This window comes from Rattus norvegicus, chromosome 4, assembly GCF_021556685.1.
Source record: "Rattus norvegicus strain SHRSP/BbbUtx chromosome 4, alternate assembly SHRSP_T2T, whole genome shotgun sequence".
In the NCBI taxonomy this organism is placed as follows: Eukaryota; Metazoa; Chordata; class Mammalia; order Rodentia; family Muridae; genus Rattus; species Rattus norvegicus.
In genome coordinates, this window is record NC_141537.1 from 31,755,856 (window position 1) to 31,827,944 (window position 72,089).

General features: G+C 41.9%; 1 long non-coding RNA gene and 1 pseudogene across 1 annotated transcript; one reads left to right on the forward strand and one right to left on the reverse strand.

The window, feature by feature from the left end:
• Nucleotides 1-13,084: 13,084 nt before the first annotated feature.
• LOC147994734 (uncharacterized) lies at nucleotides 13,085-43,395 on the reverse strand. Its single transcript, XR_015686362.1, has 2 exons — nucleotides 43,103-43,395; nucleotides 13,085-14,761 (listed from the first exon to the last, which is right to left on the reverse strand). It is a non-coding gene; the product is annotated as an uncharacterized LOC147994734 (long non-coding RNA).
• Nucleotides 17,447-17,880, forward strand: RGD1560872 (similar to interferon induced transmembrane protein 2 (1-8D); annotated as a pseudogene).
• Nucleotides 43,396-72,089: the final 28,694 nt, after the last annotated feature.

Here is a 72,089-nt window from a genome sequence, read left to right on the forward strand (position 1 = left end):
TATAAAGTACCTCGGTGTGACTTTAACCAAGCAAGTAAAAGATTTGTACAATAAGAACTTCAAGACACTGAAGAAAGAAATTGAAGAAGACCTCAGAAGTTGGAAAGATCTCCCATGCTCATGGATTGGCAGGATTAATATAGTAAAAATGGCCATTTTACCAAAAGTGATCTACAGATTCAATGCAATCCCCATCAAAATACCAATCCAATTCTTCAAAGAGTTAGACAGAACAATTTGCAAATTCATCTGGAATTACAAAAAACCCAGGATAGCTAAAACTATCCTCAACAATAAAAGGACTTCAGGGGGAATCACTATCCCTGAACTCAAGCAGTATTACAGAGCAATAGTGATAAAAACTGCATGGTATTGGTACAGAGACAGACAGATAGACCAATGGAATAGAATTGAAGACCCAGAAATGAACCCACACACCTATGGTCACTTGATTTTTGACAAAGGAGCCAAAACCATCCAATGGAAAAAAGAGAGCATTTTCAGCAAATGGTGCTGGTTCAACTGGAGGTCAACATGTAGAAGAATGCAGATCGATCCATGCTTATCACCCTGTACAAAGCTTAAGTCTAAGTGGATCAAGGACCTCCACATCAAACCAGACACACTCAAACTAATAGAAGAAAAACTAGGGAAGCATCTGGAACACATGGGCACTGGAAAAATTTTCCTGAACAAAAGACCAATGGCTTATGCTCTAAGATCAAGAATCGACAAATGGGATCTCATAAAACTGCAAAGCTTCTGTAAGGCAAAGGACACTGTGGTTAGGACAAAACGGCAACCAACAGATTGGGAAAAGATCTTTACCAATCCTACAACAGATAGAGGCCTTATATCCAAAATATACAAAGAACTCAAGAAGTTAGACCGCAGGGAGACAAATAACCCTATTAAAAATGGGGTTCAGAGCTAAACAAAGAATTCACAGCTGAGGAATGCCGAATGGCTGAGAAACACCTAAAGAAATGTTCAACATCTTTAGTCATAAGGGAAATGCAAATCAAAACAACCCTGAGATTTCACCTCACACCAGTGAGAATGGCTAAGATCAAAAACTCAGGTGACAGCAGATGCTGGTGAGAATGTGGAGAAAGAGGAACACTCCTCCATTGTTGGTGGGGTTGCAGACTGGTACAACCATTCTGGAAATCAGTTTGGAGGTTCCTCAGAAAATTGGACATTGAACTGCCTGAGGATCCAGCTATACCTCTCTTGGGCATATAGCCAAAAGATGCCCCAACATATAACAAAGACACGTGCTACACTATGTTCATCGCAGCCTTATTTATAATAGCCAGAAGCTGGAAAGAAGCCAGATGCCCTTCAACAGAGGAATGGATACAGAAAATGTGGTACATCTACACAATGGAATATTACTCAGCTATCAAAAACAATGACTTTATGAAATTCGTAGGCAAATGGTTGGAACTGGAAAATATCATCCTGAGTGAGCTAGCCCAATCACAGAAAGACATACATGGTATGCACTCATTGATAAGTGGCTATTAGCCCAAATGCTTGAATTACCCTAGATGCCTAGAACAAATGAAACTCAAGACGGATGATCAAAATGTGAATGCTTCACTCCTTCTGTAAAAGGGGAACAAGAATACCCTTGGCAGGGAAGAGAGAGGCAAAGATGAAAACAGAGACTGAAGGAACACCCATTCAGAGCCTGCCCCACATGTGGCCCATACATATACAGCCACCCAATTAGACAAGATGGATGAAGCAAAGAAGTGCAGACCGACAGGAGCCGGATGTAGATCGCTCCTGAGAGACACAGCCAGAATATAGCAAATACAGAGGCGAATGCCAGCAGCAAACCACTGAACTGAGAATAGGACCCCCGTTGAAGGAATCAGAGAAAGAACAGGAAGAGCTTGAAGGGGCTCGAGACCCCATATATACAACAATGCCAAACAACCAGAGCTTCCAGGGACTAAGCCACTACCTAAAGACTATACATGGACTGACCCTGGACTCTGACCTCATAGGTAGCAATGAATATCCTAGTAAGAGCACCAGTGGAAGGGGAAGCCTTGGGTCCTGCTAAGACTGAACCCCCAGTGAACTAGACTGTTGGGGGGAGGGTGGCAATGGGGGGAGGGTTGGGAGGGGAACACCCACAAGGAAGGGGAGGGGGGAGGGGGATGTTTGCCCGGAAACCGGGAAAGGGAATAACACTCGAAATGTATATAAGAAATACTCAAGTTAATAAAAAAAATGTTATTCCCTTTCCTTGCCATAAGCCCCCTATCCCATCCCCCTACCCTTCTTCTATAAGAGTGTTCCCCCTCCCCAACCATCCTCTTCCTACAAACCTGACATTCCCCTACATTGGGGTGTCCAGCCTTCATAGATCTAAGGGGTTCTCCTCCCACTGGTGCCCAACAAGGCCATCCTTTGCTACATATGCAGCTGGAGCCATGGGTCACTCTTTGTATAATCTTTGGGTAGTGGTTTAGTACCTGGGAGCTCTGGTTGGTTGGTATTGTTGTTCTTAAGGGGTTGCAAGACCCTTCAGTTCCTTCAATCCTTTCTCTAATTCCTCCAACAGGGACCCCCTTCTCAGTTCAATGGTTTGCTGCTAGCATTTGCCTCTGTATTTAACATGCTCTGGCTGTGCCTCTCAGGAGACAGCTATATCAGACTCCTGTCAGCATGCACTTCTTGGTTTCATCAATATTATCTAGTTTTGGAGGATATATATATATATATATATATATATATATATATATATATATATATATATATATATGTTGTATATCCAGATGGGGCAGACTCTGAATGGCTGTTCCTTCAGTCTGTGCTCCAAACTTTGTCTCCATATCCCTTCCTATGAATATTTTTGTTCCCCCTTTTAAGAAGGACTAAAGCATCTGCACTTTGGTTGTCCTTCTTGAGTTTCATGCGGTCTATGGATTGAATCTTGGGTAATTCGAGCTTTTGAGCTAATATTCACTTATCAGTGAGTGCATACCATGTGTTTTTCTGTGATTGGGTTACCTCTCAGGATGACATTTTCTAGTTCAATCCATTTGCCTATGAATTTCATGAAGTCATTGTTTTTGATAGCTGAGTGTGCATATGTACTACATTTTCTGTATCCATTCCCCTGTTGAAGGGCATCTGGGTTCTTTCCAGCTTCTGGCTATTATAAATAAGGCTGCTATGAACACAGCGGAACATGTGTCTTTGTTGTATGTTGGAGCGTCTTTTGGGTATATGCCCAAGAGAGGTAGAGCTGGGTCCTCAGGTAGTGCAATGTCCAATTTTCTGAGGAACCTCCAGGCTGATTTCCAGAGTGGTTGTACCAGTTTGCAATCCCACCAACAATCAAGGAGTGTTCCTCTTTCTCCACATCCTCACCAGCATCTGCTGTCACCTGAGTTTTTTATCTTAGTCACATTTTGACTGGTGTGAGGTCGGATCTCAGGGTTGTTTTGATTTGCATTTCCCTGATGACTAAGGATGTTGAACATTTCTTTAGGTGCTTTTTAGCCATTTGATAACCCTCAGCTGAGAATATTTTGTTTAGCTCTGTATCCCATTTTTTAATAGTGTTATTTGGCTCTCTGGAGTTTAACTTCTTGAGTTCCTTGTATAGTTTGGATATTAGCCCTCTATCAGTTGTAGGATTGGTAAAGATCTTTTCCCAATCTGTTGGTTGCCGTTTTGTCCTGACAACAGTGTCCTTTGCCTTACAGAAGCTTTGCAGTTTTATGAGATCCCATTTGTCGACTCTTGATCTTAGAGCATAAGCCATTGGTGTTTTGTTCAGGAAGTTTTCTCCAGTGCCCAGGTGTTCGAGATTCTTCCCCACTTTTTCTTCTAGTAGTGTGAGGGTATCTGGTTTGATGTGAAGGTCCTTGGTCCACCTGCACTTAAGTTTTGTGCAGGGCAATAAGAATGGATCGATCTGCATTCTTCTACATGTTGACCTCCAATTGAACCAGCACCATTTGTTGAAAATGCTATCTTTTTTCCACTGGATGGTTTTGGCTCCTTTGTCAAAAATCAAGTGACCATAGGTGTGTGGGTTCATTTCTGGATCTTCAATTCTGTTCCACAGATCTATCTGCCTGTCTCTGTACCAATACCATACAGTGTTTATGACTTTTTCTCTGTAATTCTGCTTGAGTTCAGGCATGGTGATTCCTCCAGAAGTTCTTATGTTGTCGAGGATAGTTTTCACTATCCTGGGTTTTTTGTTATTCCAACTGAATTTGCAAATTGCCCTTTCTAACTTTGTGAAGAATTGAGTTGGAATTTTGATGGGGATCATTTTCCATATGAACTTTTGAGCATTTGGTCATGTTTCCATTGTCTACTTTCATTTTGGAATTGGGCTTTTAATGAAAACAGAAAAACAAAAAACTAGGAGTTGAAATTAAGGTCATCTGGATTGTTTTTCTTCCTCTGTTTTTTTTTCTTAAATTATTCTGTCTCTACATTGGCTTCTTCCTTACATAGACAGATTTTCCTAAACCCAGATTGTCTGTTCCCAGTTTCCTCAGCAACATCTCAATTGAGTTCACCCTCATCTCTGAATCTGTTCCCGTGATCAGAGCTGTGAATGACTCATGGTAGTGACTGGGTAGAGTGGAAAGAAGCCACTCAGTCTGCTTGAGTTACTGTAGAAGAATTCCTCAGAATCAGTAGTTTGCAAATGACAGATTTTTATTGCTTACAGTTTGAGGTGTTGAGAAGATCAAGATCAGGACATCATCTTCTTGCTGTGTTCTTCCATGGAACAAGCAGTGAGAAAGCTTGGAGCGTGATGTGGACAATTCTACTTGGACCTCTCTTATGAGGTCATGGATTTCTTTCATGAAGTCTTGGCTCTCCTGACCTGTCACTTCTGTAATGCTCCATTTCTCAATGCTCTAGGGATTAGGTGCCATAACACAAATTTTCAGAAACCCCAAATATCCAGCAACACCATGAAGATGGTGATGGGATCAGTTTTCACTAACTGGAGCTGTCAACAGTCAAGGCTGAGCAGTTTAGCAAAGAAATTCTAAGGAACTCTTCCCAGAAAACAGAAGAAATTTGCCAGCAGAAGCAAGATGCCTGCCATAGCTACTCTTATCAGCTCATGGGAATTAGAGACTTACCAGGGGAAACAAACATCTACGTATGTCACGTGCTTATCAAATGAAAATCTGTAAGTTGTCTAGAAAACTGTCTGTATATGTCTCATATATGTATCCCAGCTACAGTTTCCTCTCTCTCATTTCCTCCAATCCCCTCCTCTTTCCTCTCCCCCAAATCCACTTCCCCTTCATTTCCCTTCAGAAAAGGACAGGCCTCCCAGGGATAGCAGCCAAACATGGCATACCAAGTTGCAATACAGCTAGGCACTTCTGCTCATACTTAAGGCTGGATGAGGCAACCAAGAGGAGGAAAAGGTTCCAAAAGCAGGCAGAAGAGTCAGAGATGACCCTTGTTTCCACTGTTAGGAGTTCCACAGGAAGACAAAGCTACACAACCATAATAACATATATGCAGAGGACCTAGGTCAGAACCATGCAGGTTCCCTGATTGTCAATTCAATCTCCTTGAGCCTATTTAAGCCCAGGATAGTTGATTGTGTGGGTTTTTGAACCCCCTGGCTCCTATCATCCTTCCATCCCCTCTTCCAAGGATTTCCTGAACTCCATCTAATGCTTGGCTGTGGGTCTCTGCATTTGTTCTCATGAGTTGATGTATGTATGCAGTCTCAATGATGATGATTATGCTAGGCTCCAGTCTACAATACAGCAGTGTACCATTAGGAATCAGTGAAATCCATCCATCCTTCCTTCCTGCCTTCCTTCCCGAGCCTTTTATCATGAAGGGGTGTTGTATTTTGCCAAAGGCTTTTCAGCATCTAATGAGATGAACATGTGTTTTGTTTTTTCTTACAGATTGTTTATATGGTGGATTTACACTGACAGCTTTTCATCTGTTGAACCCTCCCAGCATCTCTGGGATGAAGCTTACTTGTTCATGGTAGATGATCATTTTGATGTGTTCTTGGATTTAGTTTGTTAAGTATTTTATTGAGTACTTTTGCATCTCTGTTCATGAGGGAAATTGGTTTGTCGCTCTCTTTCTTTGTTGAGTGTTTGTGTAGTTCACGTTTTCAGGGTGACTGTGTTTTCATAAAATGAATTTGGCAATATTCCTTCTGTTTCTGTTTTTCTGGAATCATTTGGGGAGTATTGGTATCAAATCTTCTTTAAAAGTCTGGTAGAATTTTGCGCTAAAACCAACTGGTCCTGAACTGACTGTTTTTATTTTCTTATGTGTTATAGGTCTAATTTTTTATTTGATCTTGATTTAACTTTGGTAGTGGCATTTATCAAGAAAATTACCCATTTCTTTTAGATATTCCAGTTTTGTGGAATATGGGTTTTTGAAGTATGAATGATTCTTTGGATTTCCTTGGTATCTGTTGTTTTTTGATTTTATTAATTTAGATAATCTCTCTCTCTGACTTTTAGTTAGTTTGGATAAAGGTTTATTTCATTGATTCGCTCTCTTGTTGTCCTTGCTTCTATTTTACTGATTTCAGACCTTAGTTTGATTATTTCCTGCTTCTGCTGGAGATGTGGAACAGGATGTGGAGACAAGATGGGGGTGCTGTTGGAGAAAGCTGGGCAGGCTCCAAGGAAGTGTTGCATATCTGTGGGTTGGTGGGGAGTTTTACCTGGGGTTTTGTGTAAGAGATAGCCTCTGGGAGAGCAGGGATTCTCTGCTGGAGTGGTAGCCTGGGATATGGAGATGAGGAGAGGTCAGAAAACTATATTTTAAGTTAAACTAATAATGACTGTTCCACTTCAGTTACTATTATTATTATTATTATTATTATTATTATTATTTTATTGTTGTTGTTCAAGTGTATAGAAATAGTTGGACTATTCTCTCTTTCCATCTGTATTAAACTTTACTCAGTGAGGTTCCTCACTCAAGTTAAAGAGAGAATTAACTGATGGCTGCATTTAGGCTGTGTAAATGGGCACTTGAGATTCAGAATGAGATGATCTGAAATAGACATCGGTGGGTATACATGTTTGTTGCATGTAGTTTTCTGCTATCGCCTTTACTCCGGGAGTTTTATGCTATCGCCCTTACTCTGGGAAAGTGGCCTCGCCATCAGCCCCCTCCCAGCTTCCTTTTTGCTCTATCTGCCCTTAGCTATGGGAGGTGACCTTGCTACCAGCCCACTCCTGGCTTGTCTTGAATCCAAGGATAAAAGACACATAAACAATTGTTCCTTTTCAACTTGCTATAAGACACAATTGCTGGGTGTTTCTATCTCCCGTCTGGAAAAGCATGCCCCTTATAATAATTTTATCTCCTCTCCTCCCAACTGTCCTAAACTTCAATGGCTAGCCCCACCTAACCCCTGCCAAACGTACATGAGTATCCTCCTGTAGCAGTGACTACAAGCCCCAGCTCCTCCTGAGATGTCACTGTTGACATCTTCCTTCAAAGCTTGGCAGAAACTCCTCCTCTCCTCCCTTGTGTCTCCAGGCTCCAGGAACCTGGAAGTCCCGCCTATCCCTTCCACCCAGCAATTGGTCCACGGCTTTCTTTTTTGACAGATCAAGAACCAATTGGGGGACAGGAGAGCGTCAGAACCATCCCCCTTACAGATCTTAACCAAGAAATTATTCAGTTGTTTGTTGATTTTCCCAATATAAAATGAGAAGTGAGGTTTGTTTGTTTTTGTTTTGTTTTGTTTTGAGAAAAGAAAAAGAAAAAAAAGAAAAGAAAGCAAAATAGAAACAGTTTTAACCTAGCGGCCATTTTCTCCTGTCAGGAAAAGAACAAACAAATGGCCAAAAGTACTTAAGGAAATGACCATTGTTTTCACGCCTTGAATTGTGAGGTATTTGTAACTTTAGTTTTTTCCAAACCTTAGTTTTAATGATGGTCCTTAAACACTTCAACCTCCCTTTTAGCCCACCACCCACCAGAGGTGGTGGGAAAGAAAGGATGGGGGTGTGGAGTGGATCTGTTTAGAAAAGTTGTGGAGCCACTCCCATTTGTGCTATCTGGAGATTGGCAGTTCAACTCCTAGGTTAGCGGTGGCAGCTCGATCCACTCACAAACACTTCACAGATACACCAGCAGTCCAGTTCGGTAGAGTCAGGAGTCAGGATGGCAAATACGAATCAGCGATGGTGACACTACCTAGCAGACATAGCCAGGCCTCAGCCCTGACTTGAGTCAGCAGGAGGGACCAGGAGCGATACCAGGAGAAGTTCTCAGCTGGGCTTCTCTCAGGGAAGCAAAGATCAGTGAAGACTCCCATGGGTCGCACAGCTAGCTGTACCAGCAAGCCGAGCTCTGTCTCCATCACTCTGTGGAGTCCTATTTAAACCAAACATCATGAGTCCTCTGTTTGTCCAGCCTCAGCACATACATCTACTCAGCCCGAGTCTGCAGAGTTCTGACAGATTGAGCTCAACTACGAAATGTAAGGCAGACCAATACATTTGTGTTGTTGGCAAAGGATCCTTCCTCACCACGTGTCCTTTCCCGTGCTTGCTTTAGCAGAACATCCTCTTTCCTGTGTGTGCTTTCAGTGAAACGTTCCTTTACAAGTCCGTCTTAGTCTTTCATCTGTGTCCACTTCAGGAAAACACTCCTTCACACGTGTGCCCCAGCAAAACAACAAAAAATACCAACACAACAGACTCTCCAAGGAACCCTTACATTTCCACTCCAAACATTCTTCTGTTATTATTCTTAAACATCTGTTTTTGCTTTGCAACTAAGACATTTTCAGCAGATACAGAGCACAGTGAGCATTCGTGGGTTCCCCGGTTACTGTAGCACAGCACAGTTGTGTTGAGTGCTTAACTGGGTGGTATGTGACTCGGCTTAGAGAAAAGAAAAAAGCTTTGCTGTCTCCCCAGTGTTTTTGTGAGGGTGACTTCACGTGTGCCCATGCTCTTACAGATCTGAGTTTTAGAGCCAGCGTGCACTGACCCTGAAGGAATCCGATACACAGCAAACACCCACTTTCTCGCAACTCTCAGTGTAGAAGTCACGTGGCTTCAGATTGTACTTCCTGGCAACAGTATCTATAGCAATAACTTGTAATAAAATTAACATCTCTTAAGGTTTTTTTTTTTTTTTTGGTATGTGGCTACCATGGGAAACACTTTTTATAGATAATTTTATTAAATCATATAAAATCCCAGAAGTAGTGGTTATAACAAGTCTTATTTTATGATGAGGAAATGGAATTACCAAGGAAATTAAGTAATCTCCCCAAGTTCACAGAGCTATAGAATGTCAGAGATAGGCTTTCAGGGCAGTCAGTCTGTCTCCATGTACACTCAACCTACCCTTTTGTTCTAGTGACTAATGGATTTACAGTGCCCGTCGGATGTGTTCACTGGGCATGCATTTAGTTAACACATAGGAGGATGGGGCAGCAGGATTGAATAAAGGCTGAGTCAATGGCCTTGACTTCATTGACTCTGAACTCCACTGGGCTAAATGAGCTAGGCCGACTTGGTGTCTCAGAGCACTCAGAAATGATGAAAGCTTTGCCTCACAGTTAAAGGCTGTTGGCCTGGGAAAGAAGAGGCATTAGGAGGCCCTTCTGTTGGTATGGGATGGAGTAGATTCACAGAATGAAGGCCAAGAACATGCAAGCGACAACCTGTGCCCGTTAAGCTCACTGACAGCAAGAGCGGAGCTTGTTCATTTACAGGCACCACGGAGACGTCCTTATTATTCAACCTGTGACTCCAGGGGAAGTGTTTTCACCGTTTAAAACAAAAACAGTTTGTCTCCTCCATACTAATTTAAATCTTGCAGAAATGATGACGGAATCTTCACAGACCTTTTCCTCTACGGTCATCAGCCTTCGGGAAAGCTGGATGTTATCCCGTAGGCACCAATGTATCTTTTGAACTTGATGCTCAACCCGGTGTCCATTGACCGTGGGTCAGTTGGAACTTCCCAGCGGTGCCACATCTTACATTTTCTAAGAGATACAGACAAAAGGAAAAGAAAGAGCCCGTCTCAAAGACCCCCAGGAATGAGCCCCCAGCTGGCTTTCTCTGTAGTTGTTGTCATCCCTGAGAAATGCACGTATCTGTTGCAAAAAGCAGGAGCTGAGGCATGCTTGGTGAGGATGGGCCAAGCCTCCCACCAGACTGTGTGAATGGAATTCAGTATACACTGCAGCTTAAAAATATTGTAAGAGCGAACCATTTTTCTTTCTTTCTTATTCAGCCGTACTTGGATCCCTGTGGGGAGCGAGTGAGTCTGAGTGAGTCTGAGGGTGTAACGAGATGGAAAAGCGTAAGAGATTTCCAGAGAGCCCGGTGCAGCCTTGAAAGTTTTCATTTGTTCACCACACTTGATAGATCAATTTAGTCCCGAGCTCACTGATACGGGAGAGATATTGACTTACCCCATTGTGCAAACGTAGAAAAGCCCAAACCAAAACCCTTGCCACTGACCCCCGAGCCCCAAGCTCTATGAGTTGTGCGGTTGAGACAAGAAGCTGAGAGAGCCAACAATGGTCCTGACAACCATACGTTATTGGCTCAGACTGATTGGAAATTAAAGCACCAACCCGGGAGGAAATCCTGCAAAGAGCTCGGGCTGTCCTCGGATTCTCTGTGCTGGCGATCATTCAGTTGAAGAGAAGCCGACAAACTACCGAATGCCTTTTGTCCTCCTTCCTTACTGAAGTTTGGCATTGACTAAGGTACCATGAGAAGATGGATGTTAAGTTTCATCTCTATCTTTCAATTCATATGACTTTGGGGAGGTCTTGTAACCTCTGGACGTCATCCTTTAATTTATTTGTGAAAAGTGAGCAATTCTGTCGTCCACTTTCTCAATCGTCCAAGACAGCCATGGACTGGGATGTGGGCGTGGATGAATTTGGAGCTGAGGTGAGATGCTGAGGAAAGCAGGCGCTCAATTCTTCCCAGACTGGGCTCTTCCTTCCTTAAGAACAGGGTAGCTCTTTGCATCCGACCGACGACAGTGTAGCACAGATCCGTCCTGTTTTGTTCTAGGTATTTTCCTTCCCCAAGTATTATCAGGGACCTCACTGATAGCCAAGCCGACCTTGGGAGGACGTGTTAGGTAGCTTGTACTCCCTCTGCTGGCTAGCTATCTTATATTTCTCACGACTCCTACTCCTTAAAGGTTGTTTACTTTTAGTAAGGGAAGAAATCACGGGTGTTTTTAGGTTTTTGTGAGCCTAACTTAGGCAAAGCTTTTGACGCTGTGTTTACCAGGTCTATAAGAGTTAGCATTTTCTTTATCGAGAACAAATAAAAGCCAGGTCCAAAAATGTTTTATCGAGGTACTGTTAATAAGGATTAGCGTTGCTAGTCAACACCAATTAGTGATATGAGATAGGAATAAAAGAACTATGAAGTACTAGCCACTGCCATAGAATACTCTGGAGGCCGCTCTAGGTACATGGGAGGAATCTGATTTTGATGGCAGGCTGAATCATCAAACATTTGCTCAAATTTGTCAATTCGCAGTAATATCATGTACCTATCATGCCTGGCAGACGCAAGCTCCACGTTCTGCTAGCATTCATCCCTGGGCACACTATACTGTTAGGGGATATAAAGTAGACAGGAGAAATGTTACCTGGAAGAGAGTTCTAGCCAATGAATGCAAAAAGGGATAGAATGGAAATATCATTGTTTGTAGTTGCTAATTGTTCTCACCGTGTGCATCAAAGCCTTCCAGTCATAGACTCTCCATGTACTTCCTGGTGAGAGAACAGACCCCCGTCTGTGCAGATGCCAAAGGTGTGGAATCAGAGATTGGTAAGTCCTCGGATTCAGGTGCTGGTAGACAGACGCCCCAAAGGGCACAACCAGGAACAGAAAGGGGAAGACACCTGTGCTGCTTCCATTGGCTGGGTTTTTAGTTCTGCTGGATAAATTTAATTTTGCCAAAACTCATGTAGTCTTAAGAATTTCTTCTTGTATGTAATTTTGTATATTCATTTGGCTTTCTATTTCTTTTAATCTGGTTTACCCTCTTAGTTCATTACAGGTTTAGATTAGAACCGAATGATAATGTGAGAAAATATTTTAGATAAAGGTACTTAAGAAACAGCTGGTTATATGTCGAGTGCTGCCTTCACGGACTCAATGGGCTGGTGTTCCTCACAGGATTTATTTAGCACCTTCTATGCTGGGCACTTTTTACACACTGCTCCTTAATTCCTCAAAGGACATGTTGTTCCTGTAATTTTGGTTTCATTATCCCAACTTTGCAGATGAGGACAGAGAAGTCCTGAAGGGTAAAACCATTTTCTCACAGTCACTTAGTTACTTGTGAAAACCGTGTTGCAGCCCTGTACTCTAGAGCTCTTTTTTTTCTTACCGCAGAACACTGAAGATTGCAGTTTTCATTATGTAACCGAAGCCTCTTTTTCTATACTAACTTTGTAGTGAAGTGCAACACTGGACTTGCGATTCAATGTGAGTTATAAGATTCATTGCTCCTTCTCATGCATAGCTATTTTGGCAAACAGATGGAAACACAATTGAACATTAAAAATTAAAGTGTTGGAGCAATAGTTCACAACCTTCCTAATACAGTTCCTCATGTTGTGGGGACCCCCATCATACAATTAATTTGTTGCTACTCATAATTGTTATGATGTAACTGTTATGAATAGGAATGCAAATATATCATACACAACCCTAAGGGATCACAACCCACAACAAACCACTGCTTTAGAGGCTAGAAAGAAAACTCAGTGGGTAAAAGTGGGAGCACGAAGCCCTGGGATTGAATCCCAGCATCCATGTGAAAGCACATGCAAGTTGGCATATACTTGCAATCCCAGGGCTTGTGGGCAGAGCACACTGATCTCTGGGGTTCTCTGGAAAGGCCTAGGGACCAGGGAAAGCCTCTGGCTCAAACACTTCTAAGCAGCAACACACTGGCCTCCCCTCCACATTCATGCACACACACACACACACACACACACACACACACACACCTACTTTAAGCCTTCCATTTTTAATTTTGTTCAGGAGAAAATATCTCTTAATCCTTTAATATTTGGACTGTGTTTTATTCCACAGACAACTAATAATAGATTTTTTTAAAGTACTTACAATGATTCTGGGAAGTGTTTCTTAGGTTCTGGACCTCCCAAATGCTTCCCAAAACAATCAACTTAGACTTTCTCCCTTCCTCCTTACCCTCTTTTTTCCCCCTTCCTTCACTTCCTCCCTTTCCCTCTCTCCCTCTCTCCCTCTCTCCCTCTCCCTCTCCCTCTCTCCCTCCCCCTCTCCCTCTCCCTCTCCCTCTCTCCTTTTCCATCTCCCTCTCTCTTTCTCTCTCCCTCTCCCTCTCTCCCTCCCTCTCCCTCCCTAGTGTTTCTAGGGATTGCATTTATTGAGTGCCTTGTGCATGCTAAGTAACGTTCTGTCACCAAGCCACACCCCAGACCTAGACACTTTTTTCTGAAGTGACTGACTACCATCAGAGGAACTCAGAACACCTCACAGACTCAGCAATGGTGTGTAGACCTAAAGGTTACTTTAGAAGAGCAGCCCACAGTGACTGACTCTTTTAATACAAAGCAAAAATCATTTGTCTAAGTCAGTGAAGCTATGACAAATAAATCTAACACCGACAAGCCAGGCTGTGAAATCTGGGCATCCCCAAAGGGCCACAGTTCTTAGTTTGGCTGTCTGCCAGAACTACGTGAAGTGTGTATAAGTGAACGCATGCCACAGACACAGCACCCAGACCTCCTCAGGTCTCTAGGCGATGATCGAAGGCATCGTGTTATTTAAAGTTTTCCAGATGACATGCATATGTTCTACTGTGCATTGTGTACTATGGAGAGGTGTAAAATTCTTTACTTTTTGGTTAGAGATGGGAAGCCATGGGAAGGTCTACTCACTGGCTACCTTAGTTTTATTTCTATTGCTGAGATAAAACACCAAGCCCAAAATCAACTTGGGGAGGAATATGTCATTTCATCTTACTATTTCAACCAGGTCACCACTCACTGAGGTAAGCAGGGCAGACATCTGGAGGCAGGAACTGAAGTGAAGGCCACAGAGGAACACTGCTTACTGAATTGGTTTGATCAGTTAACTGTCCTATAGAATCCAAGACCATCTGCGCAGGGACTGCCCTGCCCACAGTGGGCTGGGCCCATCCACATAAATCATCAATCAAAAAAATGGCTCACAGGCCACTTTGATTGGGGGCATTGTCTCAGTTGAGGTTTCCCTTTCTCAGATGACTTGAGTTTTTATCACTTTGACAAAAACAAAACCAAAACAACAACAAACAAAAAATTTAGTAGTCTGGCCATTTCAGAACTGTAATTAGAAGACATTTCTCTCTGTGGGAGACTGAATGAAGGTGACAAAGATAATGTGCCAGATAATTATGGCCACAAAAGCTGTGCATAAATGATACCCTTTCTGATAAGAGAAGACTTATTCACTCAGGACACCATGACTTGTGTGATGGCACAGAAGCATCCTGTCTTCTTCCTCCATTTTAATCTTCTGGAATGCTTCGATTGATGCCCGGGATTGATCAAGATGTGACGATGTCACCTGCATGACACGGAGTGACACTTCTCCAAGTGAAGGAGCAGAAGGATTGATATCAAAAATGCTGACTTTTATGACGTCCAGATGATGACAACCTCCATTTTCTCTCGAAACCTTCTGGGCATGCTCAGTGTATTCTCTGATCAGATCTGGAATAAAAGTGGAGTAGCCTTGCTTTCCCGACATTAGCATTTTATCAAGAAAAAAAAAACCAACTAGTATGGCTACACTGTGGATCTAGCAATCCACGTTCAGTGTAAACATTTTAATTACAGTTCAAACATTTGGCTTTCATTAAGAGATAGGGAAAAACTTCAACTTTTCTTTTTCATGGAATGCCCCCCTCTCCAAAAGGCACCTCCATTTCTTAACACAGGAGTACTTTGATTTGATTAACAGTGAAGGGAAAAACATAAACAGTTGCAAATGAGAGGGAGAAAGAGAAAGGGGCAGGAACTGGATAATGAAAAGAAAAATCCCCCCAGTAGCCTCAGACCAAAACCAGAAAGACAAGGGCTAGTTAGCCCCCCCCCCCAACAGGAAGGACAGAAAACTGAAACCCACAGTTGTCTCTAAGTTGAGAAGTGTCCCTTTGGTAAATTTTTAAACTTTAAAAAAATGCAATACTTAGCCAGATGGTGGTGGCACATGCCTTTAATCCCAGCAGGTGGATCTCTGGGAGTTTGAGGCCAGCCTGGTACACAGAGTGAGTTCCAGGAAAGCCAGAGCTACCCAAAGCAATCCTGTCTCAAAAAAACCCAAGATGATGATGATGATGGTGGTGGTGTTGGTGGTGGTGGTGGTGATGATGGTGGTAGTGATGATGGTGATGGTGATGATGGTGATGATGGTGGTAGTGATGATGGTGATGGTGATGATGGTGATAATGGTGGTGGTGGTGGTGATGATGATGGTGGTGGTGGTGGTGATGATGGTGATGATGATAAGCAATATTTGATGATGTTTAAACCATTTATCTGTGTGTGTGGAGTATGTATTTTCCTGCCCACTTTTGGAAAGGTCTCTGTAGATGGATGAAATAGGCTGTGATGAAATGATTCATTGGTGTTAAAGCGGAATATGTGATGTTTGAAAAACTGATGGGAAGCTTGATCCTGGGAACATGGAGTGAGTACCTTACTTCATCTGGGAGATACATTCATCTATGATCACTTCTTGAAAGTTACTGTATACACATGAGTGTGTGTATGTGTTTCTATGGGAGAATGTACACGTGTGAGGAGGGTGTGTGATCTCCCGAGGCTAACCCTCCATGTTAATTCCCCTCCACCCTGTGATTCTTTTTTTTTTTTTTTTTTTTTTTGAGGCAGGGTTTCTTACCAGCTTGGGCTCACTGATTTTCCTAGACTGCTGTGTGGTAAGCAAGCCTCAGTCAGCTTCCTGGTCCAGGAGTCTTGATCTTCCTTTCCACCATCACAGGACTCAAGAAGACTTTTCTCAAGAAGGTATGCTTGAGAAAACAGGCCCTAGCCAGACACAGACTCTGCCAGTAATTAGATGTTCTTTCTAGATCACCCAGTGTACAGTGAGTTTTGGATTGAGTCCTGAGATTTTTACTAATCTGGAACTTGGATGCATGGCCACTAACAAGATATTCTATGAGTTCTCTTTGATTGTAAAGATTCCATTATCCCATAGAACAAATGCATCATTAATAAAAGAAGTCAATTTCATGAACTATGTAAGCTTACTGGGTTTTAGTAGATTTGTGGACTTGTCATAAAGAGCTAGAGTCGTTAGGTTCTACCCAACTGACTTCTAGCCCAAGAAGGGCTAAGCAACTCTCCTAGAAAGGACACAGAATTAAGTCTAGATTTCTCAAGGACTGGCCATGCCTCTGATGTCCCCATAACACCACATCTAGCACCCTTGACTAAGACCAGATGCCAATATTTTTAAAATCTTTGTGAGAAGAGATTGGGAGGGTGGAGGGAAGTGCCCATTATATAAATTACAAATAGTGTTCCTCTCTTAAGAGGTATCTTAAGCCTCGAGTTTATCATTTAGGCATGGAGCCACTCTATTCTGGAAGAACCACTTCTAACTAGGGCAAAGGCCATCTTTAAAGATGGAGTTTAGCACAGTTTGGCTCAGGAAAGAAGAATGAGCCCCTCATGAAACTTTTCTTTAGAGCTCTGTTGCTACAGAAAACCTTTCCTCAGGCTGAAATGTTGTTTTCTAGGCATAATTTAAAGCAGGGGTTGAAAACAGGGAGGGGCACATCACTGGTCTAATATCTGCCTTTGTACAACCTATAAAATAAGGAAGCTTCCTACATTTTTAGTGGGTACATAAGTAGATAGGTAGGTAGATAGATAGGTAGATAGATAGATAGATAGATAGATAGATAGATAGATAGATAGATAGATAGATACAAAGAAGGTTGTTGGTCATTTCATGTTAGTGAAAACTACACGAAATTCTTATTTAGTGTTCCCCATTAAAATTTCAATGGGATCTAGTCCTGCTCATTGGCTTGGGTATTGTCAAAGGTGTCTTTTGCCACCACAGAGACACAGCCTTGTACAGAGGACATAAATAGCTTACAGAGCAGGATACGTGGTACACTCTTACCCTTTACAGAAAATGTGCTGACCAGAGTGTGTTCTTTCTGTCTTTCTCTCATTTCCTAAGTCCATGTGGTGTGTGTGTGTGTGTGTGTGTGTGTGTGTGTGTGTGTGTGTGTGTGTGTGAGAGAGAGAGAGAGAGAGAGAGAGAGAGAGAGAGAGAGAGAGAGAATAAATAAGAAAGTCATCTACAGAACCAGGATAACAGCAGCCATCCTCCAAACAGTGTGTTCCAGAGTCAATGCCATGAGGCACACTTCCCAAGCCTTCTTGCCCACCAATGCCAAGATTCCTCCAAGCTATGAGACAATCAAAGAGGAGTACGGGGTGACTGAGCTGGGGGAACCCCACAACTCAGCTGTCGTGAGGACCACCGTGATCAACATGCCAGAGAGGTCTCTGTGCCTGACCATGTGGTCTGGTCCCTGTTCAATGCACTCTTCTTCAACGCCTGCTGCCTGGGCTTCATTGCCTATGCCTACTCTGTGAAGTCCAGGGACAGGAAGATGATGGGTGATGTTATTGGAGCCCAGGCCTATGCTTCCGCTGCTAAGTGCCTGAACATCAGCTCCCTGATCTTCAGTGTCCTCATGGTCATTATCTGCATCATCATTTTCTCTACCACCTCTTCAGTAGTCTTTCAGTCACTTTCACAAAGAATGCCACATTCTGGATTCTAGCTGCCCTGTGTCCCACGGTCCACATCTGACCCTCCCCCGAGGCTGACCCTTTACCCTATGTGTATGCAAATGTTACCTTCGCATATCTGTCCACAGTGGAGCCAATAAAGTACACTTGGTGGCAAAAAAAAAAGTCATGATTGAAATCACTGCCTGGGCATATCTTATTCTAAGAGAAGAGAGACTGGCAAGGGATTTGTCTGCTTTGTCAACACAGACATGTGAGTCTTTCCCCCCTGCTTTCAGTGGCAAAAACTCTCCCTGTCTTCCCATACACGCAATTACTTCTTATTCTGACAGTTTAGATTGAGATCCTCCCTTCCTATAAGGCCGACTTGGGACCTGAATCTGTTCCTAGCCGATGTCCCAGTTCTTTATCTCAGTTGCCTCTAATTCACAAGTGTGGCAACACACTCTCACCTCACCTTAGACAAACCACTTCTACCAGATGAGTTGGTGCATGTCCATAAGCCCAGCTTGCAGGAGGCAGAGGCCACAGTGTTTCACATAGCAAGTTCCCAGCCAGCCAGAGTTGCTTGGTAAGGAACATTGTTAAACACACATATACATTCCTCACTGTCTGAGAAATTCCATTTTTGTGTGAGTCAAGATGTTTACTGAGATAATTTTTTGACATAGTTAAAAATCAAACAGAAATAACCTAAAGTCATGGGGTTTGATTCATACAAACAAATGCTATAGATCCATTACAAATCAGGGATTAATCTATATGTATTGGCCTGGAGATATGCAAGGATATAGTGTTTGGCAAAAAGGAGCCAGTTGAAAACATATATACATACATCCACTAAAAACTTAAGAGAGGAAATATGATCAAATATATGTTGTATGAAAATTTAAAAATGAATTTATGAAAGTATAATTAAATATACATACAACATTAAATGTTAAAGTATTGGTAGTAGGCAGATCTCTCATCCTCCAAACTGAGGTATATATCGGGTGTATTTTTTTTTAATTTGTTGTTAAGCTTAATTTCTCTAGTCTTCTTTCTGCCAACTAGTACAGGCTAGTTCTGACTCAAATCAGAGTAAACATGAAAGATGCCATTTTCCTCAATACTTTCAGTGTTCTCTTCTTCACTCTCTCTATAAGGGAATGGCTGGTTTCCATGGAGGCTTACACAGCTGTCAAGGAAGAGGCATTAAGATTCATTCATTCATTCATTCATTCATTCATTCATTCATTCAATCTTACATTCAATCAACAATCTTTCATTCCTTGAATGTAAGAGTCCAGCTACTGTTCTAATCCTAGACACATGGAGAGAGCAAGAGAGAGCAAGAGAGCGAGAGAGCGAGAGATAGATAGATAGATAGATAGATAGATAGATAGATAGATAGACAGACAGACAGATAGATAGAGAACACTATAGACAGAAGAGGTGGGAGAAGAAGGGTCCCAGTGACTGGAAGAAGTGGAAGTGTGCCAAGGCAGGAGCTTGTGTGACCTGCAAATGACAGCAAAGGACTTGCTTGGCAGTAGGAAAATAAATTTGGGAATAGCATGTGTACCCATGTGTGCCCTATATAAGTTTATGTGAGTATGTGGGCAGGTATAAGTGCTTGTGAAAGTGTACATGGGTGTGCCTGTGTAAGCATGTTTTATTGAGTGTATGTGCAGGTGTCTAGTGAGTTTTCTGAGCATATAGTGCATCTGAATGTTGTATGTGTGAGAGTGTATGTGTGTGTGTCTGTTGGAAGTGTGTTAATGATAGCGTGTGTGTGTGTTGGGCTGTTAGTGTGTGTGAATGTGAGAATGATGACATATGACTGGGTGTTTGTGACTGAGTACAAATGTGTGCCAGCATGTGAGTGACAGTAAGCGTGAGCGTGTTGAAGTGTGAGCGTGTGTTGCTCTGTGTGTGTGTGTGTGTGTGAGAGAGAGAGAGAGAGAGAGAGAGAGAGAGAGAGAGATAGAGAGAGAGAGAGAGAGAGAGAGAGAGAGGCAGGCCATGAGAGCATATTGATACGTGTTAGTGAGTTTGGGTGTGTGTATGCATGTGATAGTGTGTATATGAATGAGTGTGTGTGTGTGTGTGTGTGTGTGTGTGTGTGTGTGTGTGTAAGACCGGCCTCTGCAGACCTTCGTCTTTCATGTAGCTCAGGACAGGACAGCTAAAGGCCCTGAGGTCAGTATCAGTAGCTTAGTCACGCCTACATTCTTCTGCTTCTGACTGGAGGGTCAGAAGTCCCATATCCAGGACCCTTCCCGATCTCCTACAGTAGGAAAACACATTCTCCCACCATTTGTCACTCTTCCCACCAAACCACTAACTTGCTGGGAACCTCAGCTCTTAAGCCTCTGATTTTGTTCTCCAAATTGAAGAATGGACTTCCTTCTTTACAGTGAGAGTTTTTTTCCTTGTTGTTTTCTTTAAAAATGTATCTGTCGCTTGATAGCATACACAGGAAAAGAGGAGACATGACTGACGGAGAATGTCTAGGGGCGGAAAGCACACTGGTGAATATTTTTACCTTAACGTCCCCAACACAAGCTTGAGAAGACACACTAACTGTGAATATTAGGCATCGCTTGTGTACAGCTCTACCATCAACTACGCCCTGGCTTTCCTAATCGGTAGACCCTTTCAACAGATGCCATGGAACCATACAAAGCCATAAAAATAAGCAATAAAATCATATAGTAATAAGATATTGTTAATTGGTATAGTTTCTTTTTCTGTTTCTCTTTTTCTTGTGCACCTGCCCAGAGGAACATATTTTTTTTAAAGATTTATTTATTTCTTATATGCAAGTACACTGTAGCTGTCTTCAGACACACCAGAAGAGGGCATCGGATCCCATTACAGATGGTTGTGAGCCACCATGTGGTTGCTGGGATTTGAACTCAGGATCTCTGGAAGAGCAGTCAGTGCTCTTAACCACTGAGCCATCTCTCCAGCCTCCCAGTGGAACATCTTAAAGAGATGCTTGTCCGTTATCTCCCTTCCTTCCTCTTCCTCCTCCTCCTCCTCCTCCTCCTCCTCCTCCTCCTCCTCCTCCTCCTCCTCAACTTTTATTTTCTTCTCAGGTGACTTCTTCCAAAGTTTCCTTTCTAAAATAGTTCCAGAAAAAAAATCTGTAATTATCTCCAAAGTTTTGCTATACTACTTGTTGGAAATACGTATTTCAGTTGCTATGTTAATATCTTCCATGGAGACTAAGCCTCCATGCTTAGAGAATATTTCTTCAATTATGTTTATAGTTGAAGCCCTATCATTGGCTTCATAGTAACTCTTGGTTATATCTGTAGCCAACTGCATACGATGTTCTCCATCAGATGCAGGTGAAAGATTTAAAATATGCTTAGAACCATCTATAGCCATTTTATGATCATCCCTCTGTTCATAAATGTTTGACCCCTCCCAGGTAGCTGTAGAAGGGGATAGTAGGACACAGGGGCTATGAAGGGGGGACATGGGAAAATGAGGGACAGGGAGCTGTGATACAGTTTATGTCAGCTGGAACAAACACAAGTGTCATTCCTCATTATCCAAGGTTTAGCCTGTAACATATGCACATTAGAAGTAAAGTAGTATCAAAGCCATGGACAGCTTTTTCTTAGATAAGTGGTTCTCAATCTGTGGGTCTTGACCCCTTGGGGGTTGCATATCAGATACCTTGCATATCATATATTTATATTATGATTCATAAGAGTACCAAATTACAGTAATGAAGTAGCAATGAGATAATTTTATGGTTGTGGATCACCACAACGTGAAGAACTATATGAAAGGGTCAAAGTATTAGGAAGGTTGAGAACTACTGTCTTAGAGGAAACTAGTTCATACTTAAAAGTATCCCAGCCTCCTCCCTTCTACACTCACTGGCATGGTGGTGGGGGTAGGGAAGAAGGCTGTTGATCTGCAGCTGGGTGTGGCTTGTGGTCACTAACAATTATGGCCACTTTCTGCTTGTCATAGTGGTGAGCTGGCTGTCACCCTGGCTGTAGGCATCTGATAATGGAAAGATTTAGACCCAAGTTGTAGGTAGCTCCTAACTTACAGCTCCTGCCCAGACCCTCAGGGAGTTTCCTGGAAACCCTGAGCTCTGTTGCTAGAGGGAACCAGCTCTTCTCTAAATGGCAATGAGGAAGAGACTCGGGCTCTGTGGAGAAAAGGGATGATGGAGGGGTTCTTCCAAGTCTCATCTGGAAATTATTTTTGCTTTTCTAAGAGCATAATACATTATGCTGTGTGAATATATATCTATATGTGTATGTGTGTATGTGTGTGTATAGTGTATGTGTATCTGGCATATAATGTATATACTGTATGTATATGTGCACATATATAAACACACAATACATAAAAATCAGGAGGTTTCTCTGAAGAGAATGAGGATAAAAATGTGGCTTATACGTAACACTCTCTCCTTTCCTTTGTCTTTGCTTTTTAAGAAAACAAAACCATTCTGGATCATCATCATCATCATCATCATCATCATCACCACCACCACCACCACCACCACCACCACCACCACCATCACCATCATCTTACATTTTATTGAAACAGGATCGTTCTGTGTAGTTCTGGATGCTCTGGAACTCTTGGGAATGGACTCAAACTCACAGAGAACCTCCTGCCTTGCCCCTCTTGAGCACTGGGATTAAAGTCATTTGTCGCTATGCCTGGCCCAACTAGATAATTTTATAAGCTATCTAAAAACTATATAATTTACCTGCTATATCATATGTTACACTTGCATGACCTAGGAAAATTTTTATACATATAGTATTTTAAGTACATAGAAAATAGTTCTAATTATAGTTAGGTTAGTGACTCTGTTTCTACCATTCAGAGATGACACTAATCCTTCTGCTGTCTTTAAGCTAAGTTACACAAATCCAGTAAGAAAGAATTTGAGTAAGCAACTGGCAAAAACTATTGAAGTAGGAACACAAATCCTGTGAGGGAGAGAACTGAACTCCCAGAAGTGTGGAGAATCCTGAGACCTCAGGGGAGACCACAACTTCTGTTCACATTCCTGGCCCAAGAGGAACCTGCATAGTAGCCTCTGGATACGGGAATATAGGAGCAGTCAGAGGCAGGAACCTGCTGGTTTCTTCCTGTACCTGGAACTGAACTGACCTGGACCAGTCCCACAGTTCCCTGTACCCAAATAGCATGGAGGAAAGAGCTGGACCCTCAGAAGAGCAGATAATCCTGAGAACTCAGAGCAGACAAATACTTTTTGGCCACATTATTGGTCCAAGAGGAACCCACCTAGTGCCTTCAGAGCCCTCTGGGCACAGGGACCTAGGAGCAGTCAGGGGCAGGACATTTTGGGTTTCTACCTGCACCAAGAGCTGAAAGTCAGTCACCAAGAGCACCTACACACTTAAGAGCAGAGGTAAGACCAACTCTTCTGTTCCAAGCAACCTGCCTGGAGGCTTCAGGTCACACAAAACCAGAAGCACCTCTCTGTTCCCAGATATGGCTAAAAAAGCCAGTTCTATAGGAGTGCTGATACACAGACCTATAGGAGGGTCAAGCCAACATCAGAGACAGCAAGACAAACTAACACCAGAGACAACCTGATGGAGAGAGGCAAGCGCAGGAACCTAAGCAACAGAAACCAAGACTACTTGGCATCATCAGAGCCCAGTTCTCCCACAAAAACAAATACTGGATATCCAAAAAGAGCAAGATTTGGATTTAAAATCACATCTTATGATGATGATAGATGACTTTAAAAGGGAATAAATAACTCCCTTAAAGAAATACAGGACAACACAAGTAAATAAGTAGAAGCCCTTAAAAAGGAAACACAAAAATCCCTTAAAGAATTATAGGAAAACACAACCAAACAGGTGAAGGAATTGAACAAAACCTTCCAGGATTTAAAAATGGAAATAGAAACAATAAAGAAAGCACAAAGGGAGACAACCCAGAAGATAGAAAACCTAGGAAAGAGATCAGGAGTCATAGATGCAAGCATCACCAACAGAATACAAGAGATAGAAGAGAGAATCTCAGGAGCAGAAGAGACCATAGAAAACTCCGAAACAACCATCAAAGATAATCTACAATGCAAAAAGCTTCTAGCCCAAAATATCCAGGAAATCAAGGACACAATGAGAAGGTCAAACCTAAGGATAATAGGTATAGAAGAGAGTAAAGATACCCAACTTAAAGGGCCAGTAAATGGTTATGGACTATTGGCTTTTAAGTTATTGGATATTGGTTAAAAAAGTATAATATTGGTAACAGAGAGTTGACATAAAGCTGGTAATTTGGATAAAGTCATTCTAGACAACATGCGGCATGAGCCAACCTAGGGAAATAGGTCTAACTCTTACTCTAGAAACCAGGCTTCTAAAAGAATTTAGGACAATGTCTCTTTGTTGAGGTATTGGAGACCGCACCATCTTGCGTTCATATGTAGGAACTGGCAGTCAAATTTTGTAGCATGAAGGATAGACTCGGTGTTTTGGAGACTGGATTTTGGAGACTAGATTGTTAGAGGTTGAGTTTTGCTTTCCAAAGTTGTGGTTTTCCCTGAAGTTATCTGTATTTTAATGCTAATTCCACTGCCCCAAGGACAGCTGCCTAGTCACTACTCAGAACTCAGGTGACCTTGTGGTTGTGCTCTGTGTTACAAAGAGAATTTAAGGATTGTGATTAAGGATTGCCAGTGTTTCATTGACTAACTCAAACTTATTTAAAATTGAGAAAAAATCAAACAGGTAGAGATTGTTACAGGATTTACAAAGGATTGATGAGGTTTTAGAACTTGTGAGAGCATTACAGCCTGTTTGCTTACTCCAACTGCCATTTCAAGATAGATTTAGAAGATGTCCTGGCGATTGTGAGTTTTCATTTCGTGAGCTTGCTTATAATTTTAGAGAGCCCATAAAGTGATATCATTAAAAATTTTACAAAGGAATGGCTAATAGCCTTATATTATATAATTTTGTCGCTTCTTCAATGTAAGAAGTTAGAACTTTAAATCTTTCAGTGTATATAGAAATTTTTACTACAAACCTTTGCTCTCAAAATGAGCTTTAATATTTGGGGAGTAGCTGTTACACTACTCCAGAAAAGAATATTTGAAACTAATTTTAAACTTCTAAGGATATGTTAAGTTGGCTAAGTACCTCACCTTACCAGAGGACTTAGGTCTTTGTTATCCTCATTGGAAATAAAGTTTGTGAGGTGCTAGAGAGATGGCTTAGTGGTTAAGAACACTAAATACTGTTCCTTTAGAGGCCATTTAAGAACTCAAACTGGATTGCCTAGACCCCTTAACGAGGGAGGACAATGATACTAGACAGTTTATATCTTAATAAATAAAAAGGGGGAGTTATCCCTGTATGCTAAATAATGCTCCTTTTATTTCAATTTTAAAATTTGGATGCCAAGGAACCCTTGAGTGTTTATGGCACCCTACAACTAGGCATACTTCTGCCTAGGTGAAATAGAAAGATTCACATATTGACATGATCCTGTTCAGATATTTTATATGGGGAAGAGGGAATCTTTGTGTTTTTTCTACAGGATGCTACAGGAGTATGCCAGCTGCCAGAAGTGGCTGGTGAGACTTGCTGATCCTGAGAACATGAAGATTCAGCTCTCCTGGTTCGGGTCCCTGGAGTCATTCCTCTGCCCTGAGAGGAAGATGGAAGATCCCCCCTCATCTTTTGTCATCACAGAAATTCTGGCGTTGATACAGTCAGCGTTACCACTGCGTGTTCCCGTCCCATTGTGGCCTACGCTCAGACCCTCTGTGCACTGCTGCTTTCTGGAGAAGACTGGACTCCAGCTGTTACCCCTGCCCCCCTCATTCCCCTGGTGACTCTTGCTGCCTTAACTGGTGGTGTCATTTTGCAGTCTGTAGCTTCACAGGAATGCCATCTGCGTGAAGCTGCTGTGGACTGGGGAACTCTGCCCTGGTTGTACAGATCTCAGACATGGTTCCATTGCCTGCTAGTTGTTCCAGAGAAGAATGACTGATCCTAAACTGTCCTGGGAAAGACCTTGTTACTTTCGCTGCTATTGTAGCAGCCATTACTGCTGCAGCCATTGTGTCTGCAGTGTCTAGAGTTACCCTCCCCCAATCTATTGTTAGGCAAGCACAGTGGGTGAACTTTCTGGAGTAGTTGCTAACAATTGGGAATTCTAAATTTTATTATAGGAGCGGCTTGACTACGGCCCTTGGTGGTAACAGCTGAGGAGAACCAGATGAGGTGCCCACTACTTATCGGGAGTGGCTCTGTTTGGTACAGCCCTATGCTGTGGATTAGTGTTCATGCTATGGTTGGTTTGCAAACTCAGATCTCAACAGAAACGTGACAAGGTTGTTGTCACTCAAGCACTTGTGGCCATTGAACAAGGGGCCTCCCCTGGAATTTGGTTATCTATGCTCAGGAGTTAGTCGGCATCTGAGTTCTCTGCTCTTGCACCCCATGGATTTGTGGATCCATTGCACTGGGATGAGAGAGACTCAATGATTCTTTGATCAGCCCTTCTACATCACTGAGGTTTCCTCATTGCACGCGATAGGGTGATCATGATTTCCCCACTAACTCATTTTCTGGCTGGCCTCTTTCATAGAGTTCGCCCTAAGTCGTTTAGCAGTTACTGTCACACAGCACTGCAGTATCCAGAGCCAGGCAACTTTCCTCATGCACAGACCAATCTAAGACATGGGGCCCGGTGGCGATAGGGTTACTCTACGACGGATAAGGCTGTGACATTAGAGGAACGACCTAAGACAGGAGCCACAGCAGATGGACATAACTGCAGAGGCCTAGACCAGCCTCATTCTAGTAAAACAAACAGGGGGAGATGTGGAAAGCCATGATAGCATTCACCATTACAAGATGGGGCTGGCTTCCGCTGTGCCAGCCCGACTTCCTTTCAGGAAACTAGCTGTGTGCGCATGTGCAAGAGTGTGTTCACGCCAAGTCTTTGCCCATCCCGGGGCATGCCAATGAGACCAATCAGGCGTGGACATGCCACATTAGGGTGTATATAAGCAGCGCCATTCTGGGGCTCGCTCTCTTCCTCTTCAAGATGCAATAAATGCTTTGCTGCAGAAGGATCCTCGTGTCCGTGCGTCATTCTTGCTGGCGAGACGTTAGGCGCGTGACAGCTGGCAAGGATGTGGAGAAAGGGGAACACTCCTCCATTTTTGGTGGGATTGCAAGCTTGTACAACAACTGTAGAAATCAGTCTGGGGATTCCTCAGAAAATTGAACATTGTATAACCTTAGGACCCAGCTATACCTTTCCTGGGCATATAACCAAAAGATGCTCCAACATACAACAAAGACACATGTTCCACTATGCTCATAGCAGTCTTATTTGTAATAGCCAGAAGCTGCAAAGAACCCAGATGTCCTTCAACAGAGGAATGGATACCGAAAATTTGGTATGTCTACAGAATGGAGTACTACTCAGCTATCAAAAACAATGACTTCATGAAATTCATAGGTAAATGGATTGAACTAGAAAATATCATCCTGGCTGTGGTAATCCAATCACAGAAATACACACATGGCATGCACTCACTGATAAGTGGATGTTAGTCCAAAAGCTCAAATTACCCAAGATACAATCCACAGACCACATGAAGCCCCAGAAGAAGGATGACCAAAGTGTGGATGCTTCACTCTTTCTTAAAAGCAAAAAAATATTCATAGGAGGGGATATAGAGGCAATATTTGGAGCATACACTGAAGGAATGGCCATTCAGGGCCAGCCCCATCTGGGTATGCAGCCCATTTATATAGAGCCACCAAAACTAGATAAGATTGATGAAGCTAAGGAGTGCATGCTGACAGGAGCCTGATATAGCTGTCTCCTGAGAGGCACAGCCAGAGCATGTGAAATACAGAGGCAAATGCAAGCAGCAAACCATTGAACTGAGAACAGGGTCCCTGTTAGCGAAATTAGAGAAAGGACTGAAAGAGCTGAAGGGGCTGGGAACCCCATAAGAACAACAATGCCAACAAACCAGAGCTCCTGGGTACTAAATCACTATCCAAAGACTGTATATGCATGGACTTACCCATGGCTCCAGCTGCATATGTAGCAGAGGATGACCTTGTTGTGCACCAATGGAAGGATAAGCCTTTGTTTCTGCCAAGGCTGGACCCCCCCACTTTAGGGGAATGTCAGGGGGAAAGAAAGGGGGTAGATAGGGAGGGGAACACCCTTATAGAAGAAGGGGAGGGGGATGGGATAGGGGGCTTGTGTCCAGGAAACCAAAAAAGGGAATAACATTTGAAATGTAAATAAAAAAATTCATTGAAGTAAAGCAATGGTTGTTCACCCTTAGATGGGCAGAAACATCAGGAGTCCATCGATACGAGAGTGGATGTTATTGAAGTGGAGGTGATAAGTGCATAAAGTCATGGGGACTGCATGTTTTCTAGATGTTTCTCAGGAGATTCTAAAGTCTAGAGCAGTTAATTGACTTTCAAGGTTACACAGCCAATTAATGGCAAATACTGGATGTAAACTTACTTCACTTAACTCAAAGTCCATTACTTTTATCCTGTACCCAATGGTCTTCTGTGAGTAGATATGCTCTTGGTGACATCAGGTACTCTAGAGCTACATAGAGCAGGGCCAGAATAGTAAGGGTAGCACAATTATAAGAGGAAAGGTAAAAAACAAACAAATAAACAGACCTAGGACTTACTGTTAAAACAAGAATCCTGAAGGCTATAGTATCATCCTCTTTAGGCATCATGTTAAGGGCAAAAGGATGGTCTGGGCCCTTATTGGTCATGGGATAGGAACACAGCTTTAATTTGGATCTGGTGTCACAACCTGTAATCCCAGTTACTCAGAAACTAAAGTACAAAGGTTGCAAAGTCAAGGCCTGCCTGAACCACAGGATGAGTTTAAGGCCAGCCTGGGAAACTTGAGGACCCCATCTGTAAACTAACAGGAAAGAAGAGAGGATAGGGATATAGTTTAGTGTTTGAGCATTTGACCAGCATTTGTTGAACCCTCTCTTTAATTTATAGTACTGAAAAAAATGTGGCTTTAAGGAAAACCTTTAGTGGGTGGCAAGATGACTCAGGGCACAGGGAGCCTTGTTTCCAAGCCTAGCAACATGACCTGTGCAACAAAAGAGAAAACCAGCTTCTGCAAGTTGACTTGCACAGACACACAGAGACGCAGACACACATACACTAAACCATCATCCAAAGAGTACACATGGACAGACCCATGGCTCCAGCTGCATATGTAGCAGAGGATGGCCTTATTGGGCACCAATGGGAGGAGAAGCCCCTGGTCCTGCCAGGGTTTGATGCCCCAGTGTAGGGGAATGTCTGAGTAGGGAGGCAGGAAGGGATGGGTGGGTGGGTGAGAGAACTCTCTCATAGAAGCAGGGGGAGGGGGGATGGGATAGGGAGTTTGTGGATGGGAAATGGGAAAAGGAGATAACATTTGAAATGTAAATTTAAAAATATCCAATAAAAAGGATAAAAAAGAAAAAAAACGAGTTGCCTTGGTCATGGTATCTGTTCACAGCTGAAAAATCCTGAGACACCTGCATTTACATACATACATACAGACAGACACACACACACTCACACTTAAAAATAATAAAAAATAAATAGATTCTTATAATAACTAGGCTGGGGAGATGTTTCAGTTAGTAAAATGGTTGCCACAGAAGCAGAAGGACCTCATTCAGATCATCCATGTTCAAACCAAGTTATGGTGGCCTATATCTACAATCTTATAGCTGGGGAGGTGAAGATAGGAGAGCCCTGGACCTCACTGTCCAGCTAGTTAAGCTCCAAGGTCAGTGAGGGACTCTGTCTCCAGAAAACAAACACACCCTACACTCCTCCAAAAGCCAGCAGAACAAATAAACAAACAAACTTCAAACAACAACAAACACAGGAGTGCATTGTTCATTGTGGCAAGCACTCAGTGTGAACCTTTGGACTCTACACATATGAAGACCTACACATGAACCTGTGTACCTACATAATCATGCACACACACATCAATCAATCAGCTTATCAATACTAAGCACCTGATAAATGTTCCTTTGATTAATGAAAAAATACACACGCTTCATGTTTTTTTGATTCATGACCATATTGGCAACTTCAACAATTTTATATATATGTCATGTTAATGTGGGAATTGTATTACTCCCCAGTTCATTCTGGAAGTTCTGATGACATCACTGTGACTGACATCCACAGTGCACTTGCTCAAGAGGCTACACTGCTGGGTAACCTGCTTTATGTTGAAGAGTGATTAATTATTCTATCTGTGTCTCTCTTCTAGGAATGGGGACATTTAAAACCCATTTGACACTTAACAATGCACAGAATGGCAGATATGATGGTGGTATTGAAAGGAAAATGCAAATAAAGGTTTTTAAATAAATCCATTGGACCAAAGGGGCATGTTTTCTTCAATTGATATTACCGTTAAAAGCCACAAAACATTACATTTATTGATGAGAATCAATTAACTGAACCCTGGTCAGTTAATCAGTAAAACAATGATCTGAGAATAGGAAAAAATTGGATCTGATTTTCCAAAAATATTATCTGAAATTAAGAAAAATGAGTCTAATACAATTTAGTTGTGAAGTAAAATACTTAATTTACAAGGTCTTTTATTGTTATCACTCAATGATATTGAGAGTCAGCAATTAAGAAATTCTTATTTGTTTCTTTGTTTATTTTCTCACATTACTGTGTGTGTACACTATCCTGTGTACATGGAGGTCAGAATACCTTGTCAAAGCTGGGAGTAGCAGAGTGTGCTTGTAATCCCAGAACCAGAGGGTGCAGGCAGAGATAGACACGAGCATCATTAGAACTTTCTGGTCACTTCCACCCATCCCAACCCCCCCCAAAAAAGGATGAATTCCAATAGTTCTATCAAGGGAGTAAGTGTTATGAAAAATTTCTTTTGAGATGGAAACATCCCACCCATCCGGAAGCTCATTAAGATAGTAAGTCAACAAGTCAAAATAGCTTTAGGAAGTCCCTGAAACTAACAAGATTCACTAATGACCTTCCTATCAGAGAATACAACAAAAAGCCTGAGTCCAATCATGCTGCAAAGATTCTCAGACAAGTCCAGCTGCTGATGAAGGAGAAATAAGCCAAGTAGTATGAAAGAAACAAACAGCCTAGCTGCCTGGATAAGGCTGGGTACAGCTGAGTCACCTGGAAAGGATACTCTCCAGCCTGTGGAGCTGTCTTCAGGCTCCACAGTGTGCTTATGTTCCCAGCTTTGTGTGCTGTCAGTCATGCTGGGTTGGGCCTTGGTGATTCAACTTTGAGTGATTTCTGCTCCTGTAACTAGCCCCTCTTCCATATTCCTGTAAGCAACCTCAGTAAAACACATTGGTTCACCAAGTTGGACTTTGGTAGTATATCTATTTGGTCTGTGCTGGGCTCCCTATCTGGAGTGAGCAAACTATGTGTTACACCTCCTAGGAAAAGTCTGGCACAAAACATAAGGCAGACAGTGTACAGCAAGACACTGATGTACTACCCTTGGCTTTGTGTGTGTATGCATGAGAAAGTATACTAGCACACACTGAGCATGCACATATATACAACATACACACACACACACACACACACACACACACACACACACACACATCCCAGAGTCACTTAAAGATTCAGTGCAAAACTTCTGATTACCCCTCAGCACCCAAATCCACATGCCTTCTGTGGTGGCTTAAATGTGAAATGTTCAGACACATGTGAAACAGACTTTGATGTTTGAGTCCATGGCTGCCACTCACAGGTGCTGTTTGGGTAGGTTTGGGCAGTGTAGCCTTGCTGGAGGAAGTTTGTCACAGGACATAGGACTTGAGAAATCAAAGCTTCTCTCCCTATTTCACATGCTTGTATGTGAAGATGGGAGCTCTCAAGCTTTCTGCTCCTGATGCCAAGCCTTCCTGCTCTGATTAACTCTTACCCTCTGGATCTAGAAGCATAAATCAACTCCTCCTTATATAAGCTGCCTTGGTCATGGTATTTTTATCACAGCGACTGAAAATCAATTAATAGACCCTCTAATAGATAGTCCTGGGGTTATAATATCTGCTGTGGCTGACATTCAAGGCTGTCTACATGTCAGAAAGACACAGGAATGAGGTAGCATGATGGAAATGTTAGCATCACCACGGCAGAGATGCTCCCCATTCTAGTGTGAGTATTTCTCCCATTATCCTAATCTGTAGCCAGGTGGTACGGACTTGGCATGTAAAAGTACTATCAGTAGGGCAGATGTACTAGAAGGCTACTGACGCTTCACTTTCCCAGGCTTCTAAAGAGATCTTCACATCCATACATAATTTTGTACTTGCCATCTGTTTTTAATGTCTGTTTTTGTCTATTATAGAAGACCCTTAGACTACATAATCCTCTTGAGACCTGGTTCTGCCCAGCTCTTTCCAGTAGGGGTGCTACCTGTGGATAGAGGGAGGGGGGAGAGGAGGTGTCTGGAGAGATGCCTCACAGGAGGAGAGCATGTAGTGAACTTCTAGAAGATCTAAGATAGATTCCCAGAATTCGTGTCACGAGGATCATAACCACCTTTGACTGCATCTCCAGGGGGGTCTGATGTCTCTAACCTCCCTACATGCACCTACATTCATATGTGTATATCCACACACAGACAAACACACATATGCATGACTTAAGAATAAATTATTAGGGGGGAGGGGAAGGGAAGGGAGGAAAAGGGGATAACATTTGAAATGTAAATACATAAAAAATCCAATAGAAAAGAAAACAATTATTATAAAAACAGATTTGGGAGCAGCGATGGTCTTTCCAAGAGGGATGCTTCTGTGTATTCTTTATCCTTTGTGGTAACAGCTTATCCAGCCCGGCTCCTGTTCTTATTGTGTGGCTTCACAGTTCTAACAATGAATCCCTCCAAAGGTCTCCCTTCCTCATGTTTCTGAATTTCCCAGAGCCAGGATTATCTGCCCGTTTCTTGGCTTGGGTCTAGTGGACAGGCTGATCAACATGTAGAAGTATCTGTAAATCTCAACTGTCTGTTCTGGGCTTCTATGCACAAACCTGAACCCGGGCTTATCCAGCCACGGACTCTAAATAGATTATGTGTGCCTTCTATATAATACCTATGATAAAACGTAACTTATAAAGTGAGCACCAGAGACTAGCCACAACTACTACTGGTAAAATAGAACAAATGTAGCAATCTGTTGCAATAAAAATTCATGAAGATTTTTTTTTTAATTTTCCATCTAATGCTTTCTGACCACAGACTGCTATGGGTAATGAAAGGCATAGAGAGCAAAGAGTGAATAAGGGGTAACTACTTCGGCTCTGTGAGCCAGGCTAAGGCCTAAATGCTGTGAAGACAGGATGGTACCATTAGTAATTTGTTAAAACTGGGCAAAGAGCAATACTTTCTTTCCTCTTCGTATTCTTTTGCTTAAGTATTTCTGGAGCCCCAGTACTGTGATGCAAGCTGGTAATCAGTCAGGAGGCTGAGGCAGGAGGATCTTGAATTGGAGGTAAACTTGAGCTATGGAGCAAAATTGTCTCAAAACACTTAAAACCACAAAAACATTTTAAAAGGCCTTTCTGGGACTACTTGTAACATCCAAAGCCCTTTTCTAAGCCAATGAACAGAGCCTCCTGCGTTGTTCTCCCTCTGTGCTGCTGCTAACAGAGGTTCTCAGGGTGGCTCTCTGCCATGTCTCAGGAGTTCGGGACACACTACACGAATAAAGGCCGACTTCAGTGCAACACCAGGAAAGAAAGAGACACTAGAATGGTGGCCTCCTAGAATCCAGAGGTTTCTGGAAATGATATACTTTGTACAAGAATCCTAACTTCTCACAGAGCCTGGGTTTCATGGAATGCCTCTTTGGAATGATTTCCCTGTCAGTGACTGCAAGATAGCCACCGAAATCTGCTGGGCCCCGACTCCCAAGTTTGGGTCAGTTTTCACCCATCTAAGACAGGGTGGCAACTCTGGTTTGAGTGCCATTTCATGCCTGATAAAATTTCACTAGGCATTTTAACTTTTAACTTCTTTTACTGACTTACTGTGCAGATGGAGAGAAATGTTTAGAAAGGGGAAAAAAAAAACCTTTCAATGGGGAATTAGTGAAGTCATGTTTCAGTAAAGGAAGGAAATGCCATTGACTTTATTAGAGCTGCCTAATGTTTTCCACAAACTCTAGAAATAATGCGTTGTGTCTTGGTGACCTACAATAGCAGCTGACTGCTTGCACATGATGGAAATTCTATTTGGGTTTGCTAAAAATTAACTATTTAATGCCCTGCCGTCTGTGCCATAGTGGATCTTGTGTCTGATTTAGTGTGTTGAACTGTTTTCAAATCACCCAAAAGTCATTTCCACTCAGGTTGTGTGTTTTGAAGCTTCCGGAAGAGGGGCTGTGAGGGACGGAGAGAGGTCACTAGATGCCCCTGTGATCTGTGCCCCTGAGCATAAATGGTCCTAAATGCTCGTGGGAGGGCTGCTTCAGCTTCTTCCATGAGTTCCCTTTACCTGCCTCTACAGCAGCTGAACCTAGAAGACCTCTTCCTCTGCTCCCACTCTGCCAGTCCCCTCCCTCTGCCTGACCTTATCTGGCCTGTTGGAGTTGTGATAAAACAAAAGGGGAAGTGTTTGATTGCATGAGCACACCCTTTGGAGTGGGTCCAGATAAAGAGTTCGTTAAGGAAAGCGAGAGGCCTGCCTGGGTGTGAGGAAAATGCTTAGAGGGGGGGAAAAATCATCACAGGGTAGAATGCAGAAGTGCCTGCGAAGGTCTGCAGGGCAGAGTTCAGAAGGGAACTTGCCTGATGAGCCCTCTCTGAAGATTTACAGCTACAGGCGCAGCTGAGAAGAGGATCCAGAGGATCAGCCCTGACTTTACAGGAAATCTGCAGGGCTGGGATTCTCTGGCAGGCCAAGCAGAGAGAGCCTGCAGCTTGGGGACAGAGGACTTCCAGTTTGTTTTTAAAGAGACCCCCTTCCAAGCAGCATTTTGTGATGACTAGGCACAGATGTCTCAAAGCAGAGAAACAACTCGGCAGGCGGGATGTTCCCAGTCTGTCCCCATCCATCCCCACGGGTACACCCCACTCCCACCCCAACAAGAGCAGGGATCATCCTGCAGCCTTCAGGCGAGAGGACCCCGGGCTGCGAGGAGATCTGATTGCTGTCTGTCCTCTATCTAGTAGATTGGGGCCTAGTCTCTTGCCGTGAGACTCAAAGCCTTCCTTTATTACAGAAACTGCATCCCAACTCTGCAGTGGGCCGCATGTCCAGCAGGGGAGATGCTGTCCTTCACAAGAAGATGCAGTTAGGAGAAGAATATCAGCTTTGAGAACTTTGTTTCTTCATGTGTGTAGCCATTTTACTTACGGGGAAACAGAGGCTGGATGAGCAGAAGTGATTTGCATAAGGGCACAATAATGTATAAGAGAGCTATCCTTATACATTATAATAATGTATGTATCCTTCTTCTGGGTGGACTGATGTCATCTTGAGAACCCATTCTGGGCCATAAATCAGGCTCCGACTAGGGGAAGAAAGGCAAATGGGGTTCTGGGTGTTTTTCCACACAAAAGACAGGAAAATGGCCCATCTGGTCCACAGTGTAAATCACACTAAATGAAGCAGACTAGGGACAGAAATGCAGAGCTGGGATGCCTGCCCCAGCCACACGCTGAGGCTGACCTGACCGAACTTGAGCTCAACTCTGGAGGGACGGAGGCGGGGCTGACCGGTCGCCATGGCAGGGGAGGAAATGCTAAGGAATTCTTTGATAACACACAGGTTCCCCACTCAGTTTTTCAACAGAGAGAAACAGAGTAGGGGGAAGTAGGAGTGCTCTCTCTTCTCTAGGCATGCAGAGAGACAGGTAGGGTGTGCAGAAGGTCAGCGAACTCTAAGCGTCGAACACAAAGCGCTCAGGAAAAATGACCCAGGAGACTTCCAGTTGCTAGCTAAATATGTTTCAGTTCTTCCCTCATAGTCAAAAGGTGGGTTTTTCTTTTTTCTTTTCTTCTTTTTCTCTTTTCTTTCTTTTCTCCTTTGAGAAAAGAATGGGGGAAGATAAACTGCTCATCTAAAATGTTTTATTTCTGATTTCCCCCCTTATTGCTGAGTTCTGGCTGATAGGATGGAAAATAAAATTATGTGATGGGCACTTAGAAAAGTCCCAGGACAAGCAGACAGATTCCTGATCTCCATCATAAGCTATAAAGCAAGGTGCCAGGGACAGCAGTGTAGGCAAATGACAGCGCCTATAGCTGTCTGAAGTGCCTTTTCCCAGTTCCCCTACCCCATTCTCTAACTTGTTAAACCATTGTGATAATGCCTGTTACTAGCAGTCAAAACCTACTACTGACTGATACAGAAACTAATATGTAGGCAACATGATAATATGTAAGGACATGAATTCTGAATATAAAATAAGCCAAGGGGAGGATTGTCAGTCTTGTAGTATCCACAACCACCGTTTATATGAGGATGCCTTTGAGCTTTGAGCTTCATCCCCCTTCAGACTTAAGAGTTTGCACATGGTAGGTAAATTCTTTAGCATTGAGCTACATCCTTAACCTGAGACCCTAACACGTTTACTAGCACATGCCTGTCTTTTGTGAGAGGACCTTCTTTGGGAAATACGCATGGGAATTCCTATCCGGTGTTTTCACCCAGTCTCTGCAATAGAGTCCCACTGGGCTATAGGGACTCAAATATCAGAAAAGAAGGAGTATATCAGGCTCAGCTAGTAGTCTTTGCCTTTAGAATCTTTTTCCGAAGGGACTCACTGACTCTTAGAAGATGCTAACTCCTTTGGGTTTGGCACTAGTCTGACCATTTGATATAGGAGGAAAAAAGATCCACCATCAGGCAGGATCATCGACAGTAGTGCATGCCACCCCCGGAGCTTCGAATGGCTTGTATAACCCAAAGGTAGAGAAGGAGGACTAAAGTGGAGTTGAGTTAGTTTGCAGACTTGAACGGAGATGCTGGGAGGTGTTATGTTATCAAATATCAAGCAATTTTAGAGCAGTGTCTATTCCTGTTTTTCTTTTTGAGGAGTATATGTGAAGTCTCAAGAGTTTGACTGGACTTTGTACATTTTTTTATAGCAGTGTGCTAAAACAGGGCGAATAAATGATTGTTTAACAAAAATATGACATGATATGCTATTAGACTGCAGCTGTTGTAGTGTTTGGGTATTGACTGTTACGAGTCAATTGAATCTGAAGAAGCTTCTAGGAAAATACATTGTGGTACATGGTGTTGTCAAGTAAATTTATCTACATAGGGTTTGTGTGTGTGTGTGTGTGTGTGTGTGTGTGTGTGTGTTTGCATTATGTGTGTGGGAAAGGATATATGATATTTTGGAAGCTGTTTTGTTTTAATTTCCCAACAAAGTAATCCTTCCTTCTAAGATTCTGACTGGAGGATACCACACAAGAGGCTTAAGTAGGTTGCAAATATGTGTAAATCCTATCATGGTTACCTCCCCCTAGAGGAACTGAGTAACTCACTTCTTTAGATCTTTATCATATATGATTTCCTCTTAAATCATTTACCTACTTTACCTTCCTTTTCAGGAAACAAAATAAGAGATCAAAACTCCACAAGCAAAACAAGAAATATCCCTAGTGGGGCTGGGGATTTAGCTCAGTGGTAGAGCGCTTACCTAGGAAGCGCAAGGCCCTAGGTTCGGTCCCCAGCTCGGAAAAAAAGAACCAAAAAAAAAAAAAAGAAAAGAAATATCCCTAGTGATTCACTTCAATCTCCTAGATTACTTTGAGGAACACAATACATACTATTCATGAAGCATTTCCTCCTATTTTTAAATAGGAAACTACAATATTCATGGTCAATCCTCAAGTTTCATTGTGCACAATGACCACTGTGAAATGTGTTAAAATGGATCTCTGGGCTCAGGCCTGCTGGGATACCTTTCTGGGCACCCATGTCCTAGTTGATAGTTTGTTTTACAAGGCAGCATAGTGGTCATGTTTACAAAGATGGAGTCTCTGATGAATGAGTGAAATTATTTGTTTGTTTTAATTGATTATTCCCACTTGAAGATGGTGTTTTTTTTTAACCCTACACTAGAATAATGGGAATATCGTCATATAAACACAACTAGGTGGGGGCAGCAGTTCTCACAGTCACTGTGCTTGTGTGCCTTTGAGAGCCTTATTGCTACTCAGCCATTCTGACGGATGCCAACATGACTGTGGTGCCTGACCATGTCACCTAGGCATATGCCCTTCCCTGCTGGGATGACTCAGCTGATGGCTGAATTATGATGGTGTTGGGGTAAGAAACCTTTTCATTCTTCTCACATGCTGGACCAGATGTTTTATGTCATAACCCACTGGTGGTGTATTCCCTCCTTAGGGACCTTCTAACGTTGCTGACAAGGTTAGGGGTGACATTATGCTCCAAAGGTGACATCCATGCTGGTAATATACTATTCTTGTTACCTAGAAACTTGCATAGTGTAAACTACAGATTCTTTTTATAACCTTCTGCTTTCACTGAGCCTATCTATGTGCTGTTTTGATCCATCTTTGACTCCACTTGTGAGAAACAGGACAATGCTGGGTGGAGGAATGAGCGGACAAACCCGTAGTAATGAATGTTCAACCACTAGAAAAAGCAAAGCTAGAGAAACCCAGAATAACCATCACCAGGGTGTGAAGAGTCAAAGAGGAGGCTGGGGAGGCAGGAAACAGTGGCGCTGATGAGGAGGGAAATGAGTGAGATGCATGAGAGAGCCCAGTCACTTCCATGATTGTATCTGGGATTCTTCAGCTTCATTTTGCTAACACAAAGCCCATATCCCAGACAATACAAACCTTTGTGGGTCACATTTCGACCGGTCATTCAAAGTATCTATCATTCAAAGCATTTACCATTCAAAGCTGTCTAATCAAGATCTACTGCAACATGTGGATTTTATCTGAATATTCCAAAAAGACCTTGGGGGCACCTAGTGGCCACTCACTTCAGTATCCTCCAGCAATCTTGCTACAGCTTCTCTGTAGGCTTCATATGCCTTGAAAGCTCTTAAGGGACCACTTTGTCCAGGATGTCTGACCCCGATTCCCTTCAACCTGCTTATACTCAAGGTCCCAGGGTAGAGATCATTATACAAAGCTTTGAAGGTGACAATGCTGCTGTGTCCTCTTCACTGTCATTGAGAAATTCTTCCTCCTAGCTGACATCAGTCTTAGTCTTGGAGTGTTGAGCAGTATCACCTTGTCTCCTGTCTGACAAATCTCCCATGGAAAAGTGAGGATTGTTTTGTTTTGTTTTAATCACTGCCTTTCTCCATGTCGTTACAGTACATTGCTATAACCTCTCAGACATACCACATTAATTCTCTGCATTGGTCCCCACCTCTATCTGAGTCTTCAGACTCAAACCTTATGCCAAACATCTGGGGGACCAGTTCTACTGCTGGTTAGACAGGCTCAGAATGTCTCTGTCTCTTAGAGGGCCAGATGGCTTGTTCTGGTGTCTGTGCTTTGGTATAAGCCTTGATGGGTTTGGTTTGAAGCTTTGTCACACTTAGTACACAAGAAGAGTCCATGCACTTACTCACGCTTTTCTCAAAAAACTGGTTAACATTGTTTAGCCAATGTGACCAGTTGAGTAACTTCAAATTTGGTGAATGTATACATATAGTGTGTATTTATAATATATACTATGTATCATATAATGTATATTAACAGATAGATATTTACTATATATCTTATATATCATATGTATAATAGAATTCTTAGGACTGTAGTATTTCCTGCACCACCAAGTCCAAGGTTTGATTATCAGCTTCCAAAAATAAATGTGTAGTCTAATCTCCTGAGTTGATCCCAAAGTTACTGTCAGAAAGAGTAAATAATAAATCATGAATTACCTTTGGCCTGAACTGGGTCTTCTTTAAACAGTTATGAGTAAACGAGGTCCCAACACTAACGTGTTTTTTCTAGGAAACCCTGTCTTCGTTCCTTGGGAGAAGTAAAAGCCAAAAGTATCATGCCAATCAACAGGGCTCTGCTGTCAAAAACATTGAGCATCATCATAGATCAGCTGTATGACCTTGGGGAAATTACTTTACGTCTATAAGCCTCAGATCCCAGGCTGCCAATGGAAATAAACAGATAGCACTGATATGAAGGCCATATTATGTAAGACATCTAGTTAGACCTCAGCAAGTGATAGCTGTTACAATTTCTGTTTTTTTGGTCAGCCAAGTCAGCCTGAGCATGCACACATATGTTTGTCCTTTTCCAGCATGGTGTTGTAGAGCAGAGTCTAAGTAGCATCCTGTGAATGGATAAACTCTTTTAAGTACTTGGAGTCAGTTGAAGAGTTGGTGATAGGAACAGCTACTGAAGGCATTTACCTTATTAAACCATGGTAAGACTCTTGAAGGGTTTGTTTATGTGATAGACTTTGTTTCACATGAGTGATGTCAAGCATGTGGTTAACATTCTCTACAAGCTCAGTAGAGTTAGATGCTGACGTTGTCTCTGTTTTCATACAACGTTGCCTCTAACCATCCGGTACTGGAATGGTGGACTTTGAAACGCTGATGTGGAGGACACACATTAAGCGTTAGGCATCTTGACTCACATCTAGTGTATTAGCATATAGACTCACAAGGGGGATGAAGAGAGCAGGAAGTGACTAGCAGATTCCAAGGGAAAATGATGAGTTTAATTTCCAAATCAAAGGTCATCCTAACCTGCAGAAAATCAGCACATTTAAGCAGCTCTAGCTTCTTTTTTTTCTTTCTCATTTTATTTACTGGAAATAAAATGAGAAATGTATTTTCCACAAAAATATATCCTGATTATGGCTTTCCCTCCCTCTACTCCTCCCACTATCTTCCCATTTCCCCTCCTTTCTAGATCCACCCTTTTCTGTTTTTCATTAGGAAAGAAACAACTTCCAAGAGATAATAACAAATAAAAATAAGATAAAACAAAAACTAACTCATCGGAATAAGACAAAGCCAACAGGAAAAAGAGGAGTCCAAGAGAAGGTGTGAGAAACAGAGACAAACTCATCCGCACACTCGGGACTCCAATAGAAACTAAACTAGAAACTGTAACAAACATGCAAAGGGCCAATATGGTAAGAAGAGAGAAGGAAAAGTGTAAATAAAATAAAATAAAAATAATAAGATAAAAATTTTTAAAAATTCACAAGAAAAAAAAGGAAAAGCCCTGATAAGACATTATGAGACAAGAGACCTCCAAAGATGCCATTGACCTCATTCCTGTTGGCCATTTACAGCCAGTCATGTAGCCTCCCCTTAGGAGTAGTTTGTTTCCCCAGTGTTATGCTGAAGGAGGAAACTAAATTTCCATTTGCAAGTGGTTGTCAGTTGGGGATTGCTTCTGGGTTAGGGACAAGGGACATGTGTTCAATTCTCCTTTCAGCTCTAGGACTCTATCGGGTGCAGACCCATGCAGACCCTGTGTATGCTGCCTCAGTCTCTGGGAGTTGACATGTGCTTTGAACATGATTTAGGAGGCCTTGTTTCCTTGGTGTCTTCCTTCCTCTCTGGCTCTCACACTCTTTCTGCCTCCTCTTCTTCAGGGTTTCCTTGAGCTTTGAGAGGAGTTGTTTGATGGAGACATCCTGTTTAGGGTTGAGCGCTCCAAGGTCTCTCACTTTCTGTATAATGTCTGGCTGTGGGTCTCTGTATTTGTTCCTATCTGCTGCGGGAGGAAGCTTCTCTGATGATAGCCGAAAAAGACCCTGATCTATAAATATAGCAGAATGTTATTAGGGGAACTTTTAATGAGATTATTTTTGTTGTCTGTTTGTTTAGAACAGTAATATTTGCTTTTTCTCCTAGGTCCCTGGGCTAGCTAGTCTAAGGTTCTTGACCACTCAAATAGTGTCAGGTATGGGCTCTGTCTTGTGGCAAGCAGTGTTGATTATAGATTCCATCCCTGGAGTGGGCTGGAAGTCAAATCAGATACTGATTTGATAGTGGTTGGTTACTGCCATAAGCTCCGTGCCACCATTGCCCTAGCATATCATGTAATCAGGACCCCACTGTAGATCAAAGGGTTGTGGTTGGGTTGGTGTTTACATTTCTCCTTGGTAGTGTGCCGAGTCTCTTCCTGTATCAAAGATGCTAGAATGTTAGGGTGAAAGTTCTGTGTGGGCACCAGCTCTAATTCTCCATGTTCATGATTTATGTAGGTGTTGTCTTCAACAATGAGACCCTGCCACCAATTGGTGGAGTGCAATCCTCAGTTTAGGCAATAGCAGGTGTTGTTTGTAGATTTCCATGGAATCCCTTGGGCAACAACTCAATTATATGTAACCTGTAGCTCTAGGAAGAGCTAGAAGCTTCATGTAGATTACCTTCTTATATGTACTTTTGGGAAGCTTCTACTGTGTTAAAATTTCATACAACTTCTCACATGACCCCTTTAATCTTAGCTTCTCTTCCAGTATTACTTCTCTCACCCATTTTCCTCCCCCTCTTCACTTGATCTTCCTTCTCCAGCCCCCCATTTATCATCCATAAATATCCCATTTCCTTTTCCTATGGAGATCTGTCCCTGCATTCCCAGCCCCTTACTCTATGCATAACACCCCTGGTTCTATTCATTGTAGCTATTATTAATTTAACAGCTAATAGTCACATATAAATAAATGCATACCATATTTGTCTTTCTTGATCTGGATTACTTCATTCAGGATGATTTCTTTCTAGTTCCATCCACTTACCTGCTAATTTCATGATTTCACTTGTTCTATTGGCTTAGTCTAGTCTATTGTGTGGATGTATCACATTTTCTTTATCCATTCTTTTGTTGAGGGACATCTAGTTTGTTTCCAATTTCTGGATATTATGAACAATGCAGCAATAAATGTAGTTGAGAAAGTGTCTCTGTCGTAGGGTGAAGTGTCCTTTGGGTATCTTCAAAGAGTGTGTATGTTGTAGAAAGGATTTAATCTCAGTGTTTCTGCCCTGCCTTTGATCATTCAGTTCCCAGATAAAAGACACACAACATTTATGTTTATAATAATCCTTAGTCAGCCCTAGAGTTGAGCAGATATCTACCCTCTGTGCTATTAGAATCTACTTCCCCACTAATAACCCCAAGTTATAATTTGCCATCTTCCATCTGGGCAGTTCTTAACTCCAATTGGCTAGCACTCACAGCTGTGTTTTCATAATTCACTTACCCCACAGCAGATTCCTCCTCTCTCCACCTTCTTCTCCCTCCTCGAGGGTCTCCTCAGACTCCAAGCTCAGGAACTCCAAATGCCCAGCTATAGGCTATAGGCATTTTCATTTACCAATCAGGGGTGGGGGTCAAAGTTACATAGCATCACTTGTGTCTGTGTGCATTCTATTGTTCCTAGGAGCAACCAGACCTTGGCTGGCCAGAATTTAGCATTACGTAGCAAAAGACCAAAACTCAGCAGTGGTATAGCTGGATCTTGGGGTAGATCAGTTCACAATTTTCCGAAGAACTGCCCTATCAGTTTTCATAGTGGCTATACAAACTTGCCCTCCCACTGCCAGTGGATGAGTGTTCCCCTTGCGACACACCCTTGCCAGCATGAGCTGTCACTTGTATTACTGATTTAGTCATTCTGATTGGTGGAAGATAAAGTCTTAAATTAGTTTTAACTTTCATTTCCTTGATGACTAAGGATGTTGAAATTTATTTAAGCATTTCTCAGACATTTGAACCTTTTCTTTTGAGAACACTCTTTTAAGATCTGTAATCCATTTTAAATTGGATTTTTTGGTTTCTTTTCTTTTTTCTCCATCTTTATTAAATTGGGTATTTCTTGATTACATTTCAATTGTTATTCCCTTTCCCGGTTTCCAGGCCAACATCCCCCTAACCCTTGCACCTTCCCTTCTCTATGGGTGTTCCCCTCCCCATCCTCCCCCCATTACCGCCCTCCCCCCAACAATCCCGTTCACTGGGGGTTCAGTCTTGGCAGGACCAAGGGCTTCCCCTTCCACTGGTGCCCTTACTAGGCTATTCATTGCTACCTATGAGGTTGCAGCTCAGGGTCAGTCCATGTACAGTCTTTAGGTAGTGGCTTAGTCCCTGGAAGCTCTGGTTGCTTGGCATTGTTGTACATATGGGGTCTCAAACCCACTCAACCTCTTTCAGTCCTTGCTCTGAATCCTTCAACGGGGGTCCCATTCTCAGTTCCCTGGTTTGCTGCTGGCATTCGCCTAAATATTTGCCTTATTCTGGCTGTGTCTCTCAGGAGCGATCTACATCTGGTTCCTGTCAGCCTGCACTTCTTAGCTTCATCCATCTTATCTAGTTTGGTGGCTGTATATGTATGGGCCACATGTGGGGCAGACTCTGAATGGATGTTCCTTCAGTCTCTGTTCTAAACTTTGCCTCCCTATCCCCTCCCAAGAATATTCTTGTTCCCCTTTTAAAGAAGGAGTAAAGCATTCGCATTTTTTTTCTTTTTTCTTTTTTTCAGAGCTGGGGACCGAACCCAGGGCCTTAGGCTTGCTAAGCAAGCGCTCTACCACTGAGCTAAATTCCCAAACCCAGCATTCACATTTTGAACATCCGTCTTGAGTTTCATTTGTTCTAGGCATCTAGGGTAATTCAAGCATTTGGGCTAATATCCACTTATTAATGAGTGCATACCATGTGAATTTTTCTGTGATTGGGTTACCTCACACAGGATGATATTTTCCAGTTCCATCCATTTGCCTATGAATTCATAAAGTCATTGTTTTTGATAGCTGAGTAATATTCCATTGTGTAAATGTACCACATTTTCTGTATCCATTCCTCTGTTGAAGGGCATCCGGGTTCTTTCCAGCTTCTGGCTATTATAAATAAGGCTGCTATGAACATAGTGGAGCATGAGTCTTTGTTATATGTTGGGGCATCCTTTGGGTATATGCCCAAGAGAGGTATAGCTGGGTCTTCAGGTATTTCAATATCCAATTTTCTGAAGAACCTCCAGACTGATTTCCAGAATGGTTGTACCAGTCTGCAATCCCACCAACAGTAGAGGAGTGTTCCTCTTTCTCCACATCCTCACCAGCATCTGCTGTTGCCAAAGTTTTTGAACTTAGCCATTCTGACTGGTATGAGGTGAAATCTCAGGGTTGTTTTGATTTGCATTTCCCTTATGACTAAAGATGTTGAACATTTCTTTAGGTGTTTCTCAGCAATTCGGCATTCCTCAGCTGTGAACTCTTTGTTTAGCACTGAACCCCATTTTTAATAGGGTTATTTGTCTCCCTGAAGTCTAACTTCATGAGTTCTTTGTATATTTTGGATATTAGCCCTCTATCAGTTGCAGGATTGGCAACGATCTTTTCTCAATTTGTTGGTTGCCATTTTGTCCTAACAACAGTGTCCCTTGACTTACAGAAGCTTTGTAATTTTATGAGATCACATTTGTTGATTCTTGATCTTAGAGCATAAGCCATTGGTGTTTTGTTTAGGAAGTTTTCTCCAGTGCCCATGTGTTCGAGATTCTTCACCACTTTTTCTTCTATTAGTTTGAGTGTATCTGGTTTGATGTGGAGGTCCTTGATCCACTTGGACTTAAGCTTTGTACAGGGTGATAAGCATGGATTGATATGTATTCTTCTACATGCTGACCTCCAGTTGAACCAGCACCATTTGCTGAAAATGCTGTCTTTTTTTCCATTGGATGGTTTTGTCTCCTTTGTCAAAAATCAAGTGACCATAGGTGTGTGGGTTCATTTCTGGGTCTTCAATTCCATTCCACTGGTCTATCTGTCTGTCTCTGTACCAATACCATGCAGTTTTTATTACTATTGCTCTGTAATACTGCTTGAGTTTAAGCAGTATCCCCCCGGAAGTCCTTTTATTGTTGAGGATAGTTTTAGCTATCCTGGGTTTTTTGTTATTCCAGATGAATTTGCAAATTGTTCTGTCTAACTCTTTGAAGAATTGGATTGGTGTTTTGATGGGGATTGCATTGAATCTGTAGATCGCTTTTGGTAAAATGGCCATTTTTTACTATATTAATCCTGCCAATCCATGAGCATGGGAGACCTTTCCATTTTCTGAGGTCTTCTTCAATTTCTTTCTTCAGAGTCTTGAAGTTCTTATTGTACAGATCTTTTACTTGCTTGGTTAAAGTCACCTCAAGGTATTTATATTATTTGGGACTATTATGAAGGGTGTTGTTTCCCTAATTTCTTTCTCGACTTGTTTCTCCTTTGTGTAAAGGAAGGCTTTATTTGATTTATTTGATTTATTTGAGTTAATTTTATACCCAGCCACTTTGCTGAAGGTGTTTATCAGGTTTAGTAGTTCTCTGGTGGAACTTTTGGGATCACTTAAATATACTATCATATCGTCTGCAAATAGTGATATTTTGACTTCTTCCTTTCCAATCTGTATCCCTTTGATCTCCTTTTGTTGTCTGATTGCTCTGACTAGGACTTCGAGAACTATATTGAATAGGTAGGGAGAGAGTGGGCAGCCTTGTCTATTCCCTGATTTTAGTGGGATTGCTTCAAGTTTCTCTCCATTTAGTTTAATATTAACTACTGGTTTGCTGTATATGCCTTTTACTAAGTTTGGGTATGGGCCTTGAATTCCTATTCTTTCCAGGACTTTTATTATGAAGGGGTGTTGAATTTTGTCAAATGCTTTCTCAGCGTCTAATGAAATGATCATGTGGTTTTTATCTTTCAGTTTGTTTATATAGTGGATTACATTGATGGTTTTCCATATATTAAACCATCCCTGCATGCCTGGAATGAAGCCTACTTGATCATGATGAATGATTGTTTTGATGTGCTCTTGGATTCGGTTTGCAAGAATTTTATTGAGTTTTTTTTTTTTGCATTGATATTCATAAGGGAAATTGTTCAGAAATTCTCTTTCTTTGTTGGGTCTTTGTGTGATTTACGTATAAGAGTTATTGTGGCTTCATAGAAGGAATTCGGTAGTGCTCCATATGTTTCAATTTTGTGGAATAGTTTGGATAGTATTGGTATGAGATCTTCTATGAAGGTCTGATAGAATTCTGCACTGAACCCATCTGGACCTGGGCTCTTTTTGGTTGGGAGACTTTTAATGACTGCTTCTATTTCTTTAGGAGTTATAGGGTTGTTTAAATGGCTTATCTATTCCCAATTTAACTTCCGTACCTGGTATATGTCTAGGAAATTGTCCATTTCCTCCAGATTTTCAAGTTTTGTTGAGTATAGGCTTTTGTAGTAGGATCTGATGAGGTTTTGAATTTCCTCTGGCTCTGTTATTATGTCTCCCTTTTCATTTCTGATTTTGTTAATTTGGCCACACTCTCTGTGTCCTCTTGTTAGTCTGGCTAAGGGTTTGTCTATCTTGTTGGTTTTCTCAAAGATCCAGTTGTTGATTCTGTTGATTTTTTGTATAGTCCTTTTTGTTTCTACTTGGTTGATTTCAGCTCTGAGTTTAATTATTTCCTGCCTTCTACTCCTCCTGGGTGTATTTGCTTCTTTTTTTCTAGAGCTTTTAGGTGTGCTGTCAAGCTGCTGATATATACTGTCTCCTGTTTCTTTCTGCAGGCACTCAGAGCTGTGAGTTTTTCTCTTAGCACAGCTTTCATTGTGTCCCATAAGTTTGGGTATGTTGTACCTTCATTTTCATTAAATTCTAAGAAGTCTTTAATTTCTTTCTTTATTTCTTCCTTGACCAGGTTATCATTGAGTAGAGTATTGTTCAACTTCCAGGTATATGTGGGTGTTCTTTCCTTATTGTTATTGAAGACCACCTTCAATAGGATGCATGGCATTATTTCTATCTTTCTGTATCTGTTCAGGCCTGTTTTATGACTAATTATATGGTCAATTTTGGAGAAAGTACCATGAGGTGGTGAGAAGAAGGTATATCCTTTTGTTTTAGTATAGAATGTTCTCTAAATATCTGTTAAGTCCATTTGGTTTATGACTTGTCTTAGTCTGACTATGTCTCTGTTTAATTTCTATTTCCATGATCTGTCCATTGATGAGCGTGGGGTGTTGAAATCTACTATTACTGTGTAAGGTGCAATGTGTGCTTTGAGCTTTAGTAAGGTTTCTTTTACGTATGTAAGTGCCCTTGTATTTGGAGCATAGATATTTAGGATTGAGAGTTCATCTTGGTGGATTTTTCCTTTGATGAATATGAAGTGTCCTTCCTTATCTTTTTTGATGACTTTTAGTTGAAAATCAATTTTATTTGATATTAGAATGGCTACTCCGGCTTGCTTCTTCAGACCATTTGCTTGGACAGTTGTTTTCCAGCCTTTTACTCTGAGGTAGTGTCTCTCTTTGCCCTTGAGGTGTGTTTCCTGTAGGCAGGAAAATGTTGCATCCTCATTGCATATCCAGTTTGTTGATCTGTGTGTCTTTTTATTGGGGACTTGAGTCCATTGATGTTAAGAAATATTAAAAAATAGTGATTGTTGCTTCCTGTTATATCATGTTTGGATGTGAGATTATGTTTGTGTTCTTGTCTTCTCTTTGTTTTGTTGCAAAACGATCAGTTTCTTGCTTTTTGTAGGGCATAGCTTGCCTCCTTGTGTTGGGCTTTACCATTTATTATTCTTTTTAGTGCTGGATTTGTAGAAAGATGTGTAAATTTGGCTTTGTCATGGAATATCTTGGTTTCTCCATCTGTTAATTGAGAGTTTTGCTGGATACAGTAACCTGGGCTGGCATTTGTGTTTTTTTAGGGTCTGTATGACATCTGTCCTGGATCTTCTGGCTTTCATAATCTCTGGTGAGAACTCTGGTGTAATTCTGATAGGTCTGCCTTTATATGTTACTTGACCTTTTTCCCTTACTGCTTTTAATATTCTTTCTTTATTTTGTGCATTGGTGTTTTGACTATTATTTGATGGGAGGATTTTCTTTTCTGGTTCCATCTATTTGGAGTTCTGTAGGCTTCTTGTATGTTTATGGGTATCTCTTTCTTTAGTTTAGGGAAGTTTTCTTCTATGAGTTTGTTGAAGATATTTACTGGTCCTTTGAGCTGGGCGTCTTCACTCTCTTCTATATCTATTATCCTTAGGTTTGATCTTCTCATTGTGTCCTTGATTTCCCGTATGTTTTGGACCAGTAGCTTTTTTCACTTTACATTATCTTAACAGTTGAGTCGATAATTTCTAAGGAATCTTCTGTTCCTGAGATTCTCTCTTTTATCCCTTGTATTCTGTTTCTGATGTTTGTATCTACGGCTCCTTGTCTTTTCCTTTGGTTTTCTATATCCAGGGTTGTCTCCCTTTGTGCTTTCTTTATTGCTTCTATTTCCATCTTTAATTCCTTCACCTGTTCGTGTTTTCTTGTAATTCTTTCAGGGATTTTTGTGATTCCTCTCTATAGGCTTCTACTTGTTTATTTATGTTTTTCTGTGTTTCTCTAAGGGAGTTCTTTATGTCTTTCTTGAAGTCCTTCATTATCATGATCAAATGTGGTTTAAAATCTAGATCTTGCTTTTCTGGTGTTTTGGATATTCAGTGTTTGCTTTGGTGGGAGAATTGGGCTCTGATGATACCATGTAGTCTTGGTTTCTCTTGCTTAGGTTCCTATGCTTGCCTCTTGCCATCATGCTGTCTCTGGTGTTACCTTGTTCTGTTATTTCTGACAGTGGCTAGACCATCCTATTGGCCTGTGTGTCAGGAGTGCTGTAGACCTGTTTTCCTGTTTTCTTTCAGCCAGTTATGGGAACAGAGTGTTCTGCTCTCAGACATGTAGTCTTTCCTGTCTCCTGGTCTTCAGCTGTTCCCATAGCCATGTGCCCTGAGTCCACCAGGCAGGTCGCTTGGAGCAGAAAAGTTGGTTTTACCTCTGGTCTTGGGCCTGAAGCCCCTCCTCGGAGCTGGGTTTCAGTTCTCTGGGAGGGTAGCAACCAGGAGGACCTGCCCCCATCTTCTCTTGCGACCCTGTGCACAGGGGGCCCAGATGGTGCTAGGCGTTTTCCTCTAGAGTCAGGAATGTGGGCAGCGAGTAGTCTCCTCTGGCTTTCCAGGCATGTCTGCCCCTCTGAAGGTATAGCTCTCCCTCCCATGGGATTTGGGTGCAGGTAGCTGTTTGACCAGATCCCTTTAGTTCCGGGCACAGTCTGGACTGCAGCCTAGACTGCAGCGTTCCTGCAGCTTGAGTGTCCCTATCTTCCTGTTCCCATAGGCCCTATACAGTTTCCTCTTGGGCCCTTACCGTCTGTGGGCAAGGGTGGGCAGTACTGGCGGTCTTTCCGTCCCTCCAGTCTCAGGAGTGCCCACCTGTCTGGGCGATGATCTCTCTCTTCCACGGGTTTTGGGTGCAGGGAGCTCTGGGCTGGACAATTATTTGGTTTCTTGATGTCTAGCTTCTTGAGTTCTTTTTATGTTTTTAATGTTAGTCTTCTGTTGGATGTGGTAAAAATATTTCTCTACCAAAAAATTATGTTTAGGTTTTTGATCCATTTGGAGTTGAGTTTTATGTAGGGTGATAAGTATGAATCTATATGGATTCCTCAACATGTAGCCATCCAGTTTGAGCAGCACCATTTTTTGAAGATGGTATTTTTCCCCAGTGTGTATTTCTGGCTTCATTATTAAAATAAAATCAGATGTTTATAGGTATGTGGATTTATGTCTGAGACCTCAAGTCCATTTTGCTGACTAGCATGTCTGTTTTTTGTGCCAACACCATGCTGTTTTTATTATTATTGTTGTGTAAGTACAACTTGAAATCAGGGGTGGTAATACCTTAATTTTTAAAATATTATTTAGGATTATTTTAGCTATCCTAGAGCTTTTTCCATATGAAGCTGAAAATTATTCTTTTAAGGTCTGTGAATAATTTTATTTGAATTTTGATGGAAATTGTGTTGGATCTGTAGATTTCTTTTGGCAGGGTGGTCATTTTTACTATGTTCATACTACTGCTTTGTGGTAACTTTTTTTTTTTGGTTCTAGATATGTAGTTATGCTGTTAGTATGAGAGCTCTTCAGTTTGTTGTCATCATTGTTGTTTTGTTTCCCTCCTCCTCCTCCTCCTCCTCCTCCTCCTCCTCCTCCTCCTCCTCCTCCTCCTCCTCCTCCTCCTCCTCCTCCTCCTCCTCCTCCCTCTTATAGGCACCTAGTGCTATGAACTTGTCTTTTAGAACCACTTTCATTGTGTCCCATAAGTTTTGGGGATGCTGTGATTTCATTTTCATTTAATTTTAAAGTCGTTAATTTCTTTATTTCTTTCTTGACCTATTTTCATTCAGTAGAGAATTTTTCAGTTTCCATGAGTTTGTAAAATTTCTATTGTTGATATACAGCTTTAACCCTTAGTGGTCAAATAGGACACAGGGTATTATTTCAACTTTCTTGAGTCTTTTGCGACTTGTTTGTGTCTGAGCATATGATCAGTCTAGGAGAAAGTTTGATGGGGTGTTGAGAAGAGGGTGTATTCTTTTGTTGGTGAAATTTTCTGTAAATATCAGTTAGGTCCACTTGGTTTATGATGTCAGTTACTTCCAATACTTGTTTGCTAAGATTTTGTTTGGATGACCTGTCTTTTGGCAAGAGTAGGGTATTGAAGTCTCCCACTATCAATATGTGAAGCTCAATGTGTGGTTTAAGCTTTACTAATGTTTCTTATGAGAACTTTGGTGTCCTCGTGATGTATATAGATATTAAGAATTGCACTGTGCTCTTGGTGAATTTTCCTTTGGATAGTATGTGGTGCTCGTCCCCATGTCTTCAGATTAGAATTTGTTTGAAGTCTATTTTGTCAGATATTAAAAGGGCTACATCAGCTTGCTTTTTAGCTTCATTTGCTTATAGTATCTTTTTTTTTTCATCCTTTATCCAAGGGGCATGTCTGTCCTTGATGTTAAGGTGTGTTTCAGGGATGAAATGGAAGGATGGATTGTGTTTTTAGATTGATTCTGGTAGTCTGTGTCTTTTAACTAGGGAATTGATTGAGACCATTGATGCTGAGATATATCATTGAGCAATGTTTGTTGATTCCTATTATTTTGTTATTGTCATTGGTGGTAGTGTGTGTGTGTGTGTGTGTGTGTGTGTGTGTGTGTGTGTGCGTGCGTGTGCTTGATTTTATTGTCTGGAATTATTTATTCCCTGTGTTTTCATAGGTTTGGTTAACTTTTTTGGCTGGAGTTTTTCTTCTAGTGCCATCTATAAAGTTTTGGATTTGTAGATAGATATTGATTAAATTTGGTTTGTCATGGAGTGCCTTATTATCTATCTATTATGATTGAATTTTGCTGGGTATAGTAGTCTGGGCTGAAATTTGTGGTCTCTTGTGGTCTGGAGCATATTGGTCTAGGACCTTGTGGCTTTCAGAGTCTCTATTGAGAAATCAGGTATAATTCTAATAGATCTGCCTTTATATGTTACTTGGTCTTTTTCCTTTGCAGCTTTTAATATTCTTTCTTTGTTCTATATACTTAGTGTTTTGATTATTATGTGCCAAGGAGAATATCTTTTCTGGTCCAGTCTATTAGGAATTTGTATACTTCTTGTACCTTGATAGACATCTCCTTCTTATGGCTGTGGACATTTTTTCTATGATTTTGTTGAAAACATTTTCTGTGTCTTTGACCGGGATTCTTCTCTTTCCTGTATTTCCATTATTCTTAAGTTAGGTCTTTTCATATTCTCTCAGATTTCCTGGATATTTTGTGCCAGTATTTTTTAGATAACAATTTCTCTGGGGCCCTTCTTCCTTCCATTGTGTCTTCAATGCCTGAGATTCTCCAATCTATCTCTGGTACTCATTCATAAGGCTTGTCTCTGAGGTTTCTGTTCTAGTTCCTAAATTTTTCATTTCCAGATTTTTTTTCCTTGGTTTGTATTTTATTTATTGATTCTATTTCCACTTTCAGTTCAATAATAAACAGTCCTGATTGGTGGTTTAGTCCCTGGGAGCTCTGAGGTGTTGGGCTAATTGATACTGTTGTTCTTCCTATGGCGTTGCAATCTCCTTCAGCTCCTTCAGTCCTTCCCCTAACTCTTCTATTTAAGTTCCCAGGCTCAGTCTGATGGTTGACTGTATCTACATCTGTCTTAGTTGGGTGCTGGCAGAGCCTCTAAGAGGGCAGCCATACCAGGTTCCTGTCTGCAAGCACATCTTGTCATCAGCAATAGTTTTAGGGTTTGGTGTCTGTGGATGGAATGCATCGCATGGTGGGGCAGTCTCTGGCTGGCCTTTCCTTCAGCCTCTGCTCCATTTTTGTTTCTGCATTTCCTTTGGAGAGAATTCTAGATTATAAATTTTTAGATGGGTATATGGCACCAAACCACCAACCAAAGAGTATACATGGGCCTGTCCATGACTCCTGCTGCATATGTAGCCAAGGACTGCCTCATCTGGTATCAGTGGGAGGAGAGGCATTTGGTCTTGTGGAGGCCTTGATGACAAAAAAAGAGGGATGTTAGAGAGATGAAGTGGGAGTGGGTGGGTGGATGGAGGAGCATCTTCTTAGAGGAAAAATGGAGGGGGATGGGATGAGGGGGTTAGTGGAGGGGAGCCTAGGAAGTAATATTTGAAATGTAAACAAATGAAATGATTAATAAATTTTTAAAAAGTCTTGAATTATTCGTTCATTTCCTTCTACTATTTGATCGTGTTTTCATAGACTTCTTTAAGGATTTGTTCATTTCCTGTTCTAGGACCTTTATGATATTCATAAAAGCTATTTTAAGGTATTTGTTTTGTGCTTCAGCCATGTTCCAGTGCTTACTGTGTTAAGGTTGTTTGTCTGTAGTGAAGACATATTGTCCTGGTTATTGCTGGCTGTGTTTTTATGCTGGCATCTATGCATCTGGGATTTGGAAGGCTGTAATTCTAGACCAGTGGTTCCTTTAGGGTTCCTTTTCACAGGGATTATATATCATATATCCTGTGTATCAGATATTTACAATTCATAACAGTTGCTGAATTATGGTTATGAAGTAGCAATGAATTTTGTGGTTGGGGAGGAGGGTCACTGCAGCATGAGAAATAGTAGCAAAGGTGAAGCATTAAGAAGGTTGAGAATCACTGATCTAGATCCTGATATCTGGTCTTGTCTTTCTTGGGTGGGTGTTTTGTTCATTGGTTTCTGCTGCCCTCTCTGTTCTTAGGAGTGTGTGGTAGCTGTTAGTTGCCTGATAAGAAAGTTTCTTGGGATCTTGATAAGTGGTCACTGGGGGTTCTGGGTAAAATGCATTTCCAGGTATTGGGGTTTTAGGAATAGGGATCATCTGGGAGTTCTACAGAGGTCTGCTGTATGAGGAAATCAGGGAGTTCCACTTGGGCCTGCTTAGTGTCCTGGGAATGGGGAAAGAGAATGAGGAGAGGCACCAAGAGGTTGTCTGCTACAGAGCTAGGAGTAGACTGGGTCGTTTGATAGAGAGGAGAGAAGGGAGAGTGGAGATCTAAAGGTCTCCTACCTTCTTCTCTGGTCTACTTGCTTCTCTCCCAGTTTTGGCTGGCGAGTTCAGGGAATGCCTGCTGGAGTTGAGGATGGCCTGATGGGAGTGGAGAGGAAAGTTGGAGAAGATCTGAGTTTTCTGCTAGGCATGGGGGCAGGGAGAAGGGGGAGGCTGCAGCACGCTGTCTCCTACAGAGATGGGGGAATGGATTTGGAGTAGAGGTAGTCTGACAAGTGTATATCAGCAGAGACTGTGTGCTTCTCTGGCCAGAGTGGGCTGGGGATTCCCAGGGAATGCCTGCCTGCTGGAGTTGGGGACTGGGATACATCAATGAGTAGGGGTTAGAAAATTTGGAAGGGAAAGTCTGTGTGATCCACTGGAGATGGGATGGAGGAGAGAGGCTGCTGTGGTCATCACACAGTCCTAATTTCAGATGACCTTTTGGTTGGTGTTCATGATTACAGACTAGCTCCTGAAGGAGTCAGGGCTCAAATTCAGCAAAATTTCATGGCCTGACTCAGAGTTAGTCCATAAAAATGGATATCTTGGATAGATGGAAATTGGCAATTTTAAGAATTTTCTTTTAAAAGCTTTTCTCCTTCAGTAACTAAAACAAGATGCTTCACATTTATTCTGCTAATAAGCTAAAATACACCAAACAATGTAATTACTAAAATGTTGCAGAATTATCCTTTAATGGTTGCTCTGCATGAAACTACCACATGTTATCCAAAATAAATGTGTTGGAAATTATCTTTAAAACCTTGGAATGGCTAATAAGTCTTGTGTAATTTGTAGTTTATTCTCCAAATCTGGTGAGAAGTCCTAAGTGCTAATAACCCTCATTCCTGTGGTGACAGGGTGACTCTGTGGAAGGTGCCCTTGTAAGAGAGTCTCAACCCCACTGAGTCCTCAGCACCACTGTGTCAAGAGTTCCCCACTCGTTTTATTAATAGGATTCCAAGGCTCAGAGGGGTTAAGAGGTGGGCTCAATGTCATCTGCCAGTTGGGAATAGCCAGAACTTGAGCTTCTAGACCTGAGCTGTCTGGACTAGACCGAGTGGTGACACAGAGGTCTCCATGAAGGATGGTGCTGGACATTCAGATTTTCCTCTTCTATGAAAATGGCTTCTGGTTTACTCTGACTCAGGTTCTGAAAAGGATGGAGATTAAGTGATTCCACAGAGGCCATTAGCCTGGTCTTGAAGGCTTGAAGGAACTTCAGATCACATTCATGAGACAAAACTACAGAGATTTTGAATCCCATAATCTTGTCATGTCTTGTAAGGGTGTAAGAAACTAAAAGGCAAGCAAAGGGCGGGAAAGAAGAGGAAGAACAGTAAGCCTTCTAAAAAGGAGGAAGGTGGTACTCTGATTCCCATGAGAAATTCCCAAATGAATAAGGGAGAGATTCTGTGTGGGCTTTTAAGATTTGGTTACCTTTCTAAGGTTCCCTGAGGGATCCACTGTTTTCCAGGCTGGGCACCATACTGGATGGTAAGTATCAGGACTGTTTAAACTGGTAGGGGTGGAAATAGAAGTCAGAAATCTCTTACAAGTGCTTGCCGAAATGTAGTGCTTTGCTTTTAGACTCATGCACACACTGAAATAACTACATGCTGCCATAATTTGGATGATAACTGGATATGGGCATCCACTTTGTGTGTGCACATGGACAGCGCTCTGTTCATTTCTATTTCCACCTCACTCAGAAACCGAAGGGGAATATCCTTCTCACCTGCATACAAGTTTCAGATCCGGAATGATGAATGTGAAGGGGTCTGCTTTTTAACCAAGTGCCTACTTTTTCTCTGCTTTGTTGAGCTGATCTTTGAGGGTGGAAGAGGTACTTTTGTAATGAAGGGGAAACAAGTATGGCAGAGAGTGGCTGAACATGTGGTTTTGATCATGAATGCTAGTCAGAGTATCTGGGATTGGGTTCCGGCTTTACCAGTGTCTATGCTATGTGGCTGTGAGTGAGTTACTTAACCATTAGATGCCCTGGTTATTAAAGAAGGATGCACTAAGTTGAGGTAGCAATAGAATCTGGGCCTGTAGTGTGGGTGAAATGTTTTATTCCTTGTAAACCATCCAGCATATAGTATATGATACATGTTTGCTTTTAGAGCATAAATAGCCTTCAATGAATATCAGTGAACTTACTAATGAGATATGTGCCCTGTTCATGAGCTTTAGGAGAAACCATTTCATCTGTAATTTAGGCCAGGAAACGTAAGGTATGCATTGTTTGGATGCTTTCTAATGATAATCTCATGGTAAGAGACCATGTTCTTTCTGTGGGTGCAAGGAAAGCTGGAGCTGGTGAGAATCACCATTTGAAATAGGCTTCAGAGATCAAGTCCATAGGGAGATATATGTCACTCAGTTAAAGGATTTAGGAATTTTAGCTGTAAGTTCTATTCATAAGGATAGAATGAGGCACCACAGAGCAAATTGCGGTCCAGAATGCTTGTGGTTCTGTGAATGAGCAGCTTCGTGAGTGTGTGTGTGTGTGTGTGTGTGTGTGTGTGTGTGTGTGTGTGTCTGTAGGGGGGTGGGTAGACTGGAATTGAGAATGAAATTGAGGTGATGTGGTTTGTTAGAACTACAAAATGTTTGTTCCCTGTGGCCGAGGGGTGTGAGTAGTGCACAAAAACCAGGCTCATGTTTGAGGTTTGCTTTGTGCACTTCTTTATGTGGTTGATCCAGCCTTTTTGCATCTTGATCTGCTAAAGACATCTCTGGCCTTCGGGAGTGCAGCAGTGTGGCATGTGTGGGAGAATCTGGCAACGGAGTAAGCTCTTCCTGAAAGCAGGCAAGTGAGGAGAGACTCTGTGCTATTGTAGGTCTGGACTGAAAGACAGAGTGGACAACCTCTACAGACAAGGGGCTTTTCTCTTGTTTTTCACTGGTAGGAACCATTGCTAAGGGTTTAGGTTTCCCCAGGTATTCACCCATAACCTCAATGCACAGAGCAAAATTTGTTTATAAAGTGTTCCTTCATCCAATCAAGGATCATTTCTCTCTCACTTTTAAACTATTTCTGCAATACGATTAAGGGCAAAGATGTTTCCATTTAAAAATGCAATTAAAAAAGCTGGAGGGAAGGCAGTCAGTAGAGATGAAGAAGAGTGATAAGGGACAAGCAAAACAATGTTGTTTGATAATGCCTTAAGGAACCATTTTATATTTACCTAATATACAATACACATATATGCTCACACATTTGTGCATTCATATATTATATATTATATTATGCATGCATACATATTAATTCTAGTACCAGGCATGAGAATACTCCTTTAGAATGGTTGGTCAGGGTAGTCCAAGTAGTCCCCAAACAGTATAAACTATCCATTTAGGCCTTGGTTGCTACTCAGAGGTTGAGAGTGAACTTTTATTTCTGAAGACTGCACACACTTAGGATACAAGACTCAGATGATTCTAGCTGGACCTGATCAAAAAGCCTCTTTCCCACAGTCTAGTCTTAATGGTAGAAGAAAATGCTATGTAAGCTACCAAGAGAGGAAACAATGAAATGGCCCTAATCAGTTGTAACAGCTATGGACCATATTAATTACCAGCATGTCGAGATATTCAGAAAGATTCAAGAAATAGCACTCATGTACTGGTGACAAAATATTCCTATTAATGAAGGCCTAAACAGTGTCTCAGAGTAGGGATGTCATGGAGTTTAGAAAAGAATCAACTTCTGTCATCCTGATAGATGAGCACAATTTCGTACCACATTCTAATATGTTTCCTTATGCCCACAGAGGAGTACATCTGACACCCCTTACCAAAGATGCTTCTCTTTATAGAAGACAGAGACAAAGAAAACCAGAGCTGGACACAACTCAGAGATCAATGGATCATGTGTTGCCCAGCTACCGATGGATACAATAAGTTCACAGCTCCTATGTCTATGGCTCAGGGAACATCTAGAGAAAGGGGTGGAAAGACTACAAGAGCCAGAATATTGTTGAGTCTGCAATTAAACATTCTCTCCTGGGAACGGCTACCTAAACAGGAAAGGGGCAATGGCACTATCAGTGGGAATATGAGCATGGCAAGTGGGAAATTTGCCAGGGTCCCAGCCCTAGATAAAGAGCAACTGGCAACTACAGACTGTTGGAAGAAGAAGGGACACAGGAAGGGTTGAAAGGAAGGGACCTAGCAGGGGTTAGAGCCAGGAAAAGGCAGGGCAAAGCAACTTTATTTCAATGAAAACATCAAAATAAATATGGTTAATATACACTTTAGCAAAAACCCAAGGATTTTGAAGATAAAGGACTTAAATTTTTACTGTAAACTTTCCAACTTTAATACCACCTCTGACTGTATACCACCATACTGTTACTTGTTTTTACAAAACAGCTGTCAGCTCAGCTAACATTTATTGAATACCTACTATGTACCGGGTACTGGGTTAGGGGTGTGAATGAGAACAATAAACACAATAAATAACAAAATATGATAATTATGTTTTCTGTCTTTGAGGAATCCCTTAGAGAGCAAAAAGCCTCTAAATAAGTGAATGTGTAGCACAAATATCTATTATTAATACATAAATTCAGCATGTATCCTAAGCATTACATATGTGAAGCAGCCCACATTGATGTAAAATTAATATGTGATGCTGAGTGTATTTAATGTGCTCTGAAGTGTAACATGGATGATGTAAAATTACTTTAATATTAATTTTTCACAGTGATCATTTATGACAACTGGAACTTTTTTGGTGTTTTGCAACTTGGACCCAATGAGTATTTTATTGTCACCACAATTTTAGAAGCAAGTTTAGGCAGTCATCAGAATTACTGTCAGTCTTGGATATCAGATATCCTTAGAGGAGGCTACTGAGGGAAGCTGAGAGAGGTTGCTGGGCCTGTTTTTGGATCTTGGAGTTGACCCAGACCTCTGCTTTGGGAGCAAGCAGATAAACACGGCAAGCGTCTCACCCGCATGCTAGCCTAAAGGGCAGAGTAATTGATGTGGAGCATTTGCGATCAAGGTGATTGGCTAGAACCAGCTAGCTTTGGCTGTCTGAACTGTATGTATACCACAGTTACAGCAAACACCATCGTGGTGTACAACTGGCTCTTGTCAAATACCACACTGCCCTCACTGAATGCCTGACTTTAATGCCCTCAGCAATTCACGCGCAGACCACGGGGCAGTGTGGAGGCAGGTGCTTCGCTCTCAGAACTCTCCCTGCTCCTGCTGTGGACAGCTGGTTAAAATGATGAAATATTCTGAGAGAGCATCAGGTGTTCCCGGGTATTTCACCTTGGCTTTAGTTGTGTTGTTACTACTGACATGCTTTATTTTACTGTTGTTAATATCTTGGAAATCATCTTTCTACCACAAGTGACTTCTTCGGGTAAATTGTTAACGGATCGGCCTCTTTTGGAAGTTGCTGATTTGCATAACACGCAAATAACTGAGAGAATTAACTCAAAGGAATAAAAATTATCTGGGCACATACTTTGGCAAGACAGTCCTATTACATGGATACAAGTAGAACAAAGGTGCTTGCCTATGACTATATGTGGACCAAGAGAGTTGAGGTGTCACAGTCCCTTTGGAGTTACGTTCCAATATTGCTGAACTGATGACCAGGCCTTTCGTATATGACATCTCGGGACACATTCCAGATACAAACTAAAGAGCGCAGCAGCATCTAAGTTGGACAGATTGTATTCCCTTTCTGGCTTTTCCTGTGGTTTCAGTTAGACATTGAGTCTTGCATCAGCGATTAGTGTCTTGTTTTAGTCTGTTTTGTATTGATATAAAAAATGCACTGCACTTAATGCTGGGAGATATATAAAGGAAAGATGTAGAAAGCTCAAGGGGTGGAAAGTCCAAACAAGATGGTATGGAATACCTGTCTGGTGAACTCCCTCCTTCTGTCTGCTACATCAGCATAAGGTTGAGATTCTGAAAGAGAGAGGATTGTGTACAGAAGGGCCAAAGCATGGGGTGGCCTTGATTTGTGACCATCCATTCTCATGAAAATATATCCAGTCATACATAGCCATTCCACATCTATAAGATGGTGGAATCCATTCTCGAAGATGAATTCCCTATGACCTAACTCCCCTTTCCTAGGTTCCACCTCTTAAAGGTCCCTTTACCATTATGCTGAGGACCACCATCCTTGCTCTCAGCACATAAATCTTTGATGGGCAAACAGTATTCTAACCTCATGTAAATCTTAACTCGAGATGGGTTACATAGAATCTTCTGTATAGGGAATAGGATGGCAGACACCCAGAGAGGTGTCAGCTATTCTTCATTGGCGAGAGCTACAGCACATAAAATTCTAGGTGTTGTGAAGCTCATATTTTTTTTCATATGAAGAAAACTGTCTTTATGAAGAAGAATGAAATTGACAAGCGTAGTAAAACAGTGACTACATATAGATTACTATTTAGTGCCCTGGTCCCAGAAGTTGCTGAGGTGACCTGAATCTGCCTTTTCAAAGGTGTGGTGTGCTTGGTTCTTTTTCTGTTTGTTTGTTTGTTTTTGTTTTTAAATCCTTTAAAAATTGAAGTAGTCTACTTCCTGCCTCTTTAACAACAAAGACGACAACAATGATGAAAACAACAATGAAATACAGATAATTAATTCATACCGGGAATCGGTTTCGGCTCATAGGATTGTAGGTTTTGTGTTTGCTGATTGCCCCTACTGTTTTTGTCCCCTGTGGCAAAATAATATGTCATGGCAGGGATTATGTGGCAGAGAATAAAAACTACTTAATTCTGGAGCCAGGGAAAAAAACAGAAAAAGAGGAAGGGTCCCTCCTTTGCAATAACCCACTTTGAGAGCTTCCCTAAGTAACCTAAAACCTCATGTTGGATCACACCCACCAAAGGTTCCATTACTGTAGTATTCTTCTGGAGCAAAGCCAATTCCTGGGTGTTTGAGGAATTTCTGATAGTCATTGGTCTTTGGGCATCCAAACTGTAAGACTAAATCTGTCTTAACTCTTACTTCTGCATAAGCCTTTGCTAAATTTTCTGCTTTTGTTGTTACAGTCTAATTTATACTATTGTGTTGAAAAATATACAGATAGCATCTAAAATCTTTATGGACAAAATGAAGTTGTAAATCTAATGGCCAAATTGAGGACAACAAAGCATACACTTATATTTAGACCCGATGCTGTATGTGGGCTAAAAAAAAAGGTTCCATGGGCAAAATCAGCAAAGAAGGTGCACGTTGTCCGCAAGTCACAATTTTTGTAAGTAGTGTGGTAGTCAAGCCATTCTCAAAGTTAGAGACCTAAGATTTGGAAAAATACACTTTGTTCTTAAGTAGTATATTTCTACAAAGCTTCTACTTCAGTCAGTTATCATTTAAAAATTATTTATCATTATTAGTGTGTATATGTATATGTGCCCTATGTACAAGCATGCATGCCATGGCATAGATGCAGATGTTATATAGGAGGATTTTAATCCAACAACATGTTTGCTCTGGCAAGGGCTCACATCCAAATACCTTCTAGGTCTGTGTGATACAGCCGGAATGCAGACGTGCCATTCCCGGTCCCAAACAATAACAACTAATTGAGGGGCAAAGCATTGATTCAGAGAAAGATTTGCCCAACTCTCACAAGAACGGACAGGAAAGAGAGGCTAGTTAGTAGTAGGGCTGGGTGAAAGAGATAGTTCAGCTTGGTGAAGTTTAGTTTAATGCAGTTAAGAGCAGTTCAGTTTGTGGTGCCAGAGGGTTTTTTCAAGCAGAGCAATTCAGTCAGAAACCAGGAGAAGCCAGATGGAATCAAGCAGCTTGGAGAGGGGTTTGAGTCAGAACAGCTGTGCTGATGCAGCCAGCCAGAATTCAGAAAGAGTGAGTTTATTCAGCAGTATGGCTTAGAGGCTGGAACATTCCAGGCCTACGTTAGTAGATGGAGGCCGGAAACTGAAGCCCTCGAGGACTAGGTTTACAGAGGATTAGATTGTATGGACTGTAGAAGCTTCCAGACCTAGGCCTAGGGATAGTTAGATAGAAATGCTCTGGGTTCAACCCAAGCCATGTGTTCGTAAAAGCTTGAGTACAGCCCTCATCTCATCTCTTCTTCTGAAGAAATAAAATCAATATCTACAAGTCAGAGGACAACTTTAGGAGTCATTTTTTACTTCCCCTTTTACCTTATTGAGGTAAGGTCCCTCTTCTTGTGACTGCTGCATTATTCATAAGGCAAACTCCAGACAAGCTGGCCAACAAGCTTATAAGCAATTCTATCTCTGCCTCCAGTCTTTCCCTGGGAATTATGGGATTGGAGAAACAAGCTATCACAGCTGGCTTTTTACTTGGATTATGGAAGAAGGGATGGGATTGGATTGAATTTGGGTTGCCAGGTCTGTTCAATAAGTGTTTTTTTACCTGGTAAGTTATACCCATAGCCTTACTTCAGACGTGGTGTAAGACATCTACACTTATTGCTTACAAGCAGTACTTTGCCCAGGTGAACATGCCATGCAGTTAATGCTTTTAAATGCAGCAGACAGCTCTGAAGACCGGCAGATTTCATTGAACTAATTTTAGTTACATGATTTGCTTAACTTCAACATTAATTTTGCTGTGTTAACCAGACATTGATATATAGAATATATGGAAATTCAACTTGCCATCTTGAAATTACGTCTAAGATTCTATTGTTTACCACTGAGAACTGTTCTACAAAAAAATTCTTTACTTTTATCTAGTGCTGTTCTTCAAAGTCGAAAAAGAAATATTGATTCAGCACCTGCTCCATTAGCTAGCTGTCACACCCTAAACCTGTGTGACTGTGAAGGGGCTGGCCTCACACAGTAACTCCATTCCTTAATCCTCAGCACAGCATCAAGATCCATTGCACTCAATTTTATTTCATTCCCATTAATACTATTCATCAAGATATTTCAGGCCCTTTTCCTTCCAGGGTCAAGAGAATATATGTTCAATTTGCTTTAATAGACCAAAAATCTAGTGAATGCTGTAATCACCATGTACTTCCCCTGGGTCCTTTTTCATTCTACATTACGTTATAAAATTTTAGTACTCTTATTTTTTTCCAACTTGCAATTTAGTATGCTAAGAATGACTCTTTTATTACTCATTTCCCACAATGCTAAAAAAAAAAGACAAAAGCAAGGAAATGTAATAACGATAGAAACATCTGGAAGAAGAAAAATAAGAAATCATACTGTTGTATCAAGCTTTTTTTGTTGTTGTTGTTGCAGTGTTTCCCAAGCATTACATACTAAAGCCAGGGAATGAAGGGCTGGAGAGATGGCCCAACAGGTACAAACTGACTGCTCTTCCAGAGGACCCAGGCTCAGTTCCCTCCACCCACAAGACAGATCACAGTCACTTGTTAGTTCAACATGAGGTAATCACATGTACATGTTGTGTGACACCCTTTCCTCTGAACCCTGCAAGCATCAGTCAGGCATGTGGTACTCAGTTGTCCATTCAGACAGAACCCATACATATAAAATACAGCAATAGCAATAAAAATAAATGAAATTAGGGAATAGGAGGGGTTTGCAGACATTGTCTTTGCAGTCCTTTTTAAAGCCTTTGTTTAGCATAGCGATTTAGAGTTTGTCATTTTCTGTGATTATAGCGAAGAAAAGGCCACTGCTTGAGGAAAGCAGACTTGTGGGAGCGGTGCAAGAGAGCACAGCAGCTCTGGAGACACCAGTGATGCTGACAAGGTTGGTCAGAGATGTCCGACTTCAGGCTCAACTCTTTATTTTTTATTAGATATATTTCTTTACTTACATTTCAAATGTTATTCCCTTTCCCGGTTTCCTGTCCATAACCCCCATCCCTTCCCCCTCCCCCATATGGGTGTTCCTCCCATGCCCCCCACATTCCCCTGCACTGGGAGTCCAACCTTGGCAGGACCAAGACTTCCCCTTCCACTGGTGCCCCAACAAGGCTATTCTCTGCTACATATGCAGTTGGAGCCCTGGGTCAGTCCATGTATAGTCTTTCGGTAGTGGTTTAATCTACCTGGAAGCTCTGGTTGGTTGGCATTGTTGTTCTTATGGAGTTGCAAGCTCCTTCAGCTCTTTCAATACTTCCTCTAATTCCCCCCAAGGGGGTCCTGTTCTCAATTCCGTGGCTTGTTGCTAGCATTGATCTCTGTATTAGACATGCTCTGGATGTGTCTCTCAGGAGAGATCTATATCCAGTCCCTTTCAGCATGCATTTTCTAGCTTCATCAATCTTATCTAGTTTGGTGGCTGTATATATATATGGGCCACACGTGGGGCAGGCTCTGAATGGCTGTTCCTTCAGTCGCTGCTCTAAACTTTACTTCCATATCCCCTCTTATGGATATTTTTTACCCCTTTTAAGAAGGAGTGGGGACATTTGCATTTTGGTCATCCTTCTTCTTGAGCTTCCTGTGGTCTGTGGATTGCATTTTTGGTAATTTGAATTTGAGCTTTTGGACTAATTAATATCCATTTATCAATGACTGTATACCAAGTGTGCTTTTCTGTGATTGGGTTACCTCACTCAGGATGATATTTTCTAGTTCCATCCATTTGCCTATGAATTTCATGTAGTCATTGTTTTTGATAGCTGAGTAATATTCCATTGTGTAGATGTACCACATTTTTTGAGTCCATTCCTCTGTTGGAGGGCATCTGGGTTCTTTCCAGCTTCTGTCTATTATAAATAAGGCTGCTATGAACATAGTGGAGCATGTGTCTTTGCTGTATGTTGGAACATCTTTTGGGTATATGCCCAAGGGAGGTATAGTGGGTCCTCAGGTAATTCAATGTCCAATTTTCTGTGGAACCTCCAGACTGATTTCCAGAATGGTTGTACCAGTTTGCAATCCCACCAACAATGGAGAAGTGTTCTAGGTGCAACTCTTTAAATGACATATTGTAGATTAAATCAGTCCCATAAACAGGCACTTCATACCTAAGGAATTATCACTTGATTGGCCATTCAACAGAAAAGGCATCACCAAAAAACATCTTTGATGTGATCCTAAATCTTCTTGTTCTTGCCAAAGGCATGTTGAGTGCATTGTGCATTGCATTACATTTTATTCAGTAGTTTCTAGAGAAAATGAATGCTGAAGACAAGTGTGTTTACTCAGGAAACCGAAAGATAGGCAGCACAGAAATGAAAACAATTGGTTGGTCTTTTCATAAATTAACATTTCGAAGTCAGAGGACCACACCAATCAGAATGGCTAAGATCAAAAACTAAAGTGACAGCAGATGCTGGCGAGGATGTGGGGAAAGAGGAAAACTCCTCTATTTCTGGTGGGATTGCAAACTGGTACAACAATTCTGGAAATCAATCTGGTGGTTCCTCAGAAAATTGGAAATAGTTCTGCCTGAAGACCTAGCTATATTGCTCCTAGGCATATACCCAAAAGATACTCTGCCATACCACAAGGACACACGCTCCACTATGTTCATAGTAGCCTTATTTATTGTAGCCAGAGACTGGAAGCAACCCAGATGTCCCACAACTAAAAAATGGATCAGAAAATGTGGTTCATTTACACAAGGAATACTATTCAGCTATTAAAAACGAGATCATCATGAATTTTGTAGGCAAATGGACAGAACTAGAAAATATCATCCTCAGTGAGGTAACTCAGACCCAAAAGAATATGCATAGAATGTACTCACTGATAAGTGGATATTATCCCAAAAGTGCAGGATACAATATCCATGATACAACCCACAGACCATAAGATGTTTAATAAGCAGGAAGGCCCAAGTGAGGATGCTTCAATCCCACCTATAAGGGAGAACAAAATAATCATAGGAGACAGAGGGAGGGAGGGACCTAGGTAGGAAAGGGGAGGGGAGGGAAAAAGCCAGGCAGAGTGAGGTTGGGGGGAAGATAAGAAAGAAGCCCAGATGACCAGGAGAGTGAATGGAAATGTGTAGCTGCCAGGGGTTAGGGGAATCCCTAGGAAATTCCAGGTGAGTTAGGAGGTGAGGGACTTTCAGGGCTCAATGGGGATGACCTTAGCTGAAATGCTCAGCAGTGAGGAGAGGGAACCTGAAGAGACCACCTCTAATAGATAGACAGGACCCCCAGTAGAGGGGTGGGATCACCAACCCACCTTCAACATTTTTGACTCAGAATTATTCCTGTCTTAAAGCAATTCAGGGACAAAAATGGAGCAGAGACTGAAGGGAAAGGCCATCCAGTGATCAGGCCAACTTGGCACCAAACCCTGACAACTGATGCTATGTTGTGCTTGCAGACAGGAGCCTAGCATAGCTAAGCCTCTGAGAGACTCTATGAGCAGCTGACTGAGACAGATGCAGATACTTACAGTCAACCATTGACTGAGGTTGGGGACCCCAAGGAAAAGTTAGGGAAGGACTGAGGGAACTGAAGGGGGTGGCAACCCCATAGGAAGTATCAACTAATCCAAACCCTGGAAGCTCCCAGAGACTGAGCCACCAACCAAAGAGCATACATGGGCTGGTCAGAGGCCCCCGCATGTATGTAGCAGAGGACTTCCTTGTCTGGCCTCAATGAGGAAGGATGAGCCTAAATCCTGTAGAGGCTTGATGCTCCAGGGAAGAGAGGATGAGTATCTTCTCAGAGGCAAAGAGGAGGGGGATAGGGTGATGAACTCTGTGGGTGGGGAGGGGTGGGGCAGCATTTAGGATGTTAGGATGTAAATAAATAAAATAATTAATTAAAAAGTAATAAAACGTATTTATTTATTTGTGTATATGTGTGTATATGTGTGTGTATGTGTGTATGTATATGTGTGTATGTGTGTATGTTTGTGTATGTGTGTGTATATGTGTGTATGTGTATATGTGTGTATTTGTGTATGTATGTATGTGCGTGTGTATGTGTGTGTATGTGTGTATGTGTGTGTGTATGTGTGTGTATGTGGTGTGTATGTGTGTGTATATGTGTGTGTATGTGTGTATGTGTGTATATGTGTGTATGTGTGTATGTGTGTGTATGTGTGTGTATGTGGTGCATGTGTATGTGTGTGTATATGTGTGTGTATGTGTGTGAATGTGTGTGTGTATGTGTGTGTATGTGTGTGTATGTGTGTGTATGTGTGTGTGTATGTGTGTGTATGTGTGTGTGTATGTGTGTGTATGTGTATGTATGTGTGTGTGTTTGTGTGTGTGTGTCCATAACTACGTGCCATGGAGCACATTGCACATTTGAAGGTCAGAGGACCATTTGTGGAATCACATCTTTTTCCACCATGTGTGCTCTGAGGGCAGACTTAGTCTCAGGCGTCATAGGAAGTGTCTTTCCTACTGAGCCATCTCTCCTTCCCACAGTCTTACATTTTAAAGGCTGCTACTTTTAAGCCTTGTGGTTTGAAGCCCAAAGGCATGTATGTTGAGGGACTAACCAGTTCCTAGCTAACCAAAGGGGTTGTGAGTGCAGTGAGACATTTCTCTACTGGTAGAGGGAAGTCGGGTCCTTGGAGCTGTGCCTTTGATAACGATAAGGGGATGTCAGGTATGATCTGGTCTTTCTTCCCAGTAGCCAGGTGATGAGCTGTACTGTGTTACATACATATGACTAGCCTGGGAAAAGATCGAGACTCTAATTTCAAAATTTTCTTCTGAATATATATTACTTGTGCACCAATATAAAACTGAAAAGTTGTAAAAATGTAAGCCAGGAGTGTGTGTTCATGTGTGTGTATGTGCATGTGCCCATGCATGTGTCCACATGTGGATGTCTGCGCGCGCGCGCGTGTGTGTGTGTGTGTGTGTGTGTTTGTGCATATGCATTAGACTATAAGGATTCTCATGAGATCTGTGAGTATTCCTAGGGAGTGGGGATAGCATTGAAGTTCCTTTTTAAAAAAATTCAAGCATCTTGTATTGCTTTATATGTTTTTACAAGGTAATAAATACACCCGTATTTAAACCATTTTTGGAGGTAGAGCAGCATATCTGCTCCGGGCTTTATTTTATAAACTTGTGTCTACCTCTCATGTCTCCACAACTGTCTTGCGTGTTATATTGAGTTTGCAATACATAAAATTTTATTTTAGGGCCAAATATGTTTCTAGACTCTTGGTATGCAATTATCATTTTTCTGTTTAAAGCCCAGGAAGGTAAAAAATTAAAATTGTTTTTTATTATGATCTAAGTTTTTATTGGTGATGGCCTTACTCTGTGTACCCTTTCCTGGGAAGAGGGAACAAATTCTACCTACCCCAGATAGAGCACTGAAGAAGATACACCAAAATCCAGTTCCACTCAAGGGCAGCATCATAAACCAGTGGATTTTACTGGGTTTAATTACAGAAGCAATGGCCAATGCTTCATTAAAAACTTTGCTCCAGTCTGGATGGTGATGAACTCCTGTGTCCCTGGATACGTCTTCCTGGACTTGCAGGCAGCTGTACATGTTGGAGAGTGGTTGACATCCAGCCCACTGTGCATCTGTGTATGTCCAACTCCCCTCAACCCCTCCAAAGCAGATTTTACTGCTTATAAAACTTTGGAACTGGTGGGACATAGCCTTTTTTCTTTTAATGGCTTTCCTGAGCCTTGTAAGTTTCTTATATTAACTGGGCTTTGTGTGTTTCCTTTATTGGATTTTATGAATTTCACTCACTTCTTCCATATAAGAGGTAATGTTTTAATTGGAGAAGCTAACTTCATAACCCAGAGATAAACTGATGGGTCGGGGAGCCTTTGGGGCAGCCATTTCAACAAGGAGAAAAACAAAACAAAACAAAACCCGGAGAGTAACTACATTGACCAAATAAATCAGAATTAAAAAATTAATTAGCCACTAATGGCATGATATCATATCAGCTGAAAGATTTAAAACTGTGTGGCAAAGAATCCCAAATCGTGGAACCTGAAAGGCTTTTATTGTATCTGTTGCTGTGTGTAGGTCTAAGTGCCTACAACTTTACCATGCCTGGTCTTACTGCAGACAACTTGGTTATACGAAAAACACAAAGTTGGGTTTCAAATTAATTTGTGTAGACTTCCACGTATTAGGACACAACAAAATTGCACAAATTCTGAATGATTTTCGGCGCGTGTGTGTCCGTGCGTGCGTGGGTGCGTGTGTGTGTGTGTGTGTGTGTGTGTGTGTGTGTGTGTGTGTATGCATGTGTTCATTTCTACGTGATTTCACTCAATTCTTTGCAAGAAACAGTGAATGAATGTCCTGGGCTTCTGAAGTCCGCACATACTAAAGCAATCATTCTAGGTGGAGACCTTGGCCTGTTAGCCCTACAACGAAGGCATCCTAGAAATGAGAGTTCCCAGAAGGGTGACCAGCTCTCACTTGTAGAGGGCACCTCCGTTTGTTCCCCAGCTGCTGCCACCCACCGTCTCACTTGCGAGGCCCAGCAAGAGTCTGTCCTCAGGCAGGCCAGGCAGAGGCGCGGGAACATAAAACACATTCCAGCGGTTGGCATCTGGGCGAGCAGCTGCCAGACCAGTCAGAGTGTGGCCGCGGGGACCACGAAGGCAGAGCCCACGCCAGCGCCGCCCTCGGAGAACTGGCTGCCTGCAGGCTTGGGCTCTGCAAGCTCCATCTGGTCTTCTCCCTTGGAGCATCGGTCTTATCTCAAAAGTTTGGGAAGTGTGCCCAGGGGGTTGGCATCCTTTCCCGGGGCAAGTGCGCGGTGTGCAGCTTTGGCATTCGGGAACTCGGGAGAGGGGGTGGCACGGTGGGGGAGAGTACTTCACATACCGCGGTGTCTATGACTCAGGGAGAAGGGAAACCCCAGAATTACCACAAAGCCATCCAAATCCAGGCTTGGCCTCACCAGTCAGCTAAGAGCGATTCTGTTTCATCTGGTTTCAGGGCGGGTGTTTGTGTCTGTGTATACGTATGCATATTTCTGAGAATGAATTCTTCTCCCGGTTTTCTTCTTTGCAAATAGATTGGGGGTTGGGGGTAGGGAGCTCGTAATGCCTATTAGAACCTCAAGAGATTGGTTTTCACAGGACAGCGCTTCAGAAAGGAGTCCCTGAAATTATCTGGTAGCCGCTTCTCAGCGACATTTTCTGTGGATTCATTTTAACATTTCAGTCCTTTTGAAAGCTACTATGGTTAAATTAACCAAAATCTAAATTAAAAAAAAAATTCCTAGATTCTTCCAGGCCTTCTTCACATCATCAAACCAGGCCCCGCTGGAGGCCCCATTAAAATGGCAGCTCCCACAGAGAGAGAGACAAAAGCCCCTCTCTGAATGGGGATGCTGGAACAGTGATGGACTCTCAGAACGGCTTTTTTTTTTAAATCCATTAAAAAAAAGGTTACCTCTGCATCGGCTGTGAGAGAGTATTTATTTAGCTCTCCACACTGTGGGAAATGGAGACTGTCTCCCTTATAAGGACGCCAGACCTTCTTGGGAGAGGAGAGAAATACGAAGCCATAACATGGCTGAACAAATTCCTCCTCGCAACTGGAATCATGGAATGTTTTTAGACGCGAACAGCTTAATTTTGGTGTGGTCTGGGACAAATTAATATGACTCAAATCCCACCTCACACAGGAGGCTGCTTCTGATGAAGTGAGCTGGATGAATGCATTCACTCATGTACCTCAACGTTCTGGCCAACACGGTCTCTATTAAATTTAAATGTGGCTCCCTCTTCCCCTCCCTCCACAAGAAAGTGATTTAAAAAGAGACGGGGACATCGAGAACAAACTAAAAATATATCCAAATAGCTTACTGTGTGCCAAGGGGCTCAACGCATGACTACGTGATATCTTTTTTTTTTTTTTTTGGGGTTTTTTTTTTCCGGAGCTGGGGACCGAACCCAGGGCCTTGCGCTTCCAAGGTAAGCGCTCTACCACTGAGCTAAATCCCCAGTCCCGACTACGTGATATCTTAGACTGCATGAATGATAGTGCTTTTTTATGTGACGAACAAAGTAATCTCCTAGGATGATCGCCCCGCCGCCTTCGGCTCGAGGCTAACTATGGTAACGTGTCCAGTGTTTCCCAATGCTTCTCATGAAGTTCCACGAACACTCGTTTCCATCATGTGGGCTTAGGGACTCACAAAAAAGTATTGTCCAATGTTCCAGGTCATGGCCTGGACTGTCACCTTAATCCACAAACAAGCCCAGCGACAGCCCAGTGGAGATGCTGTGTCTGTAGCAGGGAAGGTCAATTATGTAACTCATTAAATTGAACATTGATGGTATCATGTCCAGGAATAAAGTTCTTGACTTCTGTAAAGTTGCCTAATTATTTCTACCATTTTTGGAAGTGGAAGCTACTGCCAACGTTGGAAACATACTTATGATTTAAGAGGCACGTGTGTGCTGTTCAGAAAATTACTTTCCAGTGACCAATAATAAAAATAAGTTTTAGCTGGCTTTAAAACACATCCTACGATTATTCTTTCTGCCGACTTACGCCCATAATCATAGTGGGTCTGGTTGCCATTAAAATTGCATTACCTTTCTTTAGCCACTGTTCATCTGGAGAAGTACCCCCACCCTCTCCCCCATCCCCCCTAAATCAAATTGTTAAGTATTTTGAGGTAGGTACCGCTTTTGAGCAGCCCTTGAGCTGATGTAAGCAGATAAGGGTGAGGCGACAAGACTTACTGGCTATGAAATTTGGATGGTCCCAGTGGAACAAAAAAACGTTGTGTGACAATCTGTGGAAAAGCAGTGTACGTGACACCAGAGCTGTTCCACCCTGGAGTTCTTGGAATGTGTGCATCTGTGTAGCTCATTTTATCATCAGGAAAGTCTATTGATTGGAAGTAGATGGGAAGGAAATACAGTGTCAGAATCCTTTCAATAGGAAGTTCAGATACGTGACTTTTACAGTTACTAAT